The sequence below is a fragment of the Anser cygnoides genome, chromosome 1 (genome assembly GCF_040182565.1).
Source record: "Anser cygnoides isolate HZ-2024a breed goose chromosome 1, Taihu_goose_T2T_genome, whole genome shotgun sequence".
NCBI lineage: Eukaryota > Metazoa > Chordata > Aves > Anseriformes > Anatidae > Anser > Anser cygnoides.
In genome coordinates this window covers 63,691,753-63,763,841 of record NC_089873.1, presented here as the reverse complement: position 1 = coordinate 63,763,841, position 72,089 = coordinate 63,691,753, and the positions used below count along the sequence as shown (strand labels likewise).

At 36.6% G+C, this 72,089-nt stretch overlaps 1 protein-coding gene and 1 long non-coding RNA gene across 2 annotated transcripts; one reads left to right on the top strand and one right to left on the bottom strand.

Moving 5' to 3' along the window:
• Positions 1 to 11,870: 11,870 nt before the first annotated feature.
• SYT10 (synaptotagmin 10) lies at positions 11,871 to 47,921 on the bottom strand. Its single transcript, XM_048057291.2, has 7 exons — positions 47,568 to 47,921; positions 34,900 to 35,257; positions 28,923 to 29,487; positions 17,077 to 17,197; positions 16,547 to 16,718; positions 15,001 to 15,130; positions 11,871 to 13,881 (listed from the first exon to the last, which is right to left on the bottom strand). Exons 1-7 carry the CDS (start codon positions 47,716 to 47,718, stop codon positions 13,810 to 13,812), a joined length of 1,569 nt encoding a protein of 522 aa, XP_047913248.1. The 5' UTR covers positions 47,719 to 47,921; the 3' UTR covers positions 11,871 to 13,809.
• On the top strand, positions 44,827 to 65,615 carry LOC136790973 (uncharacterized). Its single transcript, XR_010831982.1, has 2 exons — positions 44,827 to 46,570; positions 64,827 to 65,615. It is a non-coding gene; the product is annotated as an uncharacterized lncRNA (long non-coding RNA).
• Positions 65,616 to 72,089: the final 6,474 nt, after the last annotated feature.

Sequence of the window (72,089 nt, the reverse complement as noted above, 5' to 3'; positions counted from 1 at the left end):
ATTAAAGGTAATATCAAACCAGAATGACATTACTTCTGCTAGATAAAGATAAGCAGTTCTTCAAAGAAAACTGAATCTTTCAATCACCAGTGTAAATCAAGTCCCTGAAATGAAGTTGAAAACTGAATTGCATTGTATATCCTAAGCAGACATCTGACTAAGGATAGATTAATGTTCTGCCAGCAGATATCAGAAACAGGATTGGAACCTCAATTTTGTATATTTACTTTTACTTCAAAAGAATTACAAAAGCATACCAAAGTACAATTGCTTGTATGTTGAACTTGGGTACTATTTTTTCTTCAGAAAATATTCTCCAGGTTGGAAGATATACAACAATGGTGTTTTATCTCTGTTTTTATCAGATGGAATTAGGCATCTGGTAGAATGAAAAAACATCATATCCAGCTAAAATTTGACACTTGAAACTTAGGTTTCCTATTTTAAAAAGTATCCTCATGCTAAAAGCCAACAGAATATCAGACGTGCTTCAGGCTGTCAACCCTGGATCATCATTGCTTCATAACATGTTGTCATTAGCTTCAGTTGAACATAAGCATAAAATAAGCCCTATCCATATCTGTTTGTCTCCCTTGCATGGTAGTAAAGTTCTTGTCTGTTTGATCTAAGTGATTAGGCAATTAGGAACAAGGCAGCTGGAAATTAGACTTATGTCTCTTAAGTGAAATACTTCAATAACCTTAAATACTTTAATAATCTTAAATTGAAAAATTAACCTATTATTTAAAACATGCTCTAATGACTTTGAAGATTACAGTAAACAATATCATAGCAGGAAATGGAAGATAATGTGAAAAGCATTACACAAAATACTAGTTAATGTAATGGAGCTATTTGATTTAATTGGTCTTCGTTCAAATACGTTCTGTCTTCAGCCCTGAAAATGGGTGGCAAAAATGTCCCTTTCATGGTTCAGAATTTTAAAGTAATAACTTCATTAGAAGAAAACATTTTGTAATGATACTTGGGTATAGGAAGTGTTCTCAATGTGAGGTTAAAAGGTTATGAAGGCTGCTCTTCCTCTCTATGGAAATGAAAATGAAATAATTTTTCAGGTATAGCATTGATCTTAAGGCATCAAGAATATGGAAATATACCTTAGGAGCACAATGAATTCTGGTATGGAAGAGAGAGAGAAGAAATGGGAAGATGGTCTGCGCATCTATTTAGTTATAGCTCCAAATGTAAACCAGATAGCATTATTTTTTCCAGTATGGCTCAGTATTTTCTTGTAAATTAAAATGCAAAAAGCAACTCTAACCTACTGATTTCTGTTTTCTCTTGAACGGTTTGTTTTTGAAAAAAAACAAAAATGAGAATAGTTTTAATCACTTTATTTCTTTTTCAAAATACATATGAAACAATTAGAATAAAATTATTTCAATTGTGTTCTTTTTCTTTTCTTTCTTTATTTTTTAAATATAAAATTATCACAAACTGTACACTTCATAACATCTTTTGAGGTTTCATTGTTACATATTTTTTTTTCAGAACTGACAAATAAGTTCACGCTTTCTAGAGAATACATTGTAAAAATACTGAAATGTATTACAGCTTTTAAAGGCTAGTGCAAAAAAAACATTTTCTATCAGTAGTACAATTATATGCTCTCAAGATTCACAAATGGCCATTTAGCGCATACAAAAAGCCAGTTACACAAGTCCAAAAAGTTTTCTTTTTCTTTATAACGCAGAAGCCAAGGATATTGACTTGAACAATGGCTAAGTATCAAATCACAGACTTCATTTAAAAAGTCACGTCATGAACACGAAATAAAGGGTACTACTAAAACAGTCAGGTATTTAATATTAGGTCTTGGTCAGCCAACACCACATAGCAAGAACAGAAAAAATCTTAGAAGAACTCTGCAGTTCTTTGTAAGCTACATAGACCTGGCGACATTTCTGATCTAATCAAAAGATTATTTTAAAGGTAGGGAGTTCTGTTAGAGTTTGGGCCAGATGGGGCCTAATCCAAACCCCATATTGTTACAGCAAAGATACTAATTCTGATGGGCATTGTGTTGGGTGCTTTCTTTTTATATTTCAAAATATTTAGTGTTTCAATATTGAATATTTTTTTAACATTTCCTATGGCCAGGAACTCCAATTTAACTTCCTACCTTTTGAAGCATACACTCTGGAGAATGCCTTTTCCACAAATAAGCTTATACTAGAAAAACATAATGATCTCTGCTGAAGGAAAGATGTGGCTAATTTCTGTATTCTACTCTCTCTGCTTCATTTCTCACAAGTAGCCCACTGGAGCCAATTGGTTTAAATCCAAAGTGGACTACAAGCTCATGAGAAGAAAGGAGAGGCTTTTGGGGACTCCCCTTGCAGTGGTTCAAAGGGCATCCTCCTCGCATGCACAGGAGCCATTGCTGCAGGCCTGCTGTCTAAGGTGGTGAGGACTGGGCAGAGCCGGATAATAAGGAAATGCAATTTGACTTTGCCCTCTCCCATCCTGGCTGGTATAGCTATGCTGGCATGGAGGGTGTCGAGATGTGCTTTTAGAGTCTAAACTAAGACAAGCATCCTGTCTAGTCATGACTCCCTATGTTTGTCCATTCCTAGACAATGCAAAACCCCTGGGCAGGTGCTCAGGTCAGGGTGCATGCCCAAGCCATGGTGATTTCAATGGGACTCAACTAGCAGCTCACATTTTAAAAACATTGCAAATAGTTTGCTGAACAAAGGCCCTCTTTGTGATCTCTACCACAAAGGAGAGAAAGCACACAAGTCAGAAGTGTGTCACCAAATCAGTACGCCAACACTGGCTGCTTGTAGGGTTGAGAACTAGCCATATCCTGTCCTTACACGTGCATTTAAGTCGAATGTATCCTATTAAGTTTACTCATGGAAATACAGAAGAATAGGTAATGATTTAGACTCACACTTGGAAGAAAAATAAAAAAGAAACAACATGAAATATATATCTATACTTTCTCCTTTTCTTGAGAAATATTTTTCTATTTATTTAACAAAAGTAAATTTTGCTTAATATCTTTTTTCCATAGAAATATAGACTGAAAAGAATTCCTATATCTGCAACAGGACTATCTAAATATTATATATTAAAGATTTCTACCTATACAGACACCCTCTGAGCTTCAATAGCAAGATGGCATTACGTGGAAAACTGTAGGCCACTATTAAAAAGGAAAAATCCAGTAAAAATACACCTGACCTCTATGCCTGACTACAGAGACTAGACATTTTTATTTACCAAATCAGGCAGCTGAGGCTCATATTTCTTACCAGTATTAGTAAAATCAGCATTTGCAACAGTAGTTCATACCCTAGGGACACACTGAAGACTTTTAGCATAATCTGAATTGTCACCAAGCTGCAAACATCCATGGTGGATATAAGAGAATTCATTCTGCTTGTCTTGAGACTCCTAACTCAGTTCACTTCATAAGTTGCTATCATACAAAATCACATACAACCTAATGCAAAGCCAGCTGAAATCAATAGCAGTGTTTCTGCTTGATTTCAACAGTGGACTGGTCACGTACATAATGCTGTGTTTCAAAATGAATTAACATATTTAAAAGACCTACAGAATAATTTTGTTGGGCTAATTTAATGGTCTATTGCCATGATATTAAAAAAAAAAATTAATTAACACAAAACCAATTGCCATAGAAAACAGCAAGTGATAGACCTAAATGAAAGCTTGATTTGGAAGCATAGTACACTTGTACCTTGGAAATATAATGGTAATTAATAGATTTTGGTAAGCTTTCTTTATTAATGCAAAATATACAAATGTGTGTTGTTGAAATTATGCATTAAGAGGCTGAAATGAATCACCTTTTTGTGCTATATTATTTCAACAAATATTAAAGCTACAGTAGATACATTTAACAATTTGTGGTTTTCTTGAGAGACACCCAAAAAAGGGGTGAAGTATTCTAATTCTATTTAAAAAAAAAAGGGGGAAAAAATCTCAGAATAAGCAAAATGTCTTTTTATCAGCATCTTTATATTTTACTGCCACAAGTATTTTTTGCTAAAAGGCTTTAATTTTTATTTCATTTTACTTTATTTTTTTGCATCAATATTATTTTCAGTGCATGAGTAGATTGGTACTTAAGTACCACTTTTTGCTCTGCTAAAGATTAAATTATGAAGTCTTAGGAAAAGGTTTAACAACAGTACAAAAAAAAAAAGGCAATATATATATATTTATATATATATATAATGCCTTGAAATTCCTTAATTTGAATGAAATCTCTTTTCTCAGCATGGATTTCTCATTATCAAGCCCTCTTTAGGTAGGACTGCTCATTCATTTAGGTAGGACTGCTCATTCATTTCATGGGTTGCCCTGTTTCTGGAGGGCACGCAGAATCAGATCCAAGATTTTAGAGGTTAATCCTCAGAGCTTCTCTGAAACCTAACCGTGACCTACAATTTTCTGTGTGCTACTGGCAAGTAGCTAAAGTGCAATAGTGCCAGGCTACCTTTCAGAATAATACAGAAAAGGTCTAACTGTGCAGATTCAGTTGCTGGCTACGATAAAGCTATACTTTATAGTCAGTGATTTTGATTCTCTGGCCCAAATTTACCTTGGTAATTGGTAAAGAATGGTTTGGTGGACTGCAAAGTGAAAGGGTTGTAGGTTTAACTAAACAAATTAAATTCTTGTCCTTCAGGGATAATTAAGATCACTAAACACACTGAAGGAAAGTTGAAAGGAATAAATGCAACATAGTATAAAGTGCCCTTTGGAGAGTCTAACAAATTTCCTTTTTTCATTTTCTGGGGTAGCCAAATCTCCATTCACATAAAGAAGAAAGACACACCCATCCACACATACCCTTTTGCCAAGAACAATTACAATTGGCAATTCTATGTTTTGTTTAGCTATGCAGTCCTTTCCTTCATAACTGTTATTATGCAATTAAGCCTCAGGAAAACATGGTGAGGGAGGTAATGGTCATGTATTGATCACAATGATTTTCAGTAAGAGGCAGCCACTCCCAGGGTAAAGCAATCTAGTACACCCAGTACTGTGTAACAATTTAGGACAAAGGAATAAGAATTCATTATTCAGCTGAACCTGCATGAGTAGAAAAAACAGGAGGAGACAGGATTTATCTGGAACATCGGTTCGAGCACCCTATTCATACACAAAGAGCTGTGGTATATTGACTGAGAAATACACCATAATTATGACTTCAGTTTTGTGAGTCATTGAGGAATTAGCACCTGCAACAGCCTAGTGACTCTTCCACCATTGTGTGACATTAGTCTAGCAGCATTTTTAAAGGTGTTGCCTGTTGGTTTTTAATTCAATTACTGATTGTCTGAAGCTTTGAAAATGTGAAGAGGTGGCATTATATAAAAAAGATTTTTCACCTATCAGAAACTTTCCAGTTTATTCCAGATGCCAAGAAAAAGGAGGCCATTGCAGCACCCAGAAAGGAATGTGTCTGAGTGCATCTTGGTGATGTTTCTTTTTAGCCTCAATTATGCTGCAAGAGATGGACCAGAAGAGGAGGATGTGCCTTGTGCAACTACCAGCAGCCTTTGCACTGTGGCTCCTCTGGGATCAGGATCTGTGGGGTGGAGGACTATATTTTAAGAATAGATCCAGAGTCCACAACATGGCTCCCATTGTAAACTTGCAAACAGCTGTGTAAAACACAAGGTAAGGGAATTACATCAAAAATCTCACCCCCCCCCCCCCCCTCTTTTTTTTTTTTCTGGAAGTGTTTGCTACATATACATTTTTTACTATGGAAAATGCTCTCAATTCACAGACTTTTGGTATTATCTACTTTTTTTTTTAATCTTTTTTTTTTTTCTAGAAAGCTCTTTACATGCTTAATAGGTTTTTCTCCCTCCTCTCCTCTCTTGTGTTCATGACTCAGATGTCACACAAGATTTAAATATCTTCTTGTTCATTACTCTTCACTTCTAATGCAATCATCAGTCTCAACTCACAGCATATTAAACAAAACCCCTTCTCTCTCTCTTCTTGGAGACTGTATTTATATAAGCATATCTGTTTCACAAAACCTGCTAATAGCCCACAATCTCTCCTTCCCTGAAATTTATCTGCAAACTGTCCCAAAATGCAGGTTCCTTTTTGGTGACAGTCATGTTATGTGCCTAAAATGTCCGTTTGTTATGTTGACAAGCATTTTTTAGAATATCTCTGATACTAGGGACTATGCAGGGATTATGCAGGTATTACACAAGTAGGAAGTCTGCACCTACAGAAAAAGACTGTTTAAGAATGGGAAGCACAGCCTTTCCTTTTAACTCTGAGAGGTCTCAAACTATCTGGTCTTAAATCCATACAATTATTTTACATCTTTTTTATTATTTTTTATTATTATTTTTTATATGTGGATGCATGGACAGATTTCTTTTACTTCAAGGGTTTGAATGTCTTAGGTATGCAAAAGTCCCAAACTATTTTTAAAAAGTAATCTCTCCAAAACATGTTTGTATTTTGAAGGACAGTAAAATGCTGTATAAAGGTTAGGTGGCTGTCATGAAAACATGTTGGTGTCACTCTATTGATTTGCCCTGTGTAATAAATGAGTGGGAAAGTTCTCTATAAGCTCTGAAGATGTCATGAAATGGATGTACCCCTATTTTTACCTTGGTCTGCTTTCAGATCTCCTTTCCTGTCAGGCTTCCTGACTTCACCACTTCAGGGGAGAGGCAGGATTTCACAATTCTCACAATTATTCTGGGCTCTGGGACACTGTCTCTATAGTAACTGTGCTAACCTGGACAGTCTGAATGGATTTCCAACTTTTCTTTTAGGGAGGCTGTGAATACTCCACTTAATTAAATATAGAATGTTATTTAAATATTTAAGCTTAAATATGTAAGCTTTAATATTTCAAAGAAATGGATTTGAAAATAAAGTCTAAATATGCACATCCGCTCTGTTAAAGCTTTCCTATCCATTAATGGGAGTCTAATGCAGCCTAATTTCTTCGTAAAATTTAGCAATGCTTTGCATCTTAGCCTGCTTAGACATAAATCTTGCCTGTTCTGAAACAGATCTCCTGATATTTCATATCTATATTTTTTTCTTTTGCCTGCTTGGACTGTCACCATTTTAGGTGAGATGCATTTTTCAGCCTGGCTGGGGCATCGATAAAATCTCCTGGTCCACCAGGACAGATATTAACATTTTGAAAATCTCACGTTCTTCTAAGAGGCACGCCACTGACAAGCATTCTCTGCGTATTATTTTTTCCCTGAATCTTATCTGTTGAACTCCCCTAATTTGAGACCAATAGACAAGTCAACATATTGTATTCATAAATTATTACAGAGAAGATCCACTTTCATCACAACAGCTATCTGACTTCCTACTGATCCAGCTTTCAGAACACAGTAATGAATTATATATTAGAGAGTCTTTATGTCTTTCCCACTAGATAGTGCTTTGGTATTGTGATAATCTATTTAGCCTGCATTTACATTCATTAATTTTATTTTTCCAGGGTTGATAGTGAGGCTCTTCAACAGTGCTAAAACAGTTCACCACCATAAACTCAGCACTATAGAGCACTCATGAAAATGCTCTCTTGGATCAGTAAGGCACCAAATTTTGTCCTTATTATCAACAAAGTGGATAGTCCTTATGATGGTACAGCCTGAATTGATTTTTTTCTGTTTTGCAAATTTAACATGCTTTGTGGTCTTTCATAAGACTGAGTTCCATGTAATGTGAGAGTCATGGTCTATAATGGAGTGTAAAAATCTTACTTAGAAATACCAGTGGCATTCTCTTCTTTGAGTCAATAAAGACTCAAAGAGGTTTCCCAGCAACAGCAACACTGTAGAGGTGCTATCAGATAAAATATAAAATCACAGTCCTGAGCACTTACTATCATCAAGCATCCCCTAGCACTTAGCACAAAATTGAAGGTGTTAGTTTCATTTTCTGGCCAGATTCCCCTGTGATATTTAAATCCCACATGCAGCTTCATCTTTTCTTAGGGCTCCAGCTCCTGGTTTGTTGTGTGCTGTTACAAAACTGCTTATTTCCAGCCAGGACTAAGGAAAAGGGGAATTGTGTATGAGGCATTAATTCATTTGGGTGAGTAAACAAAAGACAGTTTTGAAGTTAAAATATTATTTACCTTGGACACAGCAAATGACTCTGATAAGCACCTCAATTAATTCCTACACTTAATGCTAACTTTTCTACAGGTACCTCCCTCTTTCTTCCTGCTTTATAGTACATAACGAAAGCATAAGTGATATAAATATTGAGATGACCATCAGTTTTGAAGGGAAGCTTTTCATTTGAGAGCATTTGTAGTTGAACTGATTGGTGTGCATCTGCTGCTACATTTTCCTATGTCTTTCTCAGCTCTGCAGTCTGCTCTCTGGCACAATCTGTTTTCTGACACCAGAGAGCTCGGTTTAGACTGACAAGCCTCAGAAGACAAGTGAAAGTGAATTTTGAGCAAAGGCTTAAACTGAGTCTCAGCGGTGCTGTGAATGAGAGAGAACATTTTCCATCAAAACTTGCATTAATATTCCTGTCATATATATTGTATGTTATCTGTATTTTGGATGGTCTGACATATTATATGAGCTTTGCCTAAAAGTTACCTCACTTAGATCATATTTTAACACCTACAGATTTTTAATATTTCTAGAAATAGAGTCATATGAACTTCTTAGGTCAAAGAACTATATCTCAGCACAGATTTGTCCAGTATTTTTCATGAATTGAAACCTATTCTGATAAGGTGTGGGTGTTTTGTTTTGACAGAAGTGTTAAAAAATAATGATTATACATTTTGCAAGTGCAAATACTTGTATGTGCAAATCTAAGCTTTTGCATTCTCTATTAAAAACATCTTCAAATTTTGCAGGCACATTTATGGATCTCTGAAAAAAAATATTTTGAGCAGGAGAAGAATTCTATTACGGAGTTCTAAAATAGTTACTCACTAAAATAGTTACTTTAAAATTTTTACACATTTAAAAATATAGTCAACTGATTTCAGAAACTGATGTATAAAGCTTTTAAGATCATTAATCAAATTAATTGATAGTGTGACAAAAAGTTAATATGTATAAAAGTTTATTGGATATAATCAATTAATTTATTAAAAAATATAGCAAAAATAATATGGGAACCAAAGAATCATGCATGTGCTGTGCGTGTTAAAAACTTTCAAAAGGATTAAATAGAAGCCAATAAAAAAAGCTGAAAATTAGGAGAAATGGTTAGATTGAATAAGTGGTTTTTGGAAACTTAGTTTTCTTAATATTGCTCCGAAACTGTATCTATAGAAAGAAGATAGGAAGTAATTGCTTTTTATCTTTGGAAAAAAAGAAACAAAAACAAAAACAAAAAACAAACAAAAAAACAATGAAAACATTTCATGCTTGCTCAAAATTTTCTTCAAAAATATTGAATACAGTTGTGATTCATTAAGAAAAAAATATTTTTGTAAAAATATGAAGTCAAAACATTTCCATATATTGAAAAAGAAATGTTGCAGGGGAAATTTTGTCCTAATCCTCTAGTTTTATCTTATTGATTCTGGACACTTTCTTTGTCCTTGGACAATATACATATCCCTGAGACACATATATTGCCCTCAGTGCTTGCTGGAAGCCAAAAACCAGACAGTATCATTGATTCCATAAACTTCCAGGTATCGTAAGGGACGGTGGAACATGGAAGTTACTTCCCTGACAGTTCTTCATAGAATGAAAATGAGAGATTTAGCTATCCTATACCTCACAGGTTTCATATTACTGCATTTTAAGGCAGAAGTCATCTTTTAGCAGCACAGACAAAAATAAAGGTCAAGTCTCTGCTGCTTGAACAGAAACCCAATATAAAAAAAGACAGTGGGAAAAGTGATAGTCACTTGCTGAGAGAGTGAGGGGAAGGCCCATATCATCAGATGGATACAATACAGTCATCCAAAGTTGAGTTCATAGAGTACAATATATGACCTACACCTTACTGAATATCTGCTAACCTATGCTGCTGTCTGCAGTATCACTGGAATCCTAAATCTACCTGTGTTTTAGGGTCCTACTTAATATTTTGCATAGACCTAATAACAATTTTATGGTTGCTCAGAGCAAATCTAATGGTCCCTGAAAACTTATTTAATGTGAGGAAGGGAAGCAGTTGTTTGAAAACAATATTTACCCCAAAGACTAGAATGGCTCATTAGATACATTTGTACGTGGGCTTTTTTCACTTTACAGTGCATTATTGAAAATAAATGTAAAATTTAACAGCTCCCCTGAAACCACTTAATCCATCATGTACTTTCGCTGTACAGATCTGTGGTTTACTGTTGTGAAAGTACAAAAAAGCTCTGCAGTGCAAAATACAATTCTTATTAAGTACAGTTACTGTTTCCAGCAAAACATTTCAATAAAAATAATTCAGGCTTGTGAGTTAGCCTCAGGAATGTGAGTTTTTCAAACTCTTGTAAAACTGCTACAATATATTTTACACCGTTTTCCAAATTTGATTTCTCTCAAATTAGGCTAATGTTTGTGATATGACAGAAATGTGGATAAACAACAAATAAATATTCAGTATGGAAGCAGGAAATTTACAACTATTTGCAAATTAAAACATTTTACATATCTTAATAAAGAGATTCATAAAGCAACATATTAATTGACAAACTGTGCTAAGTTTTTACTTGAAGTTACTTCTATGAGTCCACTCATAGAGTAATGTGTGAACCAGGCTCTAAAGCCAACGGACAGGTTATTCTAAATATATACCCTATCTTATGAGATAGTGAAGCAAAAATGAAAAATTATAATCTTCTGCATTAATTCTATTAATCTCTGGAAAGGGATTAATAAGAATCAACCAGGGGATAATTTTTGAAATTAGATGTCCTGATAATTTTGCAGCCTGATTTTTCATATATGCAGAAAACCGATAAATCAAGTTTAGACACAGAAGTCATTCACTATTAACAATACAAAACAAAACCAAAACCAAACAAACAAAGAAAAAAAGAAAGAAAAACCAACCACCAACCCCCCCCCCCCCCCCCCCCAAACAGAAACAAAACCAACATAACAACAACAACAAAATCAACAACAGGGCACATAGTGAGCTATTATTCCTTTGGCGTCTGTCAACAATTTAAATTTAAGGAAATGACAGTTGAAATATCATCATATGATGAAACGTACTCACAGAGGACAATGAAAAAGTCAAAAAGATGTTGCTCATTGCTGAACACTTATGCTACATTTGATTGTGAAATTATTAACTTTTTGGATATTAGGTGCAAAAAAGTGCAAAGAATATTTAGTCAACTGTTACAGTACCACATTACAAAAAGTATTTTCTAGGCCACAAAGGCCACTGCTGATGTAATTTATATTAAGATACATGTATACACAAAATAGTTTTTCTATATCAACATATATATTTATGTACGTATAAGAACCTTGCAAAATCACTGTGAGAATGATCTAGGCCACAAAATCTCATGAAGATGATGATAGGAGAAAAAAATAACAACAAAACAGAAAGGAGATCTTGTTCTCCTATTTAAAATATTAGTCACCTGGAGCAAATGGAGGAATGAATTCTGCAAGGTTGCTCTGTAGTTATGGTGATGAAAATACAATCTTAATCAGGGAGGATCAGTATTCAGCATTACCAACTGTCTCTGGGAAATCTATTTCTGTCTAGAAACCATGAAAAGCAACCTGGGACAGACATTCAAAAACTTGGGTTGGAGCCTTTTTTTGTTATTATCATTAATATGTAAAGAATGCCTGAAAGCTTTATTTGTTTATTAGTTTGTTTTGCTTTCTGTATGTGCACAAAATTGTTTTACATTACTCCTCTTTTTTTTTTTTTTTTTTTTTTTTTTTTCCCTTAGAAACACCTGGAATGTAAAGACCAGCCTTCCCAGCTTTCCCAGAGCTGTCAAGACACTTTGGAGTACAACTGACTCTCTTAAGGATTAGTTACAGGAGGAGCTGGATCTTTATTAATGTTTTCTGTGTCAACCAGGTCAAACTAACCAACCCCAAAGTGTTCTTTAGAAGTCTGTCTAAGACCCCCTTTCCATTCAAAGCTAGATTAATTCCCACATTTTTTTCCATTATTGTAAAATAATCTGTTTTTCTCATGTATGACTCCTCTGTAACGTTTTGGAAAATACTATCTTCACATGTTTCTTTATATGTTATAAAGATACAAAAAGAGCCACCAACCCAATTTTTTCTAGTTGCACTTCAGCTTTCAAAATCTCAGGCCCAATCATTCAGTCTTTTCTGTGCTCTTCATAGAAAAAAAAAAAAAGAAAGGAAGAAAAAATATCTGATTGAGATAATCTGTAATAGGAAGAGTTAAATCCAGAAAATAATATGCACTTCTCTTCCATTTTTTAAATTATCTTACTTCAGGCAATATATATATATATATATATTTTTTTTTGTATTTGCTTTCACTCTGTGTTCTAATGAATAAGTTTACTAGTTTATAAAATTGTTACATTTCTTTTTTTTTCTTTTTTTTCCCCATATATATTGACACAAAACATATTTCAAATTCATATTAGACATCTAATTTGAGGCATCCAGCCAGGGACCAGAAACTATCCCACATGAACTATGTACTCAGTCAAAATAACTTCAAACAAAACTAACACTGTCATACTAAGTCAAGAATCAGAAAAATGTTTTGTGTAACTGAAAATTTTGTTCACGTTTTTGAATACTAAAATTCATTAAATAAATTCTTCTATTTCAGAGCATTCTCTTATCTACGGTTTGGCCTGAATAAAGACTGAAAAAGGACTGCATGATGCCCACAGCAAACAGGCTTTACTGAAGGGGCTAGATGCACCTCATAAGGAGACACCTACTACATCTCTGTGGAGCTATATCAACCTCTACATAGCTTCTTGTAGACACATTTGCTGTCCACAGTGATACGTTCAGATGTGTAGTTCAGTACCATGCAGACATCTGAGCTAGCTCTTCATCAACCAGTGGGTAGCTGAAACAAAACAGCTGCCAAGCACAGCTGCTTGTCCGGGTGCACATGCCTAGTGGTTATGACAGACAGGTTAATGATTTCCTGTAGGTGCAGTGGGTATCCTAATTGCTGGAAAGTTATAACTGCATAGATACACTTGTGGGACCTCTTCCTTAAAGGCTGAACTAAAACCCAGTGAAGCCAGTAGGGTCCTACTCAGCAAACTTGGCTTCAGTGTGTTATTGATCAGCCCTTTCTCCCTGCATAAGGAATGAACTAGTTTTCCATACAGTAAAAAGGTGACAATAGTTTTTTGTTGATATTATTTTCTCTTTTTCATGCAATATTCAGCTTGAAGTGTTTAGAATTCATACAGGATTTAGTGCAACTTAGAGATTTAATACAATAGCCATATATGACTATTTGCTCATCCTCAAAAGAATTACGCATTATGATATGCTGTGGTTTTGAATTGCTTAAGGGATTTTTTTTTCTGATTTCTTTGTCTATGCAAACATACAGATCATATAAAAACAACACTTGGATATGACACTGGATATATGCCAGAGAGAAAACAGGTGAATGAATTTTTATGAAGAAAGATTATATTCAGCTCAAGTCAATTTCATTCATAAGATAAGAAATTATTATAAACTGTAATATGACAGAATAGGAAAAATGTGTTTTAATACAAAAATATGGATACAGTTCGTCTGCAGAAGCCAAACCTTCTGTACATGTAGATGTGAGCTACATAGGAGCATTGGACATTGAACATGATGAATCCACTCTTGTTCCCTAGGGTGTAAGCGGTGGTTTTGGTGATGAACAAGATCCCTGGCTATCAAAACTGGTTGCTCGGCCAGGTAACTGCAAGAAAAATGTTAATTTTACAGATGTCATTAATATGGCCATGACTCACACTCAGATTCAGATGAGAGAATCCCTCAGAGAAGAACCTGAGTCACAACCAGACCCTTTCTGGATCAAACTCTTAATCAGAACTGATAATGGAAAGAAAATTCCTAAAGTGACCTCATAAAAATCTCTGACTCTTTCCACAGGAGTGGGTTTCACCATCCAGGGGTGATACCTCCTTCCTCAAACCTAAGTAATTCAGAGAAAGCAAGGAACCTATCAAAAGAGGCTTCAGTTTTGCACAGATCTTTTTCAGATGTTCTACTGAGGCCTTGTTGTTGGTTGTTTTTGTTTGTTTGTTTGTTTGCTTCTATCTGTTAGTGGAGATGCTGTGCAGCCATGTGCTACACGATCGAGAAGCCAAATGGACCATGTTGCTTTGGACAGCAGCTCATTTTTCTACAGAGATTGATTTAGGGGAGGGCTAGAAAGTGTGTCCTCTGTGTCCGAAAGTAGGGTCCACTCTTTCTTGAGACCTCAGTATGAATCTTTTCAAACCCAAACATAAAGAGCGTTTTGTATACAGAAAATCCATAAGATGTGGCCACAGCAGGCTGAAGAGGTAGTCTAAGCCCAGGGATCTGTAGGTATTATCACCCCTGCATGTGAATAAGCTTCCAACAAGTGTCTGCTTGAGTAACCCTGGAGGTAGCTGCTGGTATGTTCCTCAACTTAGCACAATTAGAAGGCCAGTTTCAGTTTAATGTTTTAGCAACATAACTGTTAATCTTAAATATTTTTGAATAGGAAATGATTGCTTTAGAAATGGTTGCAAATGATCTCTTATAAGTGGATGTAAGCTCCTTAATTTCTGGTATTTTAAATGTTTTAATATTACAATGCTATATCATGCCATATCATCATGAAAACTTTTGAAATGGAAAATTTAAATAAAGAGTAAACCCATGAAACTAGATTTAGACTGAAGTAATGATATTATAGCTGCTTGATAGATGGACAGTGACTCCCATGCTGCACTGAATTTAATGATTCTCAGAAGCACATAAATGTTAGAGAGAAAATAACACAAAATATTCAAAATACTGAGGAGAGAATTGTGTTACTTCTTACCTCTACCAGTGGATGCCAGTGAGTTATTGGTTTACGTGGGTAAGCCAACATTTCATTCCAATGATCTCTTCCAAGCCCTTCGGCATCAATTCCTGTCCGACATACCCCAATGACCTCATTGTGCCCTACTCTAGGAAACGTAAAGAGACAGATTTTTTTTTTTTTTTAATAAAAATAGTTTTAATAAAATCTGATGTATAATTCAATTTACTAGTTTAATGCAGCACAGAATCCATGCCCAAGGTTCTTCCATTATTTATTACAGATATTAGTTTTAGTAGTAATATAGTAATATGAAGATCTGTAATGGCAGCATCAAAAACCTCCAGCCACTACCAGAGTGCTTCTAGAAGCTATAAAAATAGCAGTGAAGACTTAACCTCTGCCATAAAAAGATTACAGCCCAAAAGACACAAAGACAGAAAAGGACCAGGTTACACCAAATGATCTAGAAGGAAAGCATGTTTAAATTTTGTTGCTGAGGAAGGTGAAATAATAAATTTCCTGCTCCAGGGAATAAATTTCCTGTTCTAAATGCTTCAGACATAATTTCACACTACATTTCCTAATTCTAACTGATGTGGTAATTGGAACTTCAGCCAAAAATGTGAAAGACAAGGGGTGTAACCATAACAGGCTATACCTTAATATTTCTACATGACTGTTGAGGGAATCCAGAAGGTCATTTTCTGCACCTGGCTTACAGATGCCTTAGAATAACGTTTCCTACTTTTCTCTTACTGAATGCTTTGAAAGGAACAGCTGATGGGCATTGAAGGTGTACAAGTTGCTGTGCTATCCTCCCCCTAATAGCACTGCAGTACCCCTTTCATATTTGAATGGGAATGCCTTCCTGACTGAAGTTAGAAAAAAATGAAACCTGATGCTGAGGAAAAATAATCTGAGTTTTGTGTTACTAAACTGGACTTTCACTGTTATTTGCCCTGCAATCTCAAGAACTCATTACTAATAGCCCTTGAACAATGCAGACTTGGCTCAGACATGATATTGTCAATCATTGTCTAATTTAACCTTCAGTCTTAGTGCTACTCTAAGCAGCAGTCTCTTCAGTTCTCAGTGAGGTTACAGATTTGTTGAGGCTTGGAAACATTATCAGTGAGGGCTGAACCCAAAGGTTACAAAGCTTCTTTATTGCATCAACCAAAGAATTACTTATGACTTATTATGACTTAATACAATGAGACAATTAAGCCCCTAATTCTTCCATTGTCTTTTAAACTAGAAGACACACTTGACAAACTTTTTGCATAGTCCAGCCACCAGATGGGGACAGAAATGCCAATGTTAGTGGCAGGTAAGAAGATTGAGAGGTTTCTTCCTCATCACAGTTATTTATGACAGAAATAAAATGAACTGAGCTTTAAAAGTTGAGGAAGCTTTAAACTGCTTCAGGAAAAGGTCCGAAGGCTTTCTCTTTTGTGATACTGAACCTACTTGAATGTTCAGGGAGGTAGAAATCGGTTGCTTGCAATGATCAGATAATGTCTCACTGAAGATTAATGTTCAGAGAGCAAACTGTGCTTACCGATCATAATCCATCACTGCAATGGAGAGGCTGACCTGGTCCACATTCTCTGGAGGGATATCAAAGATGATGGCCTCGTTATAAACTGGATTGAGTGTGTTCTTCTTCGTGGTTGTTTTCCGCTTTTTCAGTCTTCGACCCTCACACATTAGTGACACTTTGACATATGGATCTGAGTAGCAAATAATCAGTTGTGTGCACTTGGACTCAAAGTCATTCAAATATGTATCATAAAAGCAGTGTTTTTGTAGGTATGTCATATTGATAAGACACAAAATGACAAAAATTTTATGACCTTGGGAAACTGTGTTTTCAATGTGCTGTCAATGCAATGCAAAGGTATAGGCTTCTGAATAAATGTACTAAACGTCATACCAGAGATAGCAAGTAGATCTGTACAGAAAGTATACACACTCTCTTACTGGTTCCTTTCACAACCGTGTTAAACATACATATACAAAAAAGGAGTTGCTATTTGTCCACTTTCTGAATAGACTCTACCTTGTTATTTAAAAAAGAAGTAGATTCACCTGATGAGCCAGTTATATCCATTGCTTTGAGATTTCTACATTTGATGACTGTTAATGTCATTCTCCCAGCAGTAGGCAAATAACAAAGGGAAAACATGATCTCACCCAAATCTATGCTTTCCTGAAAAAGAAAAGCAATAATTATCTGACCATAAGGCCAAAAATTAATGCAAAATTCAGATCATGCAAAATTTTAGAAATAATTTTACATTCACAGAGACTTCTTTCTGCAGCTTCAGATGCATTCAAAGAGATTATAAACAAGAATATTCAGAAATTACTTCTACAAAATATGGAAAGAGTAACAATAGGATAACATTTTAGTGACAGGATCTGGAATTGCTAAACTGAGAATTTAAATCAAAAACATGGTCAAAAATTTTTTGATGTCTGATACATTTGTGTTGAACTCACATTGGAAAAGGTGATGAATGTAGAATGTTAAGTTCTGCCCTTGATAAGACTCAGATTCCGTCATCCCCAGTAGAAAGAAATCAAGTGGGATATTTAAATGACACACATTTCCTTGCAGTTTGGCCACTGAAATGTAGGAGTTTTATTTGTGCACATATGTACGCACATGAAAAGTTCATCCTCAGAGCTTTGAAAAAATGAAAGCACTTGTAAATGTTGCCAACCTTCTTGCTTTTATTGTGTTTTGGGGGTTCTGTACCAGAAGAAAAACAAAGCAAAAGAGTAACACCTCTAACTTTCCTGTCTCAGGGATAATTTCTAGGAGGATGGTATACTAGAAAAGATGGATAAGGTACATATGGATCTTAATAATACTCACAGAAAGATAATTTCTTTATTGAGACCATGTGCTGCAAATTCAAACAAAATGATGTTGCTATACAGTTCAGATGCTACAGCATTTGAGGAATGTGATCTAAAGAAGAGAGGTTCCATCAATTCTTGTTTTTTCTCTCATGAGGAGAGCATGTGATTTCTCTAATATCACACAAGATTAGTTGTTGAGATATTAGTTATGTTCCAAACTGTTTCTGTTCTTTTAAGATTTTAAATACCTCTCCCCCACTCCAAAAATCCAACACACAAACAAACAACAACAACAATTAACAACAACAAAAACATATTAAGAACAATTTAGAATTTTTAAATGAAAGTTTTTAAGGAGCTTGTAAGGCAGTCAGTTTAGTAAGGCAGCAATTCTCAAGTTTGGTCATATGATCTCAAAAGACTATTTTTGACATTACTAAAAAGCCTATTTTTAATATCCCAGCTTCAATATGTTATCTGTCAAACCTGCAACTACTCTGAGTGTGAATTTGAGAACTACTGGATTTATGGTACAGCTGTTCTAGCATCAGAACACAAGTGTGATACATTTTCAAATGATACATGCTAAAATAATCATTGTTGTGTATATGACAAATATGTTGCTAATAGTTATGAGACAGAGTGGGACTTCACGTATTTCAGCTCCTTATTGGAATAGTTTTATTATCTTTTTTTTTGTTAATGCTTTATCTAAATTGAAGTAGGTACTTCAGATCTTTCTTGATGGACTTAACTACGTGCCTCTTTTTCTTTTTCTTTTTCTTTTCTTTTCTTTTCTTTTCTTTTCTTTTCTTTTCTTTTCTTTTCTTTTCTTTTCTTTTCTTTTCTTTTCTTTTCTTTTCTTTTATTTTATTTTATTTTATTTTATTTTATTTATTTTATTTTATTTTATTTTATTTTCCTGCCTTGCAGACTCTAGCTCAAAGAATGTAGTTTTAGAATATCTTTAAATTCTCTGCTGCACTGTTAATAAAATATTGTCTTTTGGCTGGTTGGTTCACATGTTCAGTCATTTTACTGGGTTTCTGTTCTGAGAATTAATAGATTGATATGTATTGATAGATTGATATGACATGCTACGAGGGGAAATTTCATACATGTAAAGATTTCTCAGAATTTCAAAATTATTTAGCTCATTCAGTCTACTTTGGATAAACAGCCATTTGACATCCCCTTTGCCCAACCCCTTACTTTGCCACACACAATGAAGAATTTGTGCCACAGAATACACACATAGAAAGTGAGCAAATTTACTTTCCTATTTCAGAAAATATAAATAGAACTTGAACAAATGACGTGTAATTCTTTTCAATCATTTATTGAAGTGATAGATGTCCTCTATTATACTTTGCAGTTTTGTCACATCTGAAATCTATTTTAAACACAGCTTCTGTTACTAACATTGCTTTCTGAATTCAGTCTGATCATTGATCCTCATATGTGTGTATGAAATACATTTCACTCTTTTGTTAGAAAAGTAAACACAGTTCCCCCATATCTAGCACTTCAAAGTGTGAGTTCTGTGTTGAGAGAGGTGATGAAGATGGATTGTATCATAGAGCATAGTGGGCAGAACATGAAAAAGACTAAGAGGGCATAAATTCTTCTTTCAGAGAGATGATTTGTGTAGGTGAATAGAGAAAAAGTCTTCCCCCCCAAGAGCTGTGTATGAATTTGAGTCTTCTATTATCTCTTTCTGTAGAGAAATTATATGCACTCAGAAGTTTTGGTGAGCTGAAATTATAAACAAGAACACAGACAGCGCTATTTAACATGACTTAAATGCTTTTAAAAAAACATTGCTCAAAATACTTTCAAAACTCTTTATGATTGTTACCTCACCTTAGTTTTCTGCAACCTGTGGAAACCTCAGTGCTTAATAAAATGGCAACAATTTGAGGCTTATGCTTGATCCTTTTTCTTTCCTTTCTAATCCCCATGCACTGAAATTATATTGAAAATGAGCTTGGAAAATCCCTTGCAATCAAACCCAGAGTTTTTGACCATGAAATGAATAAACAAGATGCCTTAATGCACAAATAATGATTAGACAATGAACGAGGGGGATGTTTTCACTCCGCACAGCAGGCTGTCCACTGAAATTACCAGGGCTCTGTAATCTGTGCTCTGGTACTCCTCAGTTTGAAGTAAAAAGTTACGGGTTTAGAATTGGAAAAATTATCTTTACCATTCCAATGTTTATGCAGGAATCTTCTGACACCTATGACCTATGCCTAGAGAAAAAGTGGCTCATGTTGCCCTGAAATGCCTGATTTTCACATTGTGGAACAACTCATACTGCTCTATGCAATAGATAAATTCTTCAGTAGAATAGAATACACATTACTTCAGATAAACATAGTCTATGTCAAAGATATTTATGAGCATCTCGTTGTACGATCAAAGGGCTAGAAATAAAATGCGTAGTTACCCTGCACAAGGCAGTAGACACCATGTAACTCACCTCCTTTTGAAGTTCTTTTGAAGAATTGAGGATAAAATTATTCACATATAAATAAATACTATCAGAGGCTGGGTATCACATAAAATGGCTGGGTCATCACCAGTTTTGTTTTCTGTTTTTCTTAACTTGTATGTTAGAGGTTCATAAATTTGGAGACGAAAACACAGGTGCAGACTTGGATAATGAACAAAGTAAAACTCTACATTTAAGCTTTTCATGAAAGTCTGTCTACTGCCCTGATTATAATGAGTAACATTTTTAAACAGCCTGGGTGCTTAGGTATTATTGATTTTAATTGAGATTTAAAAATAGGATTTAAATTACTTCAGAATCCCAGCGCTTTAGAAAATTCATATTTCTCTCACTTTATAATACACTTGATAAATAAGTTCACACAACTCATCTGACAGGAACCCTTCAGTACAAGCAAATCTATAGAAGCCAAAGCATGGACCACATCAATAACTACGCCTGCACTGCATTCCACTTCAAACAAAACACAATTCAGAAAACATGAACCTGGAACCAGAGGCTGCCTCTCCACACTTTTTAAACTATCCTTCATATTATCTTGCATGTACTATATATTAGCATATAACTTTTGTTAGAGTAGTTGTGCATTACTTAGGTAACTCTCATTAAATTTTCTTCCTTTCCTTCGCCTATTTTGAGTTTTTTTTTTCTTCTTAAATTAATCTTAGATTTCAATTAACAGCCAACTTTACAGATGTTTGTAATGATAAAAAAAAAAAGAAAAGAAACTAGCATAGCTGCACTAAGACGAAAATAAGCATTTGTTTGTAATGCCTATCTCTTCTTCATTTATTTCCCTTTTGTGTACACAAGCCATCATACAGAACTAAGGAACTGGAACAGTGGTAAGTGCTATACCAGCTTCAGTTATTTTTATGGTTCCCAATCTACTTCACTGTCCAATCCATTTTCTGGTAGAGCAATACTAGAACAAAATAAAACAGAGAAAACACAGACTTCAAATGTGTCAGCTACTGAGATGAATTTGATTTTTTTTTTAGCTATACAACACAGATTCTTTGAATAGTGTAATTCTTATCCCACACAAGAAACCAAACCAAAAACTAATCAGCTGCCAAGGATCTGTATGCATTCATTGCTCCATGGGGTTTTGGTATATCAGTCCAGGGGTTGGCAAAATCAAACAAAAAATAATTATTCTACTATTTTATCAGACTCACTGAAGAGCAGTGGTCTCACCTTCACATTTAACCCTGTAGAGGCAGTAGCAGCATTTCTACGGAAATGCTCCATGTTCACAATGTGGATAAACAGTGGAGGGGTGTAAGAATTTTGAAGCCCTTCAATGGGAACATCAATTAGTTTGATCAAATTTTTAGAACTGTTGTTGCTGGAGAAAGTTTTCCTGTTTCTCACTCTGATTAATGTTTCCAGTTACCATTGAATTCAATCAGAGAGAACTTTCAGCTGAGAATATCTGCAAATTCATTGAGGAAGTTAGTAAGACAACCTTTCGCATTCAAGGAAGTTTCTTCTCATATATAATCCTGAATTGAATGGGAAAAAATATTTACTGATTTAAGTTGACAGTGAGAGAACTTGTGCAGTGTTCCTCCAAGATCTTTGCTGGTTTCATGTGCTAGCAGGAGAGAAGAGATGACAGAGAGCTGATACATGAAATACAGTGTCATTTTTGCATCAAATTTTGATGGAAAATGTACTCTAGCCATTTGCTTAACTGATGTTTGTTTCATGCCTTTCCCTTTTTCAAGTTTTGCAATTCAAACAAAATCTTAAAACAACAACTCAGTGATCTATGTAAATGTTACTGGAACTCAAAATATTATATACTTTTATTGGTACTAGAGTGTCATTAATTTATGTTGTTAAAATATGAATTATTTGCATAATTAATATTGCACTAGAAATCTAATTTCCTAAAAACCATCCTGGGTAGTTTCATTTTCCTTCTGATTATCATAATCTATGGCAATAAATTAATTCTTAATCTCAATTTTATTATCTAGAACTACTTTCCTAATAATTGTAATTTAAATGATGTTTTAGTGATTACGTGAGAAAGTAGAATAGTGAAAATGCTTACAGTGACATGAATTTATTTTGCACTTATTTCCTAAGTAAATGATTTGCACATTTTCTCTTTTAATTTTCTTACTGTATATTGAATGAGCAATTGTACTAACAATCATTTACTAGATGTGAAAGAAGTCATTCAGGCATTTGCATTTCTAGACTCTTAGCTGTTCAGTCACACTGAGGACTGTCTTTCTGTTTAGTATGCAATTAAAAAAAAAAAAAAAAGACCTTGGATTTTTTGAATACTTCAGAAGGATAATTTCCCAAAATGAAATTTATTATTTCCAATAAAAGCTATCTTTGCATGACCTCAGTCTTCAAGAATCAGGGATGAAATAAAAGATAAAGCTAAATGTTGGGGGTTGAATGAAAAAAAAAGAGAAGCTTGTCCCCTCAGAGAGTCAGCTAAGCTTAATGTATTAAGACATTTCTGCTTTTGAGGTGTAGATCAAGAATTAGAAGAATGATAGAAAAGAGGAGTACAGAGCTCTAACAATCTGTTTTCTCATCTGTGCATTTTGACTTTGATGATATTTATGTTATCACAGACATTGTCAAAAGCTACCTGAAGCTCAATAGGACAGAGAATTCTCCCATCTCTCAAGAGGATTTCACTTTGGAAATCTTGTCCCCACAGCTAATATTTATCTCCCTCTTCTGTTAGTCTTTGCATATCAAATTCAACTCTTCTTCTTCTTCCCAGCACCACTTATTGATTGAGCTGTTCTCCTGGGAAATAAATCAATCAGATTTGTGTTTGTTCTTGCCTCTGTGGAAGATGGTCTGGAGACACTGGGGCCTGTTGCTTCATAATGACTGTGTCTACTGCTTCTGGAGGCCTAAATCTTGTTTTAGCCTGATATCCTGATTGCTCTGGGTAAGCGCAGCTGCTGATTGTGGTCCTGATTGCAGAGAGAGGACTCCCTGAGACAGCAGGCTGGGTCCAGCAGGCTGAATGCTCTCAACAGGAGATCAGGAAACCTCCTGAGTGCTTCTTTTGTCATCCCCTCTGTACATAGCCATCTGCCTTGTGTTAGTACGGAGGTAGTTTCATTTTGCCAGACAGCAAGGAAGCCCATTCCTGCTTCAGAACAGCTGGGGACAGAGATACTTATGCGACCTAACTGTGGCATCTATTGGCATGTGAATGAAACAGGAACTAAGTGGCTTCAAATACAGAGATGCACTTCTGAAGCAGCAATGCATTGATTGCAAAGAGAATATTTGCAGCGAGAAACTCAGAGAGTGCTTAGGGTATAGCAGATCATCAAGCTGAACACTTTAGCATAGCTACCATGTACCACCTGGACACAGAAATATTAATTTTCCTTGAGGAAATTGTATTTTTCATTCATCTAATATTTCCTACTTTTAAGGCAGACTGAAAGTAGCAGTTTGCCTCCAGCAACACAGAATATTAAAATAATTTGTTGTTTCAAACTACTAATAATAATTCAATAATTCATTCAACTCAATTTGTTCAATAATTCAATCATTCAATAATAATCAAAGCCTTCCCTGCTTTCAGTAACTGGAAAGAAACTTGCCCTTTCTCTATTGTCTTTTCTTGTTATCACCCAGACCTAAGGCAGTCCCAAACCTAAATGAAAAACCTAAACACTTTTCCTGTAAAGACTGCCCCAGAATATTGTCTCATCTACTCAGCAGCAGGTGATCACATGGATCCTTTATATCATCATCACTGATTGGAAATGGCAAGTGCCAGCTATTCTTGGCTATTAGGGGGCTGTTCCCATTATAGAGATGATAAATGTACTTACAAGCCTTTACTTTTTCATGTTTAACATTGTTTCATAGCTTTTATGGATATTTCCAGAAACAACAGTGGTGTAAACCCAGTTTGATGAGGGTGGTTAATTGTAGGACACAGTCTCTTACATTCCCAGTGATAAAACATTTCCTAATAATGCTGCTCTTTGAATGCCAAAAAATCTGATAATCCTTATAATGTGACCTTAAATTTTGACTACATAAACAAATCTATGTCAGCTCTGTACCACTATTACATTACTCAGAGTATGGTCCAGTGTGTTATTTTTATCCACTTATGAAATAGCATAACTATGAGGAAAATTAATCAAAGACAATGGTTGCAATTGCTCTAGACGGACTGCAGAGGTAGGCTTAATTTTTGTTTGATTTTGTTTAAATCAGAAGAATCTCTCAATCTCTCTTCATAACAGAAGTCAATGTCAAATAGGATTACCTGTGTGATGTCCTACACTGGCGAGTGTTTGAGATAGATCTACTGAGACAAATGTTACTGTCTAGTTTTTTTGTTTGTTTGTTTTTAAGTTACCTAAGCATTTCTGTCTTTTCCAACAATGTTATTCACTTATATTCCAAGTGCTTTAGAAATAGCAGTCACTCATCATGTGCATCATATGAAGTCTGTATCCTTACATAACCTTTTACAACCTTTAACATCCCACTTCACAAATGGGAAAACTGAAGCACTGTAATGTTTGGTGCTGGAAATGAAGTAGTAATCAAGTTCCATCCATCTACATGAGATAATTCAAGAGGCTACAAATATGTGACATCTCCATGACTAACATCCCCAGGAGATGACCATTATCCTGGAAGTGGCTTTCATTTAAATGTTAAGTCCTATTAATTTTTTAATCCGATTGCATAGTGTCGTATAATTGGTTACACTAATGGAGTTCACAGAATACCTTTACTTTCCACGAATATTTTGGGCAATGATGTTAGAAGCAGAGATTTCCAAAGCAATCTATCAAGATTAAAAGAATAATCAGAAGTTAATACACTTTTAAATCCAGAAAGTGTTAGATCATAACAAGAGGGGGACTTTTATCCTGAGTGATTTTACAATACTGAATATTTGCACTTAAATGCTTGTTATCAATTCAAATACATTTTTTTTTTTAGTATTCACTATATATAGACAGTAACAAACCTCAGAAATATATGCAAAGCTCACAAGCACTTTGCAAAAACAGAAGGCAGATTTTTTGACTAAATAGTTCATGTAATATTGTTTGCTTTTGATGCTTTGAACTAATCCCCTATAGTGTTTTAAGAACTACAGTATTCCAATATACTGAACAACCTCTGCAGGTGGTCCAAAGCTGCCTCTGGTTTGTCTTTTTATTAATCAATCAAACAAACAAAAGTAAATGATGGATTATTTATTGAAAGTTCAACCACCCAGTTATAAGCAAAAATTGGGGATGTTAATATCATCAGATACTTCTTTTTCACAATCAATTTTACACCAAATTTATCTTGGTAAATAAACATTAAAAATGAAAATGGTTTAGCACTTATAACAGGTACATGCTACATATTATACAACAGCTACAGGTTTCCAACAAAACATGTAACAGAGAAACAATGATATGAATGAAAAATTAAAGGAACAAAATACAAACTACAAAAGATGAATAAATGTCAATAATTGAAAACTATAAGAATAAAAATGAGTACATGAGGGACCAATCCTGCACTTCTAAAATCATTTCAAATGACTATCTTGAGGGAAAAAAAAAAAAAGAAGAAAAAAAAAGATTCAAACTGTGGTCTCCCACAGATTCACTGGTTTTATGGCCAGAAGAACTCAATGCAACCATCCAGTCTGATCTTCCCTAGGTTTTGTATTTCCTGTATCAAATAAAAAAAACCTTGCAAGCAAAGCCTTTAAAATTCTCTTAACTACTGACAGTCTTTGCATAATGGACAATCTCCTGATCTGCTGTGGTAACGTTCTTCATTGGTAAAATTTTACAGTCCATTTCCTTGGTAAATCTGTAAATCTCTTCAACTCCTAGACTGTAGAACCTTGTGTCATGAAATCAGATTCTTTCCAACTAGGTAATAGGAATGGGATTTAACCAATTTCTAACTTCTCAACAGAAAATCCTTGACTATGGAAAAGACATAAAAGACTCAAAGCTGAGGAGAGGCCACTTCTGTGGTGTATTTTAAGTTTTTAGCTCTTTTAAGTTTTGAGTTCTTTGAGCTCTTACTTTTCCTGTTTTCTACCACTTACAATTTAGCAACTGTATGAGTAAACCATTGGGTACAGGAAGCATGTCTGAACAGTAAGGCTGGAACCTTCATACAACATACATGAAAACAGAGCAGAGGCGATGAAGGAAAAAGAGTGAGAGAAATATATTTACATATTGGCATCTTGGTTCCTATGCTATACAATGTAAGTATGGACCTTCCTGCTAAGACAGCCACTTTATTTATTTATTTATTTATTTATTTGTTATTATAGGTTCTTTATGAACACCAAAGCATGTGTTCCTGGAGAACAGTTATTTTTCACTAATTGCAAAACTATTTGAGTCATATTTTTCAAAGCTTGACCCAAGTCCTACTGACTCTGGCAAGCACTAACTGCTAGTTAGTGACACTGGTAAACTTTAGATCTGGTATGTAACTCTATAATTCCTTACTGATTAACGTCTTATGCACTGTTTATTGCTATGCAGGATTGGCTCCCTCATCTTACAGTTTCTGAAGTGTTGGAATTATTAGTAAGCAAATTTTAATCTACATGAAACAACTGAAGTAAAACACAAGGCAACACATTGCACATATAATAACAGAACACCCTATAGGAGGGTTTCATTTTCAGAGGAAAAATCAAATAAATCAGTTTCTTACATAATTAGCTGAGAATAAGGTAAGGCTTGTGAAAGTAAGCAGTCATTGAATACTAGAATATATTTCCTATTTTTGTGTGTGTTTATTGTTAACGGTTTAGGTGAGGACAACTTATTCAGCCTGAAAGGCTGAAATCCAAAAACTAAATGCTTTCTCCTAAATTTCATACACACTAAAAAAAAAAAAAACAAAAACAAAAAACACAGAATGAACTAAGCACTATATCTGCACGTTCCAACCCTTAGTGATGAAGAAACTTGGATTAGAATTCAGTGCCAAGATTAGCAAGCCTTTTCATCCAGATGTTTATCAGCATCCCTCCCCACAGCATCATCTGATATGGCATTTCAATTTGCCTAAAACCAGTGATGAACAATCCAGGTATTCTAACTTACTGAAATTGTTCTATTTGTCAGCTAAAGATCTCACTCATATGCCTGTATATATATATATAATGTTACTAGGATATTATTCCATTATTCCAAGACCCTAAACACAGATTTAATTTTAAAGGTTGGAAACATAGCTCTTAATTTTACCTTATATCTGAGCTTGATCAAATAAAGCGTACATAGTTGTGGTTTTCTGGACATGTGCCAGAGGCTGTTCAGGCCAGTTTGGTAAACCCCACAGTTAAAATAAATATTTTCCAGAATTCACAAACTTCTGAAAACTGCCCTCATTATGAGACCATAACTCTCTTGTACTTCTCTCTCCAGGAAACATATTGCTCATACTCATACTGGTGAGCAAATCCAAGTCCTCTTTGTCTTCCTAGTCATGCAGACCTACATTTCCCTGTCCAGCAGGTATGCACAGCATGAAAATATTTGGGAAAAGAAGCATGGGAAGCCTCTGGCTCTATCAAAGGAATGGTGTGAAGCTTCTGTCAATGAAGCAATGTCTAGTACTTCTCTGTCCTCTGTTCATCCCTGCTACCCTATAGATGGCAGTCCAACTCATGCTTAAGGACACGGATGACAGACTGTTTTGGTTATCTCTACAGAACAATGGATGGGAAATTTTTCTACATAAATAAGATAGCTTAAAAACAAAACAAACAAAACAAACAAACAAACAAAACAAGCAATCAAAAAACACTTGTTTCCCCCTTCTTCTCAAATTCTAGCCAGGGAAGATGAGTTTGGATTTCTATGTTAACAAAGATAATGGCTGGACACTGTTGTTTTTCCTGATGGTAGCTTGTCACCTGTTCTATGAGTGAATTGCACAGACCTCCTTTTCTTGCTCACAACAACAACAAAATAACAACTTCTTTTTCCTAACTTTCCTTCCCTGTGTCTCTTGAGTTTTGCTAGCAACCAACAGCAACACAGATACATCTACTAGGGGACCATAGGCACAGGGCAGCCAGCAAAGAACATTTTAAAGTTCAAGTATTTTGAGCCTCTCATGTCTCTCACAGGATCCCAACCCCATAAAAATCTGCTAACAAGTGCAGAACGGGCTCTGCTCCTTAATAGATGGTTACTTTGAAGGACAGGGTATTTTCCTGCCAGGAAAATGCTAATAGCTCTTGTTAAGCAGTGACTTTTTGTGATGTACTATTTAATTAATAAACCTAATTTACATTTGTACAGTGAGCCATGAGGATGATGGTATGTTCTCAGAATTTTTTAGTAATTAAATTTTATAGATTCCTAAGCATCTTATTCTCTGTGCTTAAAGGAAAATATTGACTTTTTTTTTTTTTTTTTTTTTGTCTTCCAGAATCTGCTGATAAACAGGATGCTCTGCCATCATGAACTACAAAAGAAAAATGAAAATATCACATTAATGGTTTTGGTAATGGTAACACATTACTTACTGTGGTGGCACAGTGGATGTCTTTCCATACATTGGCTTCCCTGGAGAGATCTGAGACTTCAAAAAGGTTATCAAGAATTACTTCCCCAATCATGTCATGTCTAGAAAATCTGTCAAAATCATAAACACTGAAATGCAATTTCCTGTTGCTGAGTTGATCATAGGCTACAGGAAACTGAAAGGTTTCATCAAAGACAGGATTTAATGTCTTTCTGTGAACTCGTGTCTGAAACTTCTTTTTCCTATCTGGAAGCAGATACATCTTAACGTAGGGGTCGGATGTTCCTGTGAAGTCTTTAGCAGGCAGATCTAAGGCTTTGATAATTGTGACAGCCAGAAGTTCATTCTCATAATCATACCGGAGAGTGAAATTAAGTTTTCCACATGTTTTCACATCTTCTTGTTGCCCGTCAGAATCCACAGACTTCTGTTTGTAGAGTTCTGGTTTTATTCTTCCAATGCTGGTTGTTGTCTCTCCCCTTTGTAAAATTGGATCTGTCCCCATGTTAAAATCAACACTGGACACTTGCATCTGTCTTGGCAAGTGCCTCCTGAAAGAATTGTGCCTGCACACACACACACAAAATGAGCCATAGTTACCTCCAGAAAAAGACCTGGCTATTCCTAAATAGAAAATACATCGAGAAGACTAAATTAATAAGGGTTTGTATCTTTAAAATAATTTTAAAACAATCCCCCAAATGTTTTACAAGTGTTAAAGCATCTTTGAGAGGAAATGATCATTCAGAATGAACTTCTTGACCCGAGAGACACCCAGTGTCCTGGCAATACATATATTTATCACCTCATTTTCAAGCTATGCAGCTGAGACTGCATTGAGGTTCTTTCAGAGAACAAGTTCACAGTTCCAGCATTACTTGATCCCACTGTGCTATTGCATGGATAAAATGTAGCCATGAAGAAAAAAATCACCTACAGACAACAGACTTCCTTCCTGTTGTTTGGAGGCATTCATTGGCTGTTTTCCAATTAAATGTTTACCATGCTTAACACTGATTGCTGTGAAAGGCCTGAAAAGGCCATGCAAAGTTTAGTTTGGAGGTTTTCAGCATAGTGCTTTGCCATCACACAACATTTTATGTATATCTATTGGGTATTCAGTACACTGAGGTACAGGTTGCCTTCTCCAGTAACAGTGTGAACATTTTATTCTGGCTGCAATACATTTCAAAGTTTTGGGTAACATTTTTCTGTGATAGTTTTTATTTTCCTTATGTTTTCATACTCCTCTATGTATTATATTAGAAAACTGATTCATGTACTCGTACCAAGAAACATTATGTTTAAATCATCGTAATTCTGAATACTGTGTAGCATATATGTACATATTTATGGACTTATCCTGATTCACGAACATCAATAGAAATTTTTACCTTTTCTAAGATTGAAATCAAACCTCTGGTATGCCATGCAGTTTTAAAGTAGTATAAAAATATTGACCAAAAGGTTTCATAGAATTAATCATTAGCAGATTCCATTCTGACCATACTGTCCAGTTTATTTTTTGGACATTTTCATATTTCCTTGGTACTTCACTACCCTTACAATCTGTACTGGAAATGCTCACTACCTCCTCCTGTGAGCGTACTTAGTTGTCATTAAAAAACAATTTAATTGTCAGAATTTCCTCTGCTTTTTGCAATCAATTGCTTATTAATGCCAAATGCAGCCTTGCCTTATTGCTTGGTTTCCCTGTGGTGTTGTGTTCTGAAAACAAGAGGTGTCACAGCTGTGTGTTTCTTTCTTTAAATCAGAAATGCAAATTGTCCATTTGAAAGCAACCAGGACTCATTTTATAGATATTATTTGTATTTTTGCGGTAAGTGAAGTGGTTGCAGAAGGCACATAGCACAAAACTACTGCAATTTAGCTGGGCAGAGATACAAGAGGGTAATCTGCAGCCATTAAATAATAGACAAGAATGTTTCCCATTTTGGCTCTTTCAGTACTGCTAGGTGTAGCGAACAGTCTGACTGTAACAAAAGAATAGGGGAGGGAGAACTTCATAGGCTAGGTTTGATGTCGCTCCAAAAAAACCAGGTGTTTTGATCTCAAATTTAGACGAATAATACACCCCTCTCATAATACATTCTACCTTTCATTTGTTTCTTAAATGTTTAAGCTCCCCAAATTCATAGCATATGATGTCCATGCTGGACTGGAGTGAGGACTAGGAAGGCTCTAACTAGTCAGAAAACATAACCATGTCCTCAGGGAGTTTCAGGGCTTCCCTTGAGCCTTTGCCCACTGGAAAGTCCTGTCTCATAGGTGTGGCAAACACAAGGGAGGAACTGAAATCCACCCAGAATGTAGTGGCAATAAAAATTTGGGCATGCAGTGATTTACGTGCTACCTCTCTGGTATCTCTGACTTTCTGCCTATGCAGGGGAAACAGTGAAAATGCCTGCATGCCATTTCCAGTGTGAATGAAACTGGATACATGACAAACTCGTTTTTTTTTTCCCCTAGAATTTGTTGCATTTATGAAGATCTGAGTTAATACTTGTAACATGTAAAAACATGCACCTATGATTTCTAATTTGCCAACCTCCTTTCAAATTGTCAAACGTTGCGTACAAAAGATCCTCTAGTGAAGACAGTCATTGTTGTGAGGTGTCGCTAAGTAGAACAGTGCAGCTGTATGGCTATGCCCCATGGGAACCAGCAGTGCTTTTGCTCTAGTAAGCCAATGCCCTAATTACATAGTGCCTAGTATCTGTTCTGAGTCACAGCATTTCACCAAGATGGCTAATCGGTCTGTTAATTATTAAGATGGTTCATTGTTGTCATGGCAACATATTTGTCTTCCTTTGTTCTGCAATAACAAAGGACTTAATGACTGTTATAATGAAGTACAAGGATGTCAGGCAACCAGGTTGTGAAGGTGCTGTGAAGCTACTAATGTGTGCAAATCCTGGCACTTTGACCACTACTGGCTTTTACATACCACTCCTATAATAGACATGTGTTCTATGACAGAACAAACACATTTTGAGTGACAGTAAGTCTGCACATAAATCTCTAATATAAAATGTGCTTGTACAGGAATAATGATAGTGTGAAGCTGTTTTCTTACTCAGTAAGATTGACATATGTAAGACTAAAAAGTAGGATAGGATGCTGATTTATGATATGACTTGAGATTTATGACATGTGGCTCTGGTCTAGCTTTACTACATGACATTAGAGTGATGTTTTGGAACAAATCCAGGAATGGACACCAGCACTTAAATTGTATTTAGACAGAACTGAGGCTGCTGTTTCCTCCTTGCAGTCATCAAATTCAAGAGACTTGCTTGTTTTTCTTTAAACTTAACATTTCCAAGCACCTCACTTTTGCATTTATACCTCTTGGGAGCACACTTACTCTTGTAGAGCTGAATGGCAAGTTTCTTTCCCACCTAACACCAAGGAGCTCAAAGCACTCTGAAAGTTAAGGTGAACATTTGAAGGATGAAATATCATAGAAACAATACACTATATTACAGAATAACTTCACAAAGTTCTGGGAAAAGTGTCTTTCTCCAACACAGAGCAAAAATGCATGTGAATGAACACCACTGATGCAGGAATTCTTCTATTGTAGTAGTTTACTAGCTAATTGGGATCAAGGACTGAAGGACTTTTTTTCTTTTTTTTCTTTTTTTTTTTTTCTTTTAAACTAGCAGGCCTTTTCTTATTATTAGGAACTACGAAAATGGTATCATTCTACTTAAGCAGAAATTTTTCATTTCCCTGCACTAACATGTATCATGGATATCAGACACCAGAGCCAGTTTTTAATCATTATGTCATCCAACATTCTGTCACACGAAAGAGAAGTAGTAATCCAGAAAACTGGTCTAAATATCCTACCTTCATCTTATATATGACATTCTTGGCAATAATAATTAATATGGGCTGTGGGAAGGTTTAGACTCACCAAGCAGACAGGCAGGGTTATAGAAAAAATGCATTTGCAAATACAGAAAGGATGATTTCTAGGTACTTTTGAAGATACATCTCATTCTAAACAGTTTGTAACAAGGTGTTTTGTTGTTGTTTGTTGTTTGTTTTTGTTTTGCTTTTTACACCTTACTATTAATTGGTTAAAGTGGGACAAGCAAGGCTACACAAGGGAAAGGAACTGTCCCTCTCAGGAAAGATTTAAAACTGGTAATCTAGACAGGGTAAAAAGAAAAAGCTCCCTTACATCGTAAAGGAAGAGTATGATTGATGACAGGTTTTAATTTTGTAAAACTGTCCTTGGTCTCAGGGATATTTTATGTATTTAGATCCCAGTCCAAATCACTCTGGAGGCCTGTGGGAATATTGTCATAGCCTGAAGTAGCTCTGGATCATGTCCCCGGAACTTCTTTTTTCCCCTATATTACCAGAGAGTTTTCAAGTCTGTTTGCCAGCTATTTCTTCTGTCTGTTCAGGAGGTCACAGAGTCCAATCACCTACAGATTTACCTGTTGGCACATGATGGATAAAACTCTTCCAATTAATGTCCAATTAGATAGCAGCCAGTTGCATAATATCTTTATCATGCTGAGCTGTATCAATTTTGGTCCCTCTGTGTCTCCTATAGCAGTTACCATGTCAGAGCTGTTTTTCCAGTATTTTGCAACTGTTCCTCAGAGAGACTTGGATACCGTGCTCCCCCTCTTAGCAGATGGATATAGTAGTTGGAGTCAGGCACAACCAGGGCAATGTGGCCTCAAGCCAGCTGTATAGTCTCATCATTCAGCATAGTTCAGCTGCTAGAGTCAGTCAGACCTCCTTTGGATGGAGTATTCTAATTTTTGGGAGCCTTCTGTGGTTGCCTGTTGGCTGTTCCCCGTTGTTAGAATAGCTGGAAAAAATGCCTTTCTCTACTCACCAGCTCAATGAATGCACTGAGCAAGCAAAACACTGTCTTAGGGACTCTCAGAAAGCCAGCAAAATATGTGCCCACTAAAGGTAAAGTATGTGTCTTCTCTAGTCTTGTGCCTCCAATGATTATTGTGAATGTGAGGGATATTTCTTTTTCTTGTTGTTTTGTTTTGCTTTTGTAGCTTATGTTGATTTAGCAAATAGTCCATTGAGTGAAAGCCACTTCTTATATAGCATTTGTACTCTTACTTATAGCATTATGCAATACTTCAGGTGCCTCTTTTAACCTTCAGTTTCCCATATTGTGTTTATAAAACATTTCTTTTAAAAAAATATTTGTGTATTTATTTTTTATGTAAGAAATTATCTTTGCAGTTCACTGTCTACTTCCCATGCATTAAATTGCTGACAGTATTTGAAGAAAACCCTGTTCGATACTACAGGTCACTGCACATCTCTTCTTCACCACTTTACAAGATAACTCAGTATCTGTGACAAAATGAAAGTTTGTGTCCTTCACTTTAATACAAAAGAAATCACTGCAGCAATATTATGTGCTTGACTTTTATTTTAAAATCTATATAGAATCTATACTGCTTTAATGTCAGTCTGTAAGGGTCTACATTCTTAGACTGGGATTTTAATTCCTTTATAAGTGGCAAACCGTGTCTTGAAGAAACGTGCCATCAAAAACAAACCTGCCATTTATTTAATGAAGAAGAAAACTTTCAACTGCAAAAGCAACTCCTATATCTACAAAAATATCTCTGTGAAATGACAGACTTGCAGTACTTGGAAAAATCACACTCAGATTGATTTTCCTATCCACAAAACCTAAAAAGGAAAAGCTTAAAGTAGCAGTAACCTATGTATTTACAAGAAAAAGACAGAGATTTGATCTTCATATGTTAAAACAGTGAGGTAGATGAAGGTGGTAGCACCACTTATTTTGGAATATTCTGTTTAACTTCACATGACTGTCGTTTCACCCATAACTGGTAAAAACACAGCAAATAACCTATGATATTGGAAGTTTTCAGCAGAATGTTCTGGTTGTACCTTTTTCCAGGAAACGTGCCACAGATGTAAGTGTCCCTTACCTTGATGATGATGTGGGCTCTGTGATCTGCCTCTGCATGCGTGCATGTCTGATCAGATGTTCTTTCAGCGCATTCTGGACCTCTGCTGGTATATCAGGTGAAGTGTGGCTAATTTTCAATGCAGCTTCAAGTACCTTTGTTGTAGGTTTCTCATTTTCTTTAACTTCCTTTTTCTCGCTGGTCTCAAAAACCTCTGTTGGAGCACTCGAGTTGCTCTGAGGGACATTACTGGCATTGGAAGTGAGGGGTTTGCTTCTCCAGCAGGGCCAACACAACTTCCAAAAGACAAAAAGTGAGACTACCAGCAAAGCGAGCCCGCAGAAGCTGACGACTACTGCTAACAGACTGACTGAGATGTCTGCAAGGAATTAGAAACAGAGATCATCATAACTGACAAACATGGAGAAAAAAAAAAAAAAGTAAGAAAGAAACAGGTAAGGAGATAGAAGCATTTTAATCACTATCCCATGAAAATCTTTAAAGTTTTATTTATTTATTTATGTGTTTGTTGGTTTGTTTTTCCTTATTGATATCTAAAATGCCTTTAAAATGTTATCATCCTCCACTATATCTTTTCCAAATTTTCCATTCACTGTTGCACAGACTAGGGACCAGTAACAATACCACTAGCCACACACTGCCAGTCAGGCTTCTCAGGAAGTAAAGGACTACCCAAATGGTCCCAAATACACCCAGCCATAGTCATCAAAGGGTGTTTGCTCATGAACACTTCTTGCTGAAAAAAAATAAACAACAGTCAACATTTTCTATAAGTGCACATGAAGATAGGTTAATTCAAAACACTGAGGCTGATACAGAAATTTCTTCAGGACTTGTCAAACTTGTGACTTCATGTGCTAACTGCTTCATAAACATGTTAAAACCTAACATTTACCTGGATAAGCAGGAACAAGATATAGTTTGTCACAAACAATAAGTGGCAGGGGTTAAATCTTAAGCACTGATAGACAACGACAACACATATATGTTGGTATCTAAAATTATGCTCTGAAAATGAAGCTGGCTTCAGAGTACACTGTACAATGCCCTGGGTTCTATGGAGATCTTACCGTACACTTAGCTACCCCTGCTGCCCTGCATTTGACTTTTTCTGCCACAGTGGATTAACATATCTGATAGCACTGTCAAAGTAAGGAGAACAGATTTCATACCAACTAAATTCTGGGAACAGACGTGCATTTTAGGAAATGGTGGATCACCAGAAATGCCAATTGGGCCCTAATTAGGATTTTTATTCTATGTGACATGTTTCAGTTTGATTTTTTCAGTATCATGTAATCTTATAAAATTTGACTTTAAAAATCCCTTTCCTTTTGAAAAGAGGCTTTTGTATGCTTTAAAAATATTCAATAAGCCCTGCTTAAATGCCCCTGAAGTAATGGCTGCTGCTGCTTGTTGCAACAAGATTTGACAGTTTAACAGCTAATATTTTGTATCCATAGCTCCAGGCTACAGACTACTAAACTGAACTCATGGAAAAGTACAACCAGAGTTTGAGCATATTTTTTTTCTAAAGGCTCACAGGAAGAAAAATAGTCCTCTAGGTGTGTATTGAATCTATGAAACAGTATGTATCTCACAGATACTTTTGGGATATTAAGTTTCCACAAGATCATTTAGGAAATTTTTCTTTAATTTCCAAATATATTTATCAGTAACAAATCACAGAATCATTAAGGTTGGAAAAGACCTCCAAGATCATCTGGTCCAACCATCCCCCTACCACCAATATCACCCACTAAACAATACTGAGCTTAAGGCCCATTTGGCATGAAACTAGGTGAGAACAGTCAACATAAACAGAAGATGTTTGTAGTTTGGATATTTGAAAGACATGCTTCTACTTAACCTTACTTCATATATATCCTGGCCAGCTTCATGGAGGAATCAGCAGGGGATGTGCTTCTGCACTTAAAGCATTTGGCACTAACTGCTGCCCTGACTTGAAGAGAAATATGCCTCTGTGAACATTTTCTGACAGTCCTAGGAAAGGTGTCATCCTTTTCTGCCTGTAGTTAAATGTCAAAATGTAGCCCTTGGAATATCCATGTCAGCTTAATGAGAAATTCATATGGCAAATTCTGATTTAAGATGTCCATAAAATGAATGGATGCATAATTATACCTAATAGCAATGTAACACAAGAAGCAAACAATACTTTTGCATATGATTTTTTCTAGAGAATTAATGCCTGATACGGGTTATTAGGCTATTTGGTTTGATCTACTGTTTACACTGATATCTTTTCTGAGCCTGATAATTTTTATTTGGCTTGTGCACATTCCGCAGTAGTGTCTGATCTTGACAGCAAGAGAAGGCATTAGGAGATGCTGAGTTTACATCTTGTTTCAATGATTAATTGCTTTGTTGCAAATTTGTATTTCTGATTTGTACTTCTGTAGTTCTAATTTACAGTCATTGCTTCTTTCATGTCTTCGTATGAGAGATTAAAAGCTATGATTTGCTTCATAAGACATGCTTAAGCAAAATGTGCTGGGAAAAAAAAACTCACAAAGCCTGAAAGTCAATCACCTACACCAGTCCCTTGAATGGTTTTAACCTGGGGCACTTCATACCGTCCCAGACAATTCCTGGGCATGGATCAGGAATTACAGAAGACCAACAATCACTCTTTATAGGCACTTTGGATGTGGTTCTTATATTTTAGTAGAAGACAGACTTTAAGTATATGGACAGTCTGTGACAAGTGAATTGGCCTCAGTGCCAGAGAATGGTCATAAGTAAATTTAAGAAGTGAATACAGAGGTATGCCCCATTGAAAGAACTCTTTTTGGGTAATTCTCCATTCTCAAATCTTGACTAAATGTAAAACTCTAGCAAAAGGTTAATGATTTTTTCAGAAAGCAACAAAAAAGAAAACCAAAAAGAAATTCAATTTGGGGTCATTTGCAGTATTTCCAGCTCAGTTTAGATGTGGTTGGCGTAACTAGGTTATGTTTTGAATTGAAGGCTTTTAGAACTGAAAATTATAATTTTTCATTTAGAAAATGTTGAAACAGGATGTGTAACTACTTTGAAATAGCTGAAATAATTTCAAAACCAGAAATATGATCATCGATGCCTTCCAGCAGTTACAATTTGATAAGCAGACACTATCAGCTGAAAAACATTCTATCAAAGCATTTCTAGCCAATCTTATTTTAAGTTTTTAACTGCAAGACACTTTTCAAGCCTTCAAATAACTTGGTGTCTCTTTTCAACACCTACTCTAGTTCTTCGACTTTCTTTACTTTTTTTTTTTTATATTTCTATTATACTATTTTAAATTCTCTCTAACACAGTACCAAAATCTTTACAGGCATTGTAGGTTTCATACATTTAAATCATCACATGAAACACCTGAGGTCTTAAGAGCAGCAAAAATATGCAGGAGCTATTTCTAGAGATAGTTGTACAAATTACAGTCTCCATATTTGCTATTTAATAATAAGTTAAAGAGTTTCACATATTGCACTTGATAGTACAACAAATACCTAAAAAAAAATCATGAAATACAGTAATTGTCAGGAATTGGATCAAAAAATAGTTCATTAGGATAAAAATATATTTATTTCATTTACAGCCATAATTGCTAAAAAGCAATCCATATACCATATACATTAATGTGAAAATCATGTTGTTTCATTTCCTCACTTCTGACAGTCCCTTGGTTGAGTAACTATTGTGAAAGATTTGCTGTTATGTGAAGACTGGAATCATCTGTAGAACAGCAGTAAATGGAGCTTCCTAGACACTTTACATGTTACACTGGATGTGTCTCATGTATTACCTCTTAACAGGAAGCTTGGTTTGAAAAAAAAAACAACCAACAAAAAACCACAAAACAAAACCAAATAAAAAAGCCCCCAAAACATTAAGAGATGGTTCTGCAGACAAGGAGTTTCTTCACACCCCCATTAAGGAAATCTGCTTGGGAAGAAAAATGGGTACCAAAGGGTGGCTGTGTCTTTAGGCTGGGTTTGTACTTTACTTATGTAAGTGTTATTTAAAGATGGTGACAACTTCAAAGCCTGCCTAGGTTTTTAGAGGCAGGAGAACACTCACTCTTCTGGGACAATGCTAACTGTCATTGTTGTAAACAATGTTCTCACTTGTCTCCGGCATGAAGTAAAAGAAAAAATAATTTTCAACCACAAGCAGTTTTTTGACAACTCTTTTTCCAAACTGGCAATTACACCTTGTCTTCAATGCTATAAGTTTGCACAGAATAGGACATCTTTCTGCATACTCATCTGGGTGTACAGAATTATGTTTTTGCCATTCTTGTTCACATGCTGGGTAATTTTAGCAATGTGAGGAAAATTCCCATTCTCTCACACCCTCTTCTGATTAGTGGGAAATCTTTCACTGATTTCACTGGAGTTAACATTTCACTCATGGTGATTTTTCTTTACCGACCTCTCTTTAATGTCATCTTCATAGTCTTGATAAAATGTCATGACTGAAATAAAGTGCCCTGTTTCTTCATGGTTTTCTATTTAAAACTACTGTTTGAAGATGCACAATATTGGACAATTTTATATTTCTCATTTGAGAAAGACACACCTACTTGGGTAATGCCTGAATTATATTTACCTCACAATCTTCTCTCTGCATTTTTTATAAATATCCTTGGAAACACATTCAGCATAAGAGGATCCTTGACAGCCAGTGTTTGATATTAGGCAAGTGCTGCAGAAACATACTTTTTTTTTCTTTTTTTTTTTTTTTCTGGGTGCAAGGAATGTTTTGAGCAATGGTTTCTGTACTATCATTTGCAACAATTTTTTGTTTGAAATTTGCCTCAGAAAGGTTCTGCATGTGAATCCATTCTCGAACATGCACACTGGCAGACTTCCATGTGCAGACCAAATTAAGTTCATTTCCATTTCAGTCAGTGCCCTGAAAATATAAGGCCCTTAGTGCTTAGCTTGGGAAAAAGGATACCACCAACACATGGTATTGAATATAAAGAGGAGACCAGCTTACGTGGTGATGTGGCTGCCCACGTGTGTAAGCGGCAGGCAGAGCAAGGAGGGAGTAGTCACCTACATTTGTGTCAAGTCACAATATTTGGTCTCCCTCACGTCACATCACATGCCAGAAGATATGCAGAAGTGCAGTCAGTCACATTGCTCCTGCTGGGGTAAAGGAGATATGGACAAGCCTGCAGTACAAGACTGTATATTGGACTCATACTTCAGGACTGTTGCAGAGCCCAACAGCCTTGCTCTGACTTTAGAAATGTGCTGTAAGTGTTCTTAGCAGGCAGGAGATGCATTACATCTGACACGGACCAAGCTAAAGAGAATGTACTTTTGCCAACAAAGCAACAGCAGGAAAGGAACTTCTGGAAAAAGAGGGCTTGTATCCTCTTTTGACCCCCTTCTTGGTCTATAGCTGATCTTGGATCTCTTAAATATTTAAAGTTCAACATCACATAAGGTTTTCTCAAAACTATTTTCTTTAACTATTTTTTTCTCTCTTGTTAATCATCCATAAGCAACTCTACCATCTCCATAGGGACCACTCTGAATGGAATTCTGTAGTCTGGAATATCAGCAGTTGGCTCATTCAGATAAATTAATATGTCTCTGATTTTCTAGAATTTGAAGAGAAGCGGGAGCTTTATCAATTATAAATGGTCTGGGTCCAATAAATCTCCTTTACTCGTATAAACTAGTTGTCCCAGCCCATCATTTCTGCTGTTAAGTCCTCCTTGGGGAACTTTGAAGAACATCAAAAGTTGCAGGTGTTCATTTTTACTTGGCATTAGCAGATCTTCCACAGTTACCTCTGTATCGTCTAAATCACCACATATAGGGATATAGCATACCTCAGAAAGTGGCAGGTGCAGTCTCTCATATTTTCTCTTAACCTGAACCTGTCAAAACACCTGACTTACACTTCAAACTACAAAAATAACCTTTCACTTAAAAGTATGTAGTATCCTCTACTGTTCTCACAATGAAACACACTTTGAAGAACTTCCTCAAATCTTTTGACTCTTGCCCTGTTGTGAATATGTTCCCTCCTATGCTGCTAATTCAGTCTGATGTCTGAACTTGTTCAAAATAGCCATCACCACCTCCTCGCTCATATATCACTTCTTAGTGCTAACAGAACTCTAGGGTAGAATGTTTCTTAGCAGCAAGGGAATTGAATGAAGTCAGGTATGACTGTGATTTACTACATCTTTAGAGCACATAAAATTATTAATCTCTCATCAAAATCATTTTATCTGTTATATTGTTTATTAATGCATCTCATAATCTACTTCTGTCCAACCACAAATGGAACATCCTCTTTTACCAATTCAAATTCCCTATATAGGCCTTTAGGCTTTAGGATGTACAGTAGATCCTGGGTATTTCCCAGAAGCTTGTTAGCTTTCTCCTATCTCTATACATCACCTTCTGCTTTCCAGAAATGAGAAGGAATTTGCCACAGCAACAGTGTATCCATAAGTCTTGGTACAAGTTTTTCATGCTGTATATAATTAAAAACGATGGCTTTTAATTTGCCTGGCTGGATCATTGTGTTTTGCCTGCAGTGCAGGAAGCAAAAGACATTGGACTGAACATTGGCCTCTCCACTCTAACATACCAAATGTAAACTCTAAGCCTCCACTTCCAAGGCTTTTTCAGGGCCTACCTGTTAAGCTACTTTCCTACTTGTTAGTTCTCACTTAATCTCAAAAGGAGATAAATTTCCATCTCTGCTCAGCCCCTTTCCCCCCTCCGCCTTCCCTTAAACAAACAAACAAAAAACAAAACAGCTTTGAGCTTGGTCCCATTCTGCTCTCACACTTGCAAGCACATCTAAACACCTGCAAGAATACATCATTATCCTCTCTCAGGAAAGAAAAGAACATGAAAACACATCATAGGCCCTTTGGACAGCCAACAGTTATGAGCATGTTGTAGCTACAACCAGGTTCACGTAGTTTAAGTGTCATTTTTGAATTGTCATGGTTAAGTTTATTCATACATAGCATTATATAATGAACATATCACACATGATAAGACCTAGCAAAACACACAAAATTGGCATTATTACAGATTTGTCCCCCAGCTGTTATAACCATTTCTGTATTTTTTCTTCACAAAACATGTATGGAGGAAGATTCTTTTATAAATGCTTGCCTTTACTGTGCATCACTGTTGTCCGTGTGTTGAGCACTTCTGCATTGTTGTGACTGTCTTCACATTACTGTAAATAAATCTGGCTTCTGTGGTGCGTTTACACCTCTGTTCTACAACTACATTACTGAATTAGCTGTTTCTCTGTTTTTCACAGCTTGTTAACATCCATTCCAGAAAGCAATTTTCAGTAACCCTTCACTTTTTTCTTTTTTTCCCCCAAACCATATTTCTCTCTGATAATAATTTTGCTCTGGCCAGGTGATGAGTTATACCATAAACAATTTGGTCTCTCTGTTAACTGTTCAAAAGTTTATTATTTATTTTTCTCATATTTATTTGTAACAGAATGCTGAATTGTTTCATACAACAGTTACTTTCTTATGAAGAAATATTTTCCTTTCTTGTATGATACTCTCACACTGATCACAGTAGTCTTCACATTTGTAGTCCCCTTTGTGCTTGCTTTTGGCACAGTTGCGAAGCACTTATAAGCACACTACTGGATAAATCTCTTCCTCTATCCCCCTAAATGTAACCAGGTGGTTCAAGTATATCTGCAGCTTATACTCTGCATTTGTATACCCACACATGCATGTACACACAAGTATGTTTAAAGGAACCAGGACTGATGTAAAACACCAACTGCCATCATCAGGATGGGAACTGGCAGAAAAGGAGCTGACAGCCAACAGGAGACTCATGCTGGCTGCAGCAGAAGGACCCCCCATGACATTGCTCTTCAGGGAGGCATGAGGCTATATTACAGAATGGCCATGCTTAGGATGCTCTTGAGTTTTCTTACTCCTTCTGTACTTCTGTAGTAAACTGTCAATCAGAGGTGGGGTTGGAGACGTCAGGTTAAAGTTCTATGGTAGTAAAATAATTGTGAGTGGAATATTTAGGTGAATAGAAAACAATCCTGTAGAAGGTGATTCTTGTTGCATGGCCAACTTTAAAAATAAAAATTAAAAAATCATTATCTGACAATCAAAAGAGCAAGAGCAAACACCACCCTCAAGAACTCTCTAGCCACTCGCTAGATGACTAAAATGCCCTCCTGGCAGGGAAAGAACTGTGTTCCCAGCTCTGTTATAAACATTGGTTCCCCATGAGGATGGATAATGAGGTTCTTAAGCTCTGCAGGACCAGCAGGCCTAACAAAGCAAAGACAGCAGTAAGTGCCCACCATTTGCAGAGGATATGTGATAGCAGTGAATTTTGAACATGTCCCTGGAGCAGGAAGCCTAACTTCCTCTCAGTACACTTTATGCAACTGGCTTCAGAAATGCTCCCAGCTGGGACTCTGATACGCTTGGCTCCTTAAAATGAGGAGGGATGCTTAACTGACAAAACAAAACAAAACAAAAACAAATAAACAACAACAAAAAAATGGAGTTCCTTATTGATCATATAGCCTGAATGTAAATACAGGTATAACCAAGCTGTACCTATGAATTTTGGGCATTTCTAGAAGATAATTTATTTGCATTAAAGATTAATTTTATTAGGTGCAGTCCTGCACACATCTAGCTCCCATATATTTTCTACCTGAACTCTTCCCATTTATTGACATACATCTTAGTTATTTTGCCTGAATCTACTGGGCATAAAGGAGGTGTAAAAAATAAATAAACCAGTTGCACATCTAATTCAGCATTTTACCAAAAACATTATACTCCAGAAGAAATCTCATTGTCATCTAACTATACAGAAGTACCATAAATGTAAACATCTTCCTAATCTTTTTTTTCTGAGCATTCCCCTGAGATAAGAGAATTAATAGTCCTTGTAATTACCAGGGCAGAAGATATAACAGCAGATGTTGTAGTTTCACTAATTGTCTAAAGCTCTTGGAAATTTACAAAATGAGTTCTCTCAATAAGACTCTTTCCTATGAGTTCCATGGATTAATTATCCATTACACTAAATATGATTACCCCTTCTTGACCCAAGCAGTGAGCAGTAATTGAGGGTCCTAAGGTTTTGTTGCTGTCACTGAGAAAAAAAAATGTATTGAAGAATCAGCCATTTCTTTGATGTAATCCCATTTGTCCACATAGAATGTCCAAACTCGTATTTCTGTGAGAAAAAGGGGAACCAAACATATGGAGGTTATTTTTTTCTTAGCTAGCAGTAAACCTCAGTAGCTCTCTCTCCTGATTTCTTGTTTCATTTATTTATTTTTTATTATTTTTTTATTCTGCCCTTCTAAAGCCATACCCTCTGTTTTTTGTACTGTGTCTCTAGCTCCCTCTTGTGTGTTTGATTGTTACCCTTGTCTTGCTTCTTTCTCATATGTAGACACCTACACTGTCAAAACAACAACAACAACAAACAGTACCCAGCCTCTCCACTTGCCAGTGAAGCATCCTGGGTCACAGGGTCAATGTTGTCTCATATTTTGCTTTGAGCCAGTGAATTGATGGTGATTCCTCTGAGAAGCTCAGCTGCTTTTTACAGTCCAGTTGAACAGAAAGCCATCATCACACCCACCAACAAAACCAGATCACAGCAGTTTTAGTTACCTATTTTAAAATTTTCAAATTCCAGAACATGCTTGTATTTGTGTATTAAACAGAAAAGGTCTTCTTTCTTTTTTATCACCTACTCTTTTTCTTTCTGAAATGTTTCTTGTACTATTCTTTCCTGTCCAAATACAGGTCTCCTCATCTTTTAGCCTTCTTTCCTCCCATGAAATCTCTTTATTGATTCTTCCTTATACTACATTTGTGACACTTTCAGGTATCTTGCTTTTGAGATGAGAAAAAGTAAATGAATTCAGTGTTCAAAAGGACAATATATTAACACTATACAGATATTTATTTATTTATTTATTTATTCCTTTCTGCACCTCTTTTTACGCTGTCTCATTGACTCTTTGCTTTTTGGATTTGAAAGTTTAGCCGATTCTATAATATAACAACATACAATAATAAACCGTCATTCTGTAATCACCCTCTCAGTCTTTTCTTTATCATCTCTACTTCCTGCATAACTCCTTCTCACAGCTCAAGTATCTTCTTACTCTTACTACAGTAGAGTCTTCACCACACGCTTCAGTGCTTGCTGCAGGGGCTAATGCCTGACATGCTGCACAAAGCCCCAGACAGCAAATAACTGATGATGCGTGTTATCTAGCTTGGGCAAACACTGGGAAAGGGCTTCCCACATCATCATTTGGGGAAGGCTACAGCAAAATACAGCAAAATCAATAGGGCTAAATTAGCCATTGCTCTTCTTTACCCTACAGCTACAGCTGCATGACACCAGAACTGTGCAGAATTTACTCAGCCACAGCAGGATATATCTACCTGATATAGACTCTCACACCAAATACTACCAGCCCATGTACCAGACACCAAAGTTTCAGGAAAACACAAACATTTATGGCTTTATTCTCAGAATGAAGATGGAGAACACTTTAGGTTTCTACCTTTAATGAACAGCAGCTGTTGATGTTCAACACTGTGGACAACATTAACTTTACACATAGAGATGGAAAGGTACTCCACATGCATTTGAAGAGCAGAATAAATACCTCACTACGGCATGGTTTACCTTTCAATGACCACATTTTCTCAGCCTAGATACTGTATTTACAATCTTTCACTTCAGCAAATTCATGAGAGTAATATTTACATCTTGTCTATCCAAGTGTTTACATATTAAAATATTGTCACTTATCAACAATGACTGTGTGTCTGTTCTTCCTCTGGAGTCATAAAGTATTAAAATATGATTACTAGCACTGTTAGTAATTGATGAGACAATGTTTAATTTAATGTGTGCACCAATAAAATCAACACCCTTAATGTTTTTCTTTTAGGAGGAAAAAGTTAGATTTAGGAACTCAGTTGAGATGTGGGACCATGTGATTCAAGCCCCTTCTCGGTTAATTGTCAATCTTTTTTTTCTAATCTCACAATTGCAACTTTGTTCGGGTTTTTGTATGTAAATCACCAAGAATACTGTTGACTTTGAGGAAATGAAGATATTTGTTCAAAAATGTAGACAATTCTTCAAAAGGAACTTCTGTAATATACAGTGCAACATGAAGGCAAGTGTTGGAGATTCAAATTTGCTAGACAGCAATACTTGGATTACCTTGTGGGACATTTGTTTTTTACACTACACCTAATACTGACTCCCTGTGCAGTACTCTCAAAAAATCAGAGAGAAACTAATCTTTTCAGAGCCCAGTTTTCAAAGCTTCATCAGGTTATTTTCATGCAACCTTTTAGGGTTTGGACAAGACAGCTCAAAGAGTGTACATATACTCATCAGATGGTATTTACAAAGCACATCAAATCCACAATCCGTGCTGGTGGAAGCATGCTACACCCCCGCGCCCTGGTGCCCTGGCTGTCCAAGCCCTGATGGGTCCGTCCGGGCCCCTCCTGCAGCCTGCACTGGCTGCAAACTGAGCACTTGCCTCAAGCACAAAGCCCCAGGAGAACAGTGCAGGTACCGAAGTCTGAAAGAAGAATCGCTCCTCTCTAAGGAAGGTAGCAGCAACAGTTATTTTGTTTGGTTGGTTGTTTTTTGTGCTGAGATGCTAAATATCCTGGTATTTGCAGTAAAATATGTGGGCATTAGAAGGAAAAAAAAAATACTAACAGCTGCCGTGGTAGCGACAGTGCAGCTGGAGCACATGCTCAGAACCTGCTGCTTTTCATGACTTCGTGTCAATTTATTTAATTTGCGCTGTATGCTTGTTATTTGTTGGCCATAATGCAAGCTGTCCTGCTGCATTTATGAACTTACAGAATAGGTTACCGGTCACTTCTGGCAGAAATTAAGAACTTGGACTAATTTTCAAACCCCGTCCTCAAAACCAGCACCATGGCAAAACAGTGGCTCCGGACTGTAGTGAACAGAAAAAGGCAAATGAGCAGAGCCGGTTCCACAAGATCCAGACAGTCCAGAAATCAATGACTAAAGACAAACCCATAAGGAGTCTGGCTGGTTTCGACCCTGACATGTTTTTCTTCTGGCTTCGGAATATTTAAATTTACACGAATTCCCTCATCCCACCCCCCAAAAAAATTTTTTCCCGGACGAGTCCTGGACCAGAGCGACCCGGAGGGCAGCGCTGACTTTACTGTCTCCTGCCGGCAGGCAGAGAGCTCTACCCCGGCTAACAGAGGGGATGCGCACCCCTGTCCCACAGCGCTGCCGCGGGTCACTGCACGGTGCCTGGAGCCCGGGGACCGCCAGCGCGTAACGGGGCGCCCCGAAGGGCAGCTGAGGAGATGAGAAAAAAGGGACGACGGGGCGCAAAGCCCCCGTAGCACTGAAGCTCTCCCGACTCTGCTGCCCAAGCATCAAACGCAGCCGTCGGTTGCGGGAGGGAGAGGATTTTAAAGCGGGCTGCGAGCCTGCCCCCCCTAATCCCCCCCCATCCGCCCCCTCGGCACGCAGGGAAGGCAAAGGAAAAAGTTGCGCTCTCCGGCCGCCCACGCCGGCGGCAGGACGGGAGCGGCGGCGGGACGGGCGCGGTACCTGTGCCGCCGATGCCCTGGCGGGCGGTCTCCAGGGGGAAGATGCCGGCGCACTTCTCCCGCTCCACCTGCCCGCCCAGGCACAGCTCGGAGATGATCTGCAGCGCCTTGTGGCACAGGCTGCCCACGCCGTCCTCCGCTGGGAAACTCATCTCTTCTGCCCCGGCCGGCCGCTCTAAGCCATGGCCGGCGCGGGACGGCTCCGCACCGGCACCGCACCGAAGCCGCACCGCACCGGCACCCGCGCAGCCTCCCGCGGGGAGCGGAGCGGGGCGGAGCGGAGCGGCAGCGGGGAGCGGCGGAGCGGCGGGTGTGGAGCGAGTAAAACCGCGCTCTCATCCGAAGAAGAAGTAGTGAAGGTTGGGGGGGGGGGGGGGGGGGTAGACACCAAAAAAAGAAGGGGGGGGGAGGGAAAAAAAACAAAAGAGGGGAAAAAAAAAAAAAAAAGCATCCACTTAGCAACGCCTTTTGTGCCTAGCGGGCTTCGGTAGGCGGCTCGGCCAATGGCAGCCCGGCGAAGGGGGGCGCAGGTGGCGGGGGCGCCCCTCGCATCCCTCGGGGAAAGTTTGCCTTCCCCGCCCCGCCGCCGGGTGAGGGGCGGCGGCGCCCGGCGGGAGCGCGGCGGGGCGGCGGCGGCGGCGGCGCTCAGGGGCGCCGGGAGCTCGGGGGGGGGTGGGGGGGGTGCCGCTGGGGGAGGCGGGTGGGGGCCCCCACGAATCCCCCCCGCTTCCAGCCGGGGACTCGGGGGTCTTGCAGGGCTCTTTGGTCGCAGAAGGAAGAAGAAGAATTTACTGAGCACCCGGCCCCGTCGTTTTTCCCGGGACATCATTTCTTAGATGAGCCGGGCAGTGTAATCTTCAATACTGTCTGCTGAGCAACATCAGATAATTTCATTAACAACAACAACAACAAAATAATAGATCTCCAAGACGCTTTTCAGCGGCAGAGTTATGAAACAGTTGACTTCGGCTGTTCCTCTAACTTGCAAAGGAGTTAGAGTAAGCTTGCAAGTGTCTGGTGTATTTCCTCAAAAAGTTTTGTGTTTTTTTTTTCTTTCCTTTTTTCTTCTTCTTTTTTAAGTTTGTTTATGGATAAAAAGTTCCCTGTACTGTGTGTGTTCAAACACACGTTGAGAAATCAGTACAGCATATACTGCTAGTAGTTGTTTCAGTTACTGGCTGCATAGCAGAACAGGACTTTATGCTATTTGTTAGTATATTTCCTGACATTCTGATTTTTTTTTTTAATGTTTGTGAAGAAAAATGTTTCTACTTCGATGGCATATGTGTCTTTCAATACTTAATTCTAATTAGGCATAGTTGAAAGGAAGTCCGCTAGCAGATTGCTTAACAGCACTGCCTGTAGTCTACTGCTAGTGTGGCTTGGTTTCATAAGCATGAGTGTACTGATGTGCTTTTTTCCCCTGATTTTATTTTTTTTATCTGTTACCTGAATACTAATAACTCTCTCTAACAAAATGCAAAGCTTAACGTTTGAAAGCTTTATAACCATCAATAACTGTAAATTATGAAATACTACAGAAATGTTTACCTAGGTTTAATTCAGAAATTCTGTACTTTGTATAGTATAGATGCTTGTAAAAAAGAAAAGTTGCTTCTAAAAATGAGCCACTTGGCATTTTGAAGGCTCATGCATTTATGCATACTAATTCATTCATAGGTATTTTTCAAAATCTTAGGAAACCAATAGATTCTGTAGTACACAAACTGTAACAGCTACAGAAATTATGTTCCTCAAAGCTTTTTCATACACATAGCAGGCATTTCAAAAATATCAGATGCTACTAAATACATCTTTCACTGCTCATACATTTACTGAGACTAGCATTGTCAAAACTCTATGTTATTGCTGCAAAATGTTCTGACAATTCCTAGAATGATTGGACTCTTATTATAACTATTCAGGGCACAGAACTGAGGATCCCTATTTGAGCAGTCATTTAGCCTTCATAGGGATCTAAATCAGTATGATTATCTCATGAAAATAGGCTTGCTAGCAATAATAATAATAAAAAAGTACATATTTTCATTATAGTGAAGGCAACTGGTACCTACTTCCAAACTTCAAAGTATGAGCATATTTACTGTTCATGTGACATTAACAGTGCTGTTCCCAAAATTCTGTCATGCACCACCAACTAATAATTAAGCAGTCTGTTTATCTTTGAGACAAATTCATAACTCTAACAGAAGCTTACAGGAGATACACATACAGACTGATGAAAGAAGGGTCTTGACCAGAAATTGGTTTTAAAGAGAGTGAGGACTGCATTTAAAGCCAGAGAGCTAAGCTGTTCTACTTCTGAACTTTTCTACAGACTCTATGTGCCCATGGATGTATCAGAGTTCGTGAGTGAAATCTTTCATCTCAGGTTACTGGCATTGTTGCCATTGAATACGATTGAGTCAACATTTCACACATAGATTAGTTTGCAACCCTGCTTATTCACTTATGTAATGAGAGTTAGGTACATTCTTGCATTGTTTGCCTTTGCACACAAAAGCTTTGTTTCAGTGAAGATCATACTGTCTTATTGCTGTTATCATTGATAGTATTGATAGGTACATGCATAAGGAAAATCTTGTTCTATGTATACTTGATATTGGTATATATGAAAAATTTATGAAGAATGAGATTTTCAGATAGATGTCTGGAGACAGATACCTCTCTTAGCTGTCCTAAGTACTTTTGAAAATGTTTTTATGTACACAGAAAGTACCAGCCACAGTCAGTAATATCACTGCATCTTTATCCTATTCTTTAGTAAGTAGCCTTGATTTAAACTCTGTTTCATCAACAGAGTATCTTTTTTTTTTCTCAGCCTTTGTACTATGAGATGAGTTTTAGTAGGAGATGAACGGTTCTTCTCGTGAGATGTAACAGTCTTATCCTAAGTCCTATCCAGACATAACTTTTTGTTGTTGGAGACAAGTTGTTCATGAAGGGAATTCTTCCCATCTGTACTGAGGAGTTTAGTCAAAAATGTGAATTCAGGTTAGGAATCATGGCATTTTTCTTCAACATGTTATTTCAGTGGAAAACTACTATTTTTTTTTCTGCATCTGAAAGGAAATACATGCTTGCTTTCTAGTTTCAGCTTCCAAAACTTGTATTTTTAATAGTCTGCCAGTTCTCAAGTGAATATGCAATTGCATTGTGTGCCCTTGTGTCTACAAAGCCCAGTTAACTTATTTCCCATTTGGAAGTGCTCCCAGGCTGTCTCACCATATGTGATTTGGTAAGACATGGTGGACTCATGCCTCATGGCTTCCATGATTGCACCAGACCATACCCACTCTTACTATGCTGACTGCTGGTCATTACCAAATTCATACTGGCTTGACTGCTTTCTGGTGACTGATGTTGACAAAGGAAAAAAAAATCCAATTTTTTTACATTATTTCCATATATTCACATCCCCATATTGTCAATGAAATATCCAACCAGTGGTTAAGGTATTATACTTTGGACTGGAAAAAGCATGGGAGAAATACCCAGTTTTGTAAGATGTATCCTTCAGCAGACACTGTATAAGGATTTCTGAAGTTTAGTTGGTATGGCTAGCCTAAAGACAGGTATAGTTCAGGTGTCTTACAGAACTAAACTGCACTGCTAAGTGTAAGGCCACAATTTATCTAGGGTAAATGAGTGAAAAACTGGTAATTCACAAAGGAAATATGGTCTAGCAGGTGTTGAGTGATAAGTATTCTCTCTGCTGCAGGTGTCTGAAATTTGGCTAGGGTGGCAGTGTACAATGCCAAAGATGTCTGTCTGCAACAGAAAGTGGACTGTGACTGAATTTGTAGCTGTGCTCGTAAGTAGAGACTGGCCATGAGGGTACTGCTGGGCATGGCCAACTAGAGGCTCTGTAGATACAGCTGGAGAGAACCATCGTTAGGCCTTGACTTGTGCAGTTTTCACCAGCTGTCCTCTGTGTTTCTTGTACATCATGTCTTCTTTTCGTAAGGATGCACTCTGTATATTTAACAAAATGGCACCCTGATCTTAACTGTAAACTTCAAGTATTTCTGTATCTTCTTACCTCATCTGAGAATTTGGCCTTGGTTTCTTGATTTGGCATTCAGTGATGATACCAAAAAAGCAACAGATTTGGGGAAAAAAAGAAAAATTTCAGCTTTCAGCATTCAAGAGGCTACCAGTAGAAAAAGAAAGTGAAGATACAGGTTACAAATATGATTTTTATTTGTAACAGTTACACGTACAAATTTTTCCTGATAGCATCTTTTTAAATTTTAAATCCCATATATATAGAAAAATAAACTGTAAAACATTAAAGCTGGCTGTACTTTGTCTGAATAGTTTTAACTGTCTAATTTTGAGTAACAAGCACGTTTCCCTACTAATGTTAAAAAAAAAAAAAAAAGCCAGCAGGCATTATTACAGTTATGCAGCAATCCAGGAGACAGTCAAAGAGGAATTTTTCTGACCTGCAAATTAGAGAGAAGGTACGGTAAGCTATGTAGAGGTGTGTGTAATAATAGACCGAAACATTATGTCAGCTGGATATAAGAATGCTACTCTTCTTTATTCTTTTTCATCCTAATTGAATGAAGATCAGATCATTTTGGTCACAACTAGGCCTCTGCTCAAAAAAAGTGCTCTGCTAAAGTGAAAGTCTGGCACGTGATTCCAACATAATAATTTCCTTCCTTGTGATACGCTTGGCATTGTTTTGTCATCAGAGCAAATATTGTACAAGGGGGAAGACAGCTTCAAGCTTTCTGAATATTCAAAAACTCCTGCTTGGAAGAGAACTGAGGCCTCATGGCTACAGCAGTGAAGGTCCTTGGGTGTGAGTTCCCACTTTGATCAGTCTTCAGGCTGTCCCTGTGAATTTGAGAGTGACTGTTAATTTCTCTGAGCAGTTTCTCCTGACCAGTAACTCTTTCTATTATCCCTTATTTTATATATTATTATTATATATATAATATATAGTAGGATATATATATTTATCCTACGTAAGTTTGAATACTTAGGAACAAGAACCCTATCATAGTTTCAACAGTACTAAACAAAATATTAAATTTTCATTATTATAACATTCTTCTCAATTTTGCTCCTCTCACTTCTATATTTTCATAGTATCTAGCACAATGGAGCCCTCATCTGTGTTATTTTTTTCAAATTCTAATTCCCTATAAGTAAAAAACATAATATGCAAACCTCTTCCTCCCCATTTGGCCCAAACATATGCTCCCTTGATTTTCAGAAATGTTGAACAATAACTATGTGATTTCTCCACATAATCTGGTATCGTCGGTATTTAAGACTACAAGACAAAGAGAGTCCTACAGGACATATACAGAATGTGTACAGAATGTTGCTGATACAACTTCCGAGAGTCAGCAGCAAATAATGTTTGCAGTTTAGTGGATTATTTATTTATTTATGCATGTATGTATGTATTTATTTATTTATTTATTTCTGCAAAGCCTTAAGCATGTGGTATGGTCTTTTCTGTGGCTATTTGAGTGGAAGGAATAGCAAAGCAATTGATCTGTAAACTAGCAGATCCCAAGAGACCACTCTGGCCATCTTGGGGAAGGGCTGTGTGGTCTGCATGCCATTTGTCCCATGTAAAGATATTAAGACCTACCTGCCCAATAATGTACAAAGGAGCTGTGAAAGTTCATTGATTAATTATCACAATTTGAACAAGTAAGTTGATGTCAGGGTGCATGAAGGGCGGGCAGCTTGCTGAGGGACGTGGAATTGATAGAAATGAGGGCTCCCTACGCTGGGGCCATCAAGGCAGGGCCTGGTAGCCAAAGCCTGTCCCACCGCCCCAGCCTGGAGCAGTGCAGCTGGGGGCACCTCAGACCCAGGCGTCAGGCACCTCCCTGGGAATGGGGCTGCTCAGAGTCTGGGCTGGGACATGGGCCCATGGGCAGGCCCAGCTGGGCTGGCCCTCGGGCTGAGCACGGCAGGGCTGTGGGGATCTGGTGGCCTGTGAAGGCTGGAGGCTGGGAGACACTGAGGCCGTGCAGCAGTCTCGCTGGGGCAGGGGCTTACGGCCCTGGGCTGATGTGGGGTAGAGGAGCCCTGGGGGAGCTGGGCAGGGACAGTCCGGCCTGGCAGTGCCCTGAGGGTCCTGTCAGTCAATATATTAATGGTGGTAATTAATAGTAGATGGAAGTAAGGAGTGCTTAGAAAACCTCATCTGGCTAATCTTCAGTCATAAATGAGTTGAAACAGTGGTTGAAGATGTGTTTTGTGGTGAGGTGCTCCAGTCTGGTGACAGACACTGGAGCAAAGCAACAGTGACTCCTGTTGTGTGATGGCTGATTATGATTTGGCAGAGGTGACAAGAGTGATCTGGAGACAGTGCCCTCCTCAGATTTTTTAATTTTTTTTTTTCCCACCTACTTCTTAAAACAGAAGAAAGGCAAAGTCACACAGAAGCAATGTATTCAATGTATTTGAACAAGTGTGTAAGACATAGTGCCTTAAAAGCTCATATTATATCAACAAGTAACATATTAGCAATCCTGCCTTTTTTTTTTTTTCTTCCTGTCACCTTCCCGTCTTTCTCTTAGTTTCACTTATTGAGGAATGAATTTATGACTGGCACTAGAGAGTTTTCTTCGGCTGTGGATAAGTCATGTTGGAATAATATTGTGATTTAGGAAGTAGATGGATCAAATAATTCAGAATAGGATAATAGTTTTTTTCTTTCTCAAAGACTTTTCAAAGTTTTTCCTCAAAGCCAGCTGCCTCAAAGTACTCTGTCTCTGATAATATAAGCTAGCCATAAGCCTCGGTGAAATAAGGTATGTTTTGCTACTAGTGTGGTTAAAGCAGCCAGATTTTACCGATGAATTTAGGTCATTCATCTGCATCTAATGAATTGATGTTTTTCTGTGCCTTCTAGTGAGATGGCTATGAGCATGCTCCTTATTGATTTCCAAAAGCTATTACCAAACTGAATCCAGCCAAAAGCAGTTTGTTTGATGATTATAATTTTTTGTTCTGGTTTTGTTCTCAGTACTTGATTGTTTCATGGCAAAGTTCCTTCTATAACAGCTACAAAGTTTGTTTCCAAAATATTTCATTTAAAAGCCTAATAAATTAAGGATTTTGTAGCCCCTTATTTTGTATCTCTATCTCACTGTAACAAAGTTCAATCTTAGTGGAACTCAGTGCAACTCCTCCTGAAATAATTTGTGGCTGTGCAATTACAGGAAAAAGGCACTACACTCTTTTACTACAATACATTAAGACATCTTCTGTTTAAGCTAATTAGAATAAAATAGGTCAACTATTTATGAAATGAACACCTGTTCATCTGCACTATCAATAGCCACTGAACAAAATTATTATATATATATCAATCATTTAGTTCCACATAATAGAAACAAATACTACTGAGCATTGTCAAAAGAGTAAAGACACCAACTCTGCCTCCACATTCATTCATGATAAATGAGCCTCATTTCAGCATCTGTTGAGTGGCAGAAGACCTTTATCCTGTGGCCTTGTCCTATTCCACTGTCATTATTTCTTAATTATCTCTATCATCACTAGTTTGGAGCTTGGTGTATGTTACTGGCCAAATTTAGCTTTGACTTAAGTGGGTACAATGCCATTTACTCCCAACAGAAATTATGTCCATTTGTGTCAGGACTGAGCTTAATTCTCAGTTCTTAACCAGTGCTTCATGATTCATTTTCTTTGTTCACAGCAGATTCTGGAAAATGAACTCAGAAAACTCATTTTTACAATGAGAAAATGCCATTCAATACACATATGTGAATCATTCTCATGCTGCTGTCTTCACCCTTTCTTTGCCACCTGCTCTGCTTGGGAAAAAAAGAAAGCTGCCCTCAAAAGCTGTCTGATGTCCTACAAACCAGCTTCGAACACTTAGACATGCTCGTTGAAGAGCTGATGGTGGTAACACTCTGGCCATCTTCAACCAAAGCTATTCCCATAGGTAACTGAAAATTAATCAGATTCTTCCCACTGCGCTCAACTCTTTAGTACTTCAATAACTTAAAAACTGCATAATACTTTGGCTAGACCATGAGACCATAGTAATGTGTCTAACTGTAAAGTGATATATCATGTGATGATTCTGAGAGAACCTTATTTCCCAACTGAATCATGGTAAATAAATTCTGTTAGGCTTAGAAGGATGTTTTCAATTCTCTTATTTATTTATTTAATTATTTTGTCATTTGAGAGAAAGGAGCTAATCTCTGGTAATTCTAATCGACACAACTTCAATTTTGTATAATCAGTCATTCCAGGGATTTCTTCCTAGCCCTTAATCAGTGCTCTGCATTTAGTTTATAGTCAGGGGAATAAGCTAGAAACAATGTTCAAATACAGTGTGTCAGCACCATGCAAAGACCAGTCTGTGGAGTCTTTCTCACATATTTCAGTTAACAACCAGAGTGTAGTTGCTACTTGCTGAAGAATTTTGTGGGGATGGGAGCTGGCAGTGGGCATAGCTTCCCAGAAGGAATGGAAAGAGAACAGACAGAGCTATGGCATTGTTTCTTCATCACTGACTTGCAAAATGGGCAGGGCTGGTGCACTGTGAGAAGTGTGCTGCATGTCTTTGAACGCTTGTCATTTTCTTTTCACATGTGGCTGGAGGGAGTCAGATTTCCTTATAGGCTCCTCGTTATAAAATATTTGCAAATGGCTTAAATAATGATCTTGCAAATGGCTTAAATAAATGCCAGGAAAGCTGATTCCCTCCACCCCACCCCAAATTCTGGTTATCCATCATGGCTTAATTACCATAACACAAAGTATAATATTTACATATATCTTAATCTAGTCTGCAAGCATTGGGGAAACAGGCAGCAGCAGAATCTGCTTAGAGGTCACAGCTAATAATTATTTTGAAAGCTATATCAGTGTTACTTTGTTTTAAGTGCACTATATTTTCCATGCTTATGGAAAAGTGGAATTTTCAGCTTGTTTCAATATGCTGTCATGTTGGCCCACCACACTGATAAGAGTCCTGTGATGCATACACAGATGTAGGAATGGATCAGGATATATGACAATATTCATATTAACAAACCAAGCATGTAAACCAACATATTTCAAATGTGGCTGAATCATGAATATTCTTATCAAGATTTCATATTAGTTTTTCTAACTTGTCATTCAATCACTGTGTATACATGAGCAGTGTTTGCCTAAATAAAGTCTGGTGAGGCACAAATAAACTTGAAGGGGTGGGAGAAGAGCCAAATATTCTTGCTAGTACATCTGAGTCTCTAAAATATATGGTTTGTTAACTTTCACAAGCAGCTTCTTTTAACATCTGGTCTTAGTGTCAATAAAGGAAGATGTCATAATATGCATTTCATTGACCAATTGCCTACCTGAGAAGGAACATAACAGAGCTGTAGAGGATGTTTTACCATTTCAAAATCCCTTAAGAAAATCTATACATGCAAAATGTCCCTTCCACTTTTTAATTTTAATTTTAATTTTCTTTTTCTTCTTTTTTTTTTTTCTTTCAGCATTAGTTGTCACAAGTACTTTTTCTCTGTAGATGTGAACTTTTCCCAAATTGTTTATAATGTGCATACTCAAAGGAAAAAAGGAGCTGGTAAATTTCACAATAAAATTATATATTGATTATTAGAATTAGTCTTATATTAACTGACTGAAAACAAACTTATGGGGTATTCTGATTGTGGCATCCTCCCAGTAACTGTACAACTCAGGAATCAAGGCACAGTTTTAGGGTTAGACTCACTGCCAAATAATTGTGAACACTGAGTTTTTAGAACTCTCCTTTCTTAAACAGTGAATGATGCCCTTAGGGGGAAAAACCCCTAGAGGATGAACTTTAAAGAAGTACATTTAAAAGCAAAAGGACTAAAAGAAGAAAAAATAATTTTGGTTAGCTTAAAAGCATTTACACTAATTCTGAGTAACCACTCTAGACATCAATTTCTCCTCCCAGTAAAGGTGAAAATATGGCCAAACTCTCCTCTACAGCTAATCACTATGTAGCAGAAAGAAACTGCAAATAATCCAGTTGTAGATCTGGTTACGAGACTGATCCTATACTCAGGTTTTGATCAGTTTTGAGGGTTTTGCTTTGTTTCGGGGCAGCATAAAACCCTTTATTTATTTATTTATTTATTTAATACATAAACATGTTATGATCATTGTACCAGTCCATTAGCCAGAGATCAGCTAGAAATCATAGCTGATGAGAGTTTAAGACCTAGGCCTAGAAAAGAAGATTTCAGAAGAATTCTGGGTAGGATTCATCTCATCTACATTTAGATATCTACATTGTAGAAGTATCTATCTGATCTGGTCATCCATTTATAGCTTGTGAACAGAAATGTGTAATGTATTGTGATTTATCTGAGCCCTCTTGTTTGCCTTAAGATGAGATAAATTCTTCCCTTAGAATAACTGTTCTCCATTGACTGTGAAAGGATGATCAGCTCAGATGGGCATATGAATCCCACTCTAACTCTGGACTCTAAGTCCGATGTTGTTATTCAGAATTTCATCTTCTAAGAAAATGGTACCCCTAGAAAGTATTAAGATATTGCAGTATACCATGAAATTATAGAACCAAGAGTTTCCATGGGAAAGCAACTTCTTTTCACTAACCTTCCAGTTCCCCAGTGAGTGTGATCCAATGGGGGTGCTTGGATTTGTTATCTGATGAACATCATCCATGACAAAAGCCACATGCCAAGGTAGTTCTGAAATCCTCTTGTACAATCTCCTCCTGAACCTGCTCATTTTCTTGGAAGCCAGAGTCCTTGCACTGATGTCCTGCACATGGTGTCTGTTTTGGCACATTTTCATGGAAAGGCAAAAGAATAGCTGTAGGGTTGTAGGGCTGAAAATAAGACAGACTTAGGAATCAATTTATGTTATCCCTGCCTGGCTTCCATTTTTCTGCAGTAAACATGTCTCAGTTATGGAGGGTGTGATTGGGACTAGAAGGAATATTCAGAGGCTCCATTGTGTATCATAAGATAGCTTTGGAACTAGATTATTAAGTACTGTTATAGTATTTGCATATTACCCATCCCCATGAGGAAGCAGACTCTCTGCTTCCTGTCACTTGAGTAATCTAATGTAGGAGTAAACATGCTCTGATATATCTATCATATAGGAGCAGGGTTTGGTCTCTTACAAAACAGGATTGAGACCACATACTTTCTAAAGTTCCCTGGCAATGACCAGCTGTCCATACAGTGAACAGTTCCCATGCAAGTCTCATGAGCCTAATAATCAAAAGCAATAAATAGATTTCCTGCACATGCATAGGCACATGTGGGCAACACATGGTAAAATTGGCAGCTCTGAGATATGTTGACAACCCCCTGGTAATTACTGCGGTGCTCATTAAGTGGAACTACTTTTATTTTGTGAGTCTGTTCTTTCCCCAAAACCACATATTCCAGGTGCTGCATGGTAGTGTGTTAGAGCAATTGGGAAGAACCAACAATTCCTTAGTCTGCTCAATTGCCTGAATGGCAGCAGAGTTTGGACTGATGATGAGAATCTGACCCACAAAGCGTATCCATGGATGTAGCTTACCACTGCTGCGTGGCTATGTGAAACTACTTATGATGAGTATATATATCCCTTTAAATTGTAAATCTGTTCAAAGAACAAGCTGGAATAAGCTGGACTGGAGCAGGCTTAATAGCTTAATAAAAGAACAAAATAAATGTGTGTCTGTATATATTTGTAAATACATTTTTCTATATGTTATACATGTTACATATGAGGAACAAACCAAAATAGTAATTGTCTTTGTAACAATTTTATTGAACCTTTAGAAAACTTTAGGAAAACTTGCAATGCAGAACACTTACATGATAAAAAAATCTGCTGAAAGTAAAATGTAAAACAGACGAAATACTGGCATAAATATGAGTTGTAGTCAGTCAGATATTTGACTGCTGAGAATTATGAAACAAAAGAGGTTCTTCAGGGCAACAGAGGGAAAACACTTGAAAAGATGTTGAAAAGAAGCATAAAAAATGTAGGTAAATTTGGAAAATGAAAGATAAATGAATGCATCAAGTTATTCCTGTTCTGAGTACTTAATAATAATAATAATCATAATAATAAAACACCAAAATAAGCAATAAACATTGCTTAAAAGGTAATAAGTAGACAGGAAATAAAGAAAAATAGCAAGCTAGAATGGGAGGCTAAGACTGACATCAATATATTAGTGAATGGTGTATTGAGCAGAGAGAGAATTAGCATAGTGAATTTGGCTGATGAATTTCAGAGGCACTTAATTTTGATTCATGATCTAGTGACATGATGGATTTATTACAGTATGGTGGAGAGAATTTGGGGTTACCTTCTGTTGACAGGGAATCTCTAGCTCATCCCTTTTGCTTAGTAGTACTTGACGACTCACTCTTACCAATGCTTAGTAAACAGTATGCTGAGGAAACATCCTAATTTGGTGTTTTTATCAATCTCAATGAACAAATTTGCATGTATTGTGTCTGGGAGCAATAATAGACCATTTCAGAAATGACTTGGTTCCATAGAAACACAGGCTGGGAATGCATGTCTAGACTATTCCAATAAAACAATGTGCATGCTGGTTTTTATTTATTTATTTATTTTTGAGCAAGTTTTTATGATAATTAAAATACTATACAAAATGATGCATTCAACACCTTTAAAAATGAATAATACAACACTTTAAAGTAAGAGTTCTCTTTAATCTCAGTTGAATAGAACCGTGGTGGTTCATGGCTAATCAGAAGCTTGTTGAACAGTAAGAATTCAGTTAGCATTCAAGATGGCCATCTCACCTTAACTGTTGTAGATATATATATGCATATTTAATATGTGTATGTAAATAACATGCATATATGCATCTGTAAGTGGTTTCCCAGTGTGCAAATTTCAACCACCTGATGCTTATATTTCTCTGATTTATTATTGTCCTATAACAGCACAACAGTCCTGAAGTTGCCTGCGTAACTGACAACATTATACAATACCTACTTAGGAGCAATACAAAGCCACTTGAACTAATGAAAAGATTCTTATTGACTTCCAGGTGTTCTAGAGCTAACTCTCGAGAGTCTGTTACTGAACAAATGCACTAGGTTTCTGCTGTTATATAATCTAAGATTATTAGATCCCCACCCCCCCAAAAAAATCTGAATAAGAAAGAACAAACACAACATACTTATAATAAATATATGTATATACACATATGCATAATATACTTACCTTTGAAACAGTAAATTTGCTTTAAGACCCTTCATATATCAATACATTTATATAATTTATTAATGTACAACTGTCTAAACATGTTTTGCAGGCGTTATATCTTTGGGTACTACATAATTAATCACTTCATCTTACTTTTCAGTAGAGGGCACTCAGAACAAATCATAGATCAAAATAATGTATAAAAGACACTAACCATAATGCAAGATATTCATTGAAAACATCGCTGTGTCTTAAGCAGGCTGCTATGTATTTACATCTGTTTCAAATGTAAAGCAACTATATTAAAAGATAAAACTTAAGAAAACTTGAGCTGTCTCTTGTGCATATTCTTACGTATTTCACAGCATGATGTAAGTAAGCTATTAAACTTTGAGAAAAAGTGGTTTGTTCATTTTTATGGATTAACTAGCCAGAGTCTAATAAAATATTTAACAACTTTTTAATGAACTAAGCCTGTCCTTTCTTCCCAGACATAATGAATAGTGTGTATAGGTCTTGGCAATAGAAATTATTCCCTTTTTTGGTACAGATCATTTAAAATATGCAAAGCAGAAAACATTCAGCCTTTTTTTTTTTTCTCCCCCCAACAACAACAACAACAACTAAAGAGAAAAAGGTCCTGATTCCTTTCTGTTTTCATTTAGCTTTTATGCCAATATAATTCTAATGAATGCAGCTATCACACCATTATAAAAAGATTAATGCAGTGTGTATGTGGACAACCAATTTCATAAGGAAATACAGCAGATTCAAATGAGCTTTTATAAAAATGCTAATATTTTAAATAGTATTCAAGAAAAGAATCAACCTTTGTCACTTAGAAGACATTTCCAAATGGAAGTGAAATGTAACAAACAAGAAATGAAAACTTTTTATGTCTTTCATACAGTTGTTATATAAGAGCTCTATTTTGTTCCATAAATATAAAATAGAAACAATTTTTCTTTCTTTTTTTTTTTAATAATATTTATTTTACCTTACAAATATCTGAACTTAGAATAGGTATCTGTATTTGATACAGTGAATACTTTGTGAACTAATGTTTGTTAACCTGAGCCCACAACCCTTGTACACACAGGAGTTCCATGAACACGTGATTTATTTTTATTTATTTATTTCTATCATCTATTATGTCCAGATTAAATCTAGAAAATGGTGTGTATGTGTTCTTGTACCTATACAGAAATAAACATCACTCACAGACATTTAATTATTTCTTCAAATGATTATTTTATATCATTTTATATGTTTTCCATCCTTGTGGAATGCTAAAACTGCTACATTTTACCTGCAGAAGGGACACATGAAGAAATTAAACTTTCCAATAATTTTCCAAAAGTGCATTTCAAGTTTGACCTGATGGAGGTGCAGGAAATTCTATCTGCATGTTAAATCTTTACTGGGAATGACTTCTAAAAATTATCCAAGCTAAGGTGAATCTACTTTCACTACTTTCAAGACTCAGTGGCCAGAAGTACTGACTTTAGCTTTAGAAGGTATGAGTTTATTTTGCCATGTAATGCACCTCACTAATAACTGCAGTACTCCTGCTATTCTAGTGATAAATTTCTATTAAATCAGCACTGTTAACCAACTGGAACAGGCACCAGTTCTTTGGGACTAACCACGAGGTATTAGCAGAAAAATTGCAAACTCATTTTATTTCTGAACTAAATTGACACCAGAATATGAAGCTACTCCTGTAAAGGTGAAAAGCTAGAAAGCTAATCTACAGTACTGCTAACTCTAAAGGTTCAGCCAGTACTGTATCTCTGTGTGACATAACTCAAGGCTTTTCGTTTTTGAAATGTGTAACCCTGGTGATTTAGATATTGACTTTAAAGATCTTCCTTGAAGAAAGTTAATTATATTATCTCTCCTTCATGTCAGAACAGTATATACTGTGAAATTAAAGTAACACACCATTTCTCAAAAAGAAAAAAAAAAAAAGGAAAGGAAAGGAAAGGAAAGGAAAGGAAAGGAAAGGAAAGGAAAGGAAAGGAAAGGAAAGGAAAGGAAAGGAAAGGAAAGGAAAGGAAAGGAAAGGAAAGGAAAGGAAAGGAAAGGAAAGGAAAGGAAAGGAAAGGAAAGGAAAGGAAAGGAAAGGAAAGGAAAGGAAAGGAAAGGAAAGGAAAGGAAAGGAAAGGAAAGGAAAGGAAAGGAAAGGAAAGGAAAGGAAAGGAAAGGAAAGGAAAGGAAAGGAAAGGAAAGGAAAGGAAAGGAAAGGAAAGGAAAGGAAAGGAAAGGAAAGGAAAGGAAAGGAAAGGAAAGGAAAGGAAAGGAAAGGAAAGGAAAGGAAAGGAAAGGAAAGGAAACTAATCTGTTCTCTAGCTTTATAGCTTTATTGGGGAAAAATTTTTCATCACAAAGACATTTAAGTGTGTTTTATAAACATGCATGTTATATTTGAGGAAGAGTACAAACCAAGAAGAAATATGTGTATTTGGTTATGCTCTTTGAAATATGGATACGTGTATATATATATTTATCATACAGCATGTTTCATGGACTGCATACTGCCAGTATTTTAGACTCCCACAATGATACTTCTGACTGCTTCAGAAACTCAAATATTGAAACGAATGTAGAAGCATTAAGCATTAATGGTTCTATTTTGCATAAAAGGAACTTACATTATAAATTTGGACAACAAGCAATACCCACAGAAGGTGCATCTACAGCTGTTTTTCGTTCAGATCAGGAATTCAACTCCAGTTGTCCCATTTTTCTGTGTTTCATTTTGTATCTTGGGGTGGTCTCAGAACTCTGAATTGGATTCCTTTCCAAAGAAACAAACCTAGAAGAAGAGATCCAGGAGTGTGCTCAACATGCTCCACCCACTAATAAGTAATCATTAATCATTCATCCACCAGGAGGCCAGATTAAACCTCCTGAAAAATGTGATGTGGATATTTGGTTCTCAGCACCAATGGTTTCACTCTGTGGGTCTCTCCTATTGTGCTGTACTACTTGCTAATACAGGCATTGCCAAAACAACCCCAAATCTATATATTTCAGCCATCTAAAAAAACTCTCATTAGTATATCTTGGTCCAGAAACTATGCAGAGACAGTTTATCACAAGCATTTGAAAGCTGAAATTTGTGCTGTGTTGTTAGATTTAAAATGTGTATTCAGATCAGATGGTAAGCTTCATATCCTGATTAACTGAGGATGGGAATGGAATATCTATGTAAATTCACAGTTTGTTTTCCACAGATATTCTCCAGTGGTCACTTAAAGTTTTATATATTTCTGCCAAAAAAGCAAGTTTGCTGTAATAGTCCAACAAAGATTCATGATTATAAGAACTGTGAAAGCAAATTAATCTTCTTAGAAATGGTTTTACACTCTGCTTGGGACTAATTTGGTCTGCATACCTTTTCAGAAACAGAAAACATATTTTTTCACTGTTTTAATAAACATTTACAGTGTTAAAATATTAATAACCACAGGAAAAGTGATTAATTTTACTTGCGAAATAAAATGTTAATGATGGCTGGAGGAATCATTGTCCTTTTGCATAATGGCATGCACTGTAGCCACACAATAAAATACCAAATGAGAAATATTTTGTCTATTTTTTTTTCTAACACATTTTACATTGTTGAAAATATTTTTTAAATGTCTATTCCTATTTAACTTCATATGTCATTGTCCTCATCCAACCACAGCTGTTAACTGCCTTATGTGTATTTTTCTATTAAGATGCCATACTCACTTAGGTAAATGACTAAAAGTGTGAATGCAGAAGAAATGGTAACTGCCTGTTTGCATTAAAAATTTTCCACATGTGCACACGCTCTGATGGATGACTCAAAAGCCTGTTTTTTTCAGGCCTCACAAAGAATCATAGAACTTGCACATGACATTCATTATATGGATATATTTTGTTTAAGAATTTAAATGAAGTTAAATTAAAAGGTACCATGAAAAGACTGAAGACTTTGCATTGCAAATATATCTACATGATGTTTTTTTGCTGGGTCTCTGTGTAGGTACAGCAGTTCGCCAGAACAAGTCATTTGCAGAACCGTGGTTGTTTCACTGTTAAAGAGAAAAAAAAACAGAAAAAAAAAGAAAAAAGGTAAGTGATCTTTTTACATGATCTGTGTTGAGAATATAACCATATTAAGCGATTTAGAGACATAATGGCTCAATTTATCAATGGTAAGCATAAAGCAGAACAAACACCAAGCTGTATCAAATCAGTCAAGTATTAGCCCAACACCCTTTATTTCCTAGTGTTCAGATGAATTTTCATAACACCAGCATTTACTGACATGTGCCTCAAGAAAATGCATGCCTTAAATTCTTGTGCAATGAATGAATATGTCCATTATTCATATAAATATTCTTTAATCCTGTATTTTATAATTTTATTTAGAGCTTGCCTTGAAACAATACTTTGTGGAAGAAAGGCCTTTTAGCCTTTCCATCAGTCACAAACATTGTATTTCAGATCAGATATATCCCAATAAATGCTTTTAGCATAAAGTCTCTCTAGCAGTTACATGGGAAGCTAGTTGTCGTGTTTCATAATTTTCAGAAATAAATTAGAATAACACAGGTCCTAGAATGGGTTATCACTTTTTTCCAGGCTATGGAGAAGAGAGAAGGGGCTTCAGCTAATCTTTGCACCTCCAGAGCAGACATTAGGCATTTGTAGTCTTTCCTACATTTGAGTTATGTCTGACTACACTGTTACATTGTACGTGCCTTTATTGCCATAAATCACTGCAAACATTTTAGCAGAGAGGAAAAAAAAAAAAAGGCAGCATTCTTTTGTGCATACTCATATTAGCCTAATGATGCCAATACTGGCATGATAAGGATAACAAAAGAATACAGTCACAAGGCTGTCATGCTGCTTAATACTAGTGTCCATCTGGCTCCATATCTATTTTCTGACTGTAGCCAATATTTGATGCTTTAGGAAAGAGTACAGGAAAAACGATGAGAGCAGAATGATCATTCTCAGCTTCTTATCAACTTCCTGGTTTAAAGTTTGCATCCAACTTACTGTGTTATAGCTACCAAAGGACCTAAACCTCCTGAATTTTTGTCAGGGCTCTCCCAGTCAGTAGCTCCACGCTTCTGATTTACAGAAAATAGAAGGATTTTCTATGAGTTCCTGAATTTGTTATTCTTTTTGATAGAGGAACAAAGTGATATACTTAAATGAATCAAAACTGGAGTATGTGTTTCCATGCAAAATACCTGTTATTCATAATGTCAGACAGATGCAATCCTGATCAGGCTGCAGAAAATATGAGTTGACAATGCTGTGCAGCTATATGGTTAAGACCACGTTATAGGTGTGAGACTACCTTCTGAACTAGTGCTAGTAAGGAGGTTAAATTTCCCTAGTGTCAGGACAAGAAAGTTTGAAGAGCGTTTGCTTTTGTAACTAGCTTGTTATGTTATGTGGAACAGCCAGCTGCATCAATATTGCCTTCCTCCAATATTTTCTGAAACGTAGATATTTATGGGAATGTAGTACATTTCTTCAGAAATATGAAGAAAGAAAAGCTCTCCTTAAAACACTTTAAAGTTAAGATTCCTTTCAGCTCCCTCTCCATTGAAGAAGATATTATTCCTATGAAAGTGACCCATAATACAAAAACATCAAACAAGGGGAAAATAAGGATTTTCCTTATAATCATTGTAGGTATATGTCATCATTTAAATTAGGAATTTTGCTCTCGATATGTTCCCCTTTTTCTGTTATAAATGTAACTCAGGCACCAAGGCCAGGACTGTTGATGCTTCTCTGTAGGCCAAGCCTACAGGGTTGACATAATGAGCACTGCAATGATTAAGACTTTGTAGATTGGGCTCCACATGTAAAATGTTGTTAACAAGGAGACAACGATGACCAGAAGACTGGCAGACACTAGCCATCTCTGGCAGACTGCATCAGTGCAATCAAATGAGTGGCTTTCCAGGGCTTCTTATTCTCCAATTGTTATACCAATTTCTCCATTTTGGTGATGTAGCAAATTATCTCCTTGACCTTTTTTTTTTTGGAACAAAGAATGAATTATGAAAGGGACTTTGGAGCTGAAGTAAACTCTGATGGGGACTAGCAACACAGTCATTATATGAACTCTTTGGTTACATAGCTTAATACTATTTAAGCAAAAAAAAAAAAAGCAAAATAAATAAATAAATAAATAAATAAGCAAACAGATAATTGTCACTGGGTGGCCAGAATAGAACATTGTTATAGTACTCCAGCTACAGAATAGACATCATACTGCAGTGAATAATCCAGTTATGAACATACAATACAGATCAAGTAAGATGTATGTCAATCCAGATGAAAGTGTAACCCTGTCTTCTCATTTTTGAAAGGCAGTAGGGTGTTATATGCCAGGAACACTGACTGCACTCAGCTTTGAGACCAGTTCCAGGGAGCTCAGCAGAGACATTGATGCCCTGTTATTTACACCTCTGACTTGGGACTAGGACTGCCTATTCCAGGGCACTGAGTTTAAACCTAGAGCTGTGCAATATTTGCCTCAAATTTAAGTCTATACAGATGCAGTATCTGCTAAATAACACTATGAAATCCATCTATTGCTCACCAGCAGTAAATTCTGAAGTGCCACAGACAGATGAGAGGAAATACAGGTTTGCTGGTGAGACAGGAATAAGTACTGTAGGGTTTGGGGAAACCTTATCCAGACCTTTTGAGAATCCAAACACTCCAAACTGTAATTTTATACAAACCCCCAAACTCCTTTCAATTACCTTTCACAGCACTTGTGAACCAAGATAATTAGGACTTATTGAGAATTTTTTATGAGTTCCCCAGAAATGTAAGAGAATAATGCCATGAGAAGCAATGAGTCAAATGGTGAAGTAGAAAGAAGGAATACTCACTTTTTATATAATCTTTTTTTCTATGTAAACAGGTTTTCTGACCTTTTCTCAGATATAGAGTTAATTAACAAATCTTTAACACCAACGTTTTGCCCCAGACTGGAGGAATATGATTTCTCCACCCTGCAGGATTTGTGCAAAAGGTATTTCTGTTTAAAAATATATAACACCAGATTCTGTTGCTTGTTATATATATTCAGATTTGGCAATGAAGATATCAATGTGGCCATTTTTCAGAGAAATGTATTTTAGTGTGAATGTGATTGCCAGAATCTGGCCAATACCTGCATCACTTGTTAGTAATTACAGGACAACATATACTGACCAAATGAGAGCACATGCAGGCAAAACTTGGATATTAAAAGGTTAATTCAGCCACATATTCCCATGTTAGGTGTTACTTTCCTTGTGACCAATTCTAGGACCAACAGTGGGAAAAAGAAATATAACACACGGGGCATGGTGGTAGAATGAGATCTTCAGTAGAATGAATTTGGAAACCAAATTAGAATAGGCAAAGATGGGGTTTATAAAATTTCTGTATGAAGACCCAGTGAGGATGCATTACTCTTCAGACATTTTAGCAACTGCTGGATCCAATTATGTACCTGGACTAAATCCTATAAACTGCAAATTGCAAGTAATTCTGCTCTGCCTACACATAAAATGACAGGAGAGAAAAGATGAATTGGAGAACTTTTCTTCCTTTGTTTTGCTCTAACCACTATTCTAGAGATTTTCAGGAACACTCTTCCTTGGGGAAAAGGCAAGAGGCAGCAGTCAGGCTTTGCTCTGCTTGCTATGCCTTCCAAATGGCATGCAAGTCATGCTAAGAGATGGCTGAGAACCTGTCCATAAACTCTCCATTTATATAACGTAATGGTGAAATCACACTATGCTCAGCTATAATGTATAAAGGGTCTCCAGGGTCTTTTTGTGTAGGCCTGACTTTCACCTCCTTATTCCACTACAACTGGATGACGGTGTGAAAACACAACCACTGCCTTTGGGGTTTTTTACAAGTAAAAAATGGTCAAGACAGTTGTATTCAAAAATCCAGATGCAGGCATTAGATATTATGTGTTAGCACTTGCATTTAAGTTGCTGTAATATTGCTGATGAAAAGGTTATGCATGAATGGTAATTCATAATGTCTGTCACAATCAAAAAAAAAAAGTATTCTCTCTCTTGCTACAGCTTCTACACAGTGACAGCTTTAAAAGAAATGATCCTGTTACATTCAGAATAAAATAACACCGTATAAACTACATTTTGCTGTAGAGGAAAGAATAGAATAAACCGTAATATCAGAGTTGGCAAAAGCCAGACTGTAATCTTTGTATCGGGCTTTAAACACAATAACTGAATGAATTTTGGACAACATCATGCCTTCTTAACAGTCCAAAAATATGCATAACATGTTAGACTGACTTTTAATAAAGAAGTGATGCTTTTAATGTACTATTTCATTTCTTCAAAGCTGGAAAATATTAAATATTAAAACATAAATGGATTTGAGAAACAAGTAAATAGTTTCAATTGAATTAAAGAAAGGTACTTTAAAGTGCATTAGAAAAAAATAATGAAGAAAACAATGCTCAGAGTCAATAGCCACAGTGAGTAATATTAAGTGTATTTGGCTTCTCTTTGATTGATGGCAATGAAGCAAAGAACCTGGAAAGTGAAAATAACTAGCTATCTGAAGATTTCTCAGAAGGTATATAAGTATGGAAGACTTAAAAATTCATCACAGCAAGTTAATCTTGGTGGCAGAAGATTGGCCACATTGAGACACAGTATCCAAAGGAGGGTTCTTACCTTATGCACTGCTTGCAAGCAAGGGTGGTCAACTATTTGTAGGCAATTAGGAAGACATGTTAGCTATACTAGATCCTAAGGTGCAGCCAACTAGCAAGCAACCCTTTACTTCTGAGAGTCTTTATTGGCTTTGAGAGCTGGAGGGTAGCCTCAATCTGCACATCTCCAGCTTCCAGAAACCAGAAAAGTTCACTGGTACGTCTGTGACTTTGTTGCTGTCTTTTTATTCTATGCTAAATGATGCAGAATGTCAAAGGTCAGGAGCATTGTCTTGGAAGGCTAGTTACCAATCTACCAAGTACAGGATAAACAGAATTTTGTGGATTTTGTTTTATATGCCTATGCAAAACAAAACAAATCAAACAAAACCCAACAAAACAAACAAACAAACAAAAGAGCAACCACATCTCACAGTTCCCACCTCAGGTATGATGTAACAAAGGTATCATTTTAGTACCCCTTGTTCTTGTGTGATTGCTTTCCTGAGAACCACAGGCAGCTGAGTAGCTTTTTTTGGTTGTTAAGGGCCATAGTTATCAAAGAGCTTGCATGTATATGTATTGCTTTACATGTACAACAGTGTTACACAGATGGTGTTCCAAAGTTCAGAAAATCCATAGGGGGTTAAAATTTGTTTGGGAGTACAGGCTCCCAAAAGATTACAGTTATTCAGACCATTATCTGAATTACTGCAAACAAAACAGAATTACTGCATTTGCTTTATTTTAGGGTGAAGGAAATGGGGAAGGGAAAGGAGCAGTCACTCTTTTCAGAAGCAGAGCCTTTTTTTTCTCAAAATGTCTTCACATTGAGACAAAAAAACAAACAAGTAATTGCTTGCAATTGTTCTGAAGCAAGTCTTTTTTTATTTTCAGAATTATGTACTGAAATAGGGTTACATTTTTATTTTTAGGAATTAATCCTTTCAAAATTATGTTTATTTATTTTTCAGTGTTTCTCCCAATCTCCAGGACATACCTGCTTCACCAAGTCTATTCAATATCTTGCCTTATTTTCACAAGACTGGGATTTGTTTACATTTTGGCTGCTCTTTGTTCACGTGGGGATTTGGTTTCTCTGGCTCGTTTGTTTGTTTTTATTTGAAACGAAGATGTTTTCTGTGTGTAATATTTTTAATATTCTGTGTAGTTCAGAACTTTTTAATACTTGTTGGAAAAGATTGATTTCATCTTGCTTTCTTTCTGGATCATTATTCACTCATTTATCTTTTCTTCATGAAGGTCCACTGATCTTTGCAGTTTGTTTTGTTTGCTTGAGGATGTAACAGAGTTTTTTGTTTTGTTACCTTTGGTATTCTGGACCAGATTTTGATTTTGTGCCTTTAGAAATTTGGAATGATTCCTTTGACTCAATGTAGTTAAATATTTCAGTGTATGACAGTCTTACTGAGAGCAGATTTTGATCTACTGTGTCTTACATCAGTATTTAGATCCATTTGAACAAGGGAAAGGAAACTATCACAACATTTATTATAAATAGGCTGAATCGCAGTAGCTCCACAGAAATTAGATTTGTATAGTAACCAAATAAATTATAGAAATGTAAAGCACATCCTGATCAGGTATGGATGGTTGTCCCAGTATCTCTTTTCACTGTGCCTTTGATGGTAATTAGTAAAAAAGTGGATTTTTTTTTTCTTTTTTCTGTGTATCATTCCCATTTGAATATTTAATGCTATGAATGTGCTAAGGCTCAGCTGCTTTGATTTAATGCACACTTAAGATTATGCAGTGCTTAAATCCTGTCTCTTAGGATATTACTATTTTCTCCTCGTTTGTTACTGATACAGAAGAGTGCATATATACCTGCAGTAACATGCCAAACAGCATGACTTCACAGATGACACAATAATTATGAGTGAAGTCAGATCTGTTGGCGTTTTCCTTTTCACTCCTGAATGCTCCATGACAAGCACAGCAACATCACATTGAGTTACTTGTGTGCAGTTTGGCTAGGACCAGTGGAGGAAAGTTTTAAATCAAATCAACGGTAGAAAATAAAGTCTGGATTTTGGCTAGATTTCTTTACACAGTCCATTACAAAGCAGGTCTTTGCAACTGTGTGGTGAGCATGTGGGTATTCCATGCTGATGAATCATCAGGCTAGCCAAATACTGGACAGAATGAGCAATAATTGGCATTTGAGAGTGAAAGACAGGAAAACCTCACTCTTCCAATATTCTCCCCTTTTATCCACTGAAAGACATTTTCTAGGTATGCTTTTCAGAATTTTGACAGACTGAAGCTTAAATAAGGTCAGCTTGTTCAGCTTTCCTTCTTAGATTCCTGGCAATGCTTTGTACTGCTGAAGGCACATTTAAGGCCCTTATTATTCCCTTGACAGGTAATTTTCATGCAGAGGAATGGAAATTTTGAGTTTCAACTAATGATGTTTTCTCTCATTTCTCCATTGGAGAATATTCGTTCCATAAAATAGGCTAAGAATTCAGCATTTTACAGACACAAATTATCAAGATCCAGAGGTCAAGGCCATGAGCACAGAATTAGGTCCCTTGTACTACAACGGCTACCCAC

Excerpts from the sequence above, each read along its gene's own strand:
- SYT10 (XM_048057291.2), bottom strand. The coding sequence starts at position 47,718 with ATGAGTTTCCCAGCGGAGGACGGCGTGGGCAGCCTGTGCCACAAGGCG. Across the intron at positions 17,198-28,922 it reads ACATCCACTGTGCCACCACA|GAAAGCATAGATTTGGGTGA; the intron begins GTAAGTAATGTG and ends TTTCTTTTTCAG. Across the intron at positions 15,131-16,546 it reads GCAGTGATGGATTATGATCG|AGTAGGGCACAATGAGGTCA; the intron begins GTAAGCACAGTT and ends TACGTTTCCTAG.